The 71,483-nt window shown below is 40.3% G+C and overlaps 4 protein-coding genes across 8 annotated transcripts in view; 1 reads left to right on the top strand and 3 right to left on the bottom strand.

Annotated features, from left to right (window-relative positions):
• Window positions 1–7,462, bottom strand: part of ppil6 (peptidylprolyl isomerase (cyclophilin)-like 6) — a 13,111-nt gene extending 5,649 nt beyond the window's left edge. Inside the window, exons 1-2 of the mRNA XM_026946962.3 lie at window positions 7,334–7,462; window positions 7,127–7,222 (exon numbers count right to left, since the gene is read on the bottom strand). Of these exons, the coding sequence (XP_026802763.3) occupies window positions 7,127–7,222; window positions 7,334–7,411 (174 nt within the window). The 5' untranslated portion in view covers window positions 7,412–7,462. The remainder of the gene's footprint in view (window positions 1–7,126; window positions 7,223–7,333) is intronic.
• Window positions 7,463–11,878: 4,416 nt separating this feature from the next.
• ak9 (adenylate kinase 9) lies at window positions 11,879–32,765 on the bottom strand. Of its 4 annotated transcripts, none has more exons than XM_053241942.1 (35): window positions 32,533–32,765; window positions 31,572–31,715; window positions 30,685–30,748; window positions 30,547–30,599; window positions 30,347–30,443; window positions 30,103–30,215; window positions 29,718–29,885; window positions 29,308–29,409; window positions 28,707–28,781; window positions 28,493–28,594; window positions 28,261–28,400; window positions 27,610–27,932; window positions 27,004–27,134; window positions 26,337–26,487; window positions 25,991–26,102; window positions 24,155–24,243; window positions 23,575–23,769; window positions 23,047–23,135; window positions 22,768–22,968; window positions 22,100–22,402; window positions 20,380–20,501; window positions 20,069–20,288; window positions 19,831–19,893; window positions 19,525–19,743; window positions 19,160–19,378; window positions 17,199–17,412; window positions 16,844–17,045; window positions 15,950–16,096; window positions 15,518–15,735; window positions 15,158–15,354; window positions 14,591–14,760; window positions 14,239–14,337; window positions 14,061–14,163; window positions 13,712–13,826; window positions 11,879–13,534 (listed from the first exon to the last, which is right to left on the bottom strand). In XM_053241942.1, the coding sequence occupies exons 2-35, from the start codon at window positions 31,689–31,691 to the stop codon at window positions 13,311–13,313; spliced, it is 5,160 nt and encodes a 1,719-aa protein (XP_053097917.1). In that variant the 5' UTR covers window positions 31,692–31,715; window positions 32,533–32,765; the 3' UTR covers window positions 11,879–13,310. The 4 variants fall into 4 exon arrangements, with proteins under 4 accessions (XP_053097917.1, XP_026802636.3, XP_026802637.3 ...); XM_026946835.3 differs by lacking the exon at window positions 32,533–32,765 and adding an exon at window positions 32,046–32,188 and having other exon boundaries at window positions 31,572–31,718; XM_026946836.3 differs by lacking the exon at window positions 32,533–32,765 and adding an exon at window positions 32,046–32,187.
• Window positions 32,766–35,727: 2,962 nt separating this feature from the next.
• On the bottom strand, window positions 35,728–62,919 carry pla2g4ab (phospholipase A2, group IVAb (cytosolic, calcium-dependent)). 2 transcript variants are annotated; one of them, XM_026946869.3, is made up of 18 exons: window positions 62,900–62,919; window positions 58,994–59,120; window positions 55,156–55,237; window positions 54,801–54,949; window positions 54,587–54,700; window positions 54,403–54,440; window positions 53,423–53,567; window positions 49,569–49,705; window positions 49,063–49,285; window positions 48,581–48,695; window positions 47,464–47,601; window positions 45,978–46,067; window positions 44,353–44,418; window positions 43,523–43,744; window positions 43,079–43,263; window positions 42,155–42,344; window positions 40,787–40,944; window positions 35,728–37,283 (listed from the first exon to the last, which is right to left on the bottom strand). In XM_026946869.3, exons 2-18 carry the CDS (start codon window positions 59,024–59,026, stop codon window positions 37,146–37,148), a joined length of 2,223 nt encoding a protein of 740 aa, XP_026802670.3. In that variant the 5' UTR covers window positions 59,027–59,120; window positions 62,900–62,919; the 3' UTR covers window positions 35,728–37,145. The 2 variants fall into 2 exon arrangements, with proteins under 2 accessions (XP_026802670.3, XP_026802668.3); XM_026946867.3 differs by lacking the exon at window positions 62,900–62,919 and adding an exon at window positions 61,325–62,233.
• A 154-nt stretch (window positions 62,920–63,073) lies between these two features.
• ptgs2b (prostaglandin-endoperoxide synthase 2b) lies at window positions 63,074–70,250 on the top strand. The gene is made up of 10 exons (XM_026946871.3): window positions 63,074–63,957; window positions 64,172–64,288; window positions 64,403–64,546; window positions 64,656–64,799; window positions 65,092–65,273; window positions 65,418–65,501; window positions 65,781–66,027; window positions 66,310–66,596; window positions 66,997–67,144; window positions 67,877–70,250. Exons 1-10 carry the CDS (start codon window positions 63,900–63,902, stop codon window positions 68,287–68,289), a joined length of 1,824 nt encoding a protein of 607 aa, XP_026802672.1. The 5' UTR covers window positions 63,074–63,899; the 3' UTR covers window positions 68,290–70,250.
• Window positions 70,251–71,483: the final 1,233 nt, after the last annotated feature.

Raw genomic sequence — 71,483 nt, 5'->3', positions numbered from 1 at the left:
ATCCACGTCAAAGACACTCTAACCCTGCGATAGTCACTCTAACCCTGTGATAAAGTCACCCTAACCCTGTGATAAAGACACCCTAACCCTGTGATAGTCACTCTAACCCTGTGATAAAGTCACCCTAACCCTGTGATAAAGACACCCTAACCCTGTGATAAAGACACCCTAACCCTGCGATAAAGTCACCCTAACCCTGTGATAAAGACACCCTAACCCTGCGATAAAGTCACCCTAACCCTGTGATAAAGTCACCCTAACCCTGTGATAAAGACACCCTAACCCTGTGATAAAGACACTCTAACCCTGCGATAAAGACACTCTAACCCTGTGATAGTCACCCTAACCCTGTGATAAAGACACTCTAACCCTGTGATAAAGACACCCTAACCCTGTGATAAAGTCACCCTAACCCTGTGATAAAGTCACCCTAACCCTGTGATAAAGACACCCTAACCCTGTGATAAAGTCACCCTAACCCTGTGATAAAGTCACCCTAACCCTGTGATAAAGACACCCTAACCCTGCGATAAAGACACCCTAACCCTGCGATAAAGTCACCCTAACCCTGTGATAAAGACACCCTAACCCTGCGATAAAGTCACCCTAACCCTGTGATAAAGTCACCCTAACCCTGCGATAAAGACACCCTAACCCTGCGATAAAGACACCCTAACCCTGTGATAGTCACCCTAACCCTGCGATAAAGACACCCTAACCCTGCGATAAAGACACCCTAACCCTGTGATAAAGTCACCCTAACCCTGTGATAAAGACACTCTAACCCTGTGATAAAGACACCCTAACCCTGCGATAAAGACACCCTAACCCTGTGATAAAGTCACCCTAACCCTGTGATAAAGTCACCCTAACCCTGTGATAAAGACACTCTAACCCTGTGATAGTCACCCTAACCCTGTGATAAAGTCACCCTAACCCTGTGATAAAGACACCCTAACCCTGTGATAAAGTCACCCTAACCCTGTGATAAAGTCACCCTAACCCTGTGATAAAGTCACCCTAACCCTGTGATAGTCACCCTAACCCTGTGATAAAGACACCCTAACCCTGTGATAAAGACACCCTAACCCTGTGATAAAGACACCCTAACCCTGTGATAAAGACACCCTAACCCTGTGATAAAGTCACCCTAACCCTGTGATAGTCACCCTAACCCTGTGATAGTCACCCTAACCCTGTGATAAAGACACCCTAACCCTGTGATAAAGACACCCTAACCCTGTGATAAAGACACCCTAACCCTGCGATAAAGACACTCTAACCCTGCGATAAAGACACTCTAACCCTGTGATAAAGACACCCTAACCCTGTGATAAAGACACCCTAACCCTGTGATAAAGTCACCCTAACCCTGTGACAGTCACCCTAACCCTGCGATAAAGACACCCTAACCCTGTGATAGTCACCCTAACCCTGTGATAGTCACCCTAACCCTGTGATAAAGACACCCTAACCCTGTGATAAAGACACCCTAACCCTGTGATAAAGACACCCTAACCCTGCGATAAAGACACTCTAACCCTGCGATAAAGACACTCTAACCCTGTGATAAAGACACTCTAACCCTGTGATAAAGACACCCTAACCCTGCGATAAAGACACCCTAACCCTGTGATAAAGACACCCTAACCCTGTGATAGTCACCCTAACCCTGCGATAAAGACACCCTAACCCTGTGATAAAGACACCCTAACCCTGTGATAAAGACACCCTAACCCTGCGATAAAGACACCCTAACCCTGTGATAAAGACACCCTAACCCTGTGATAAAGTCACCCTAACCCTGTGATAAAGACACCCTAACCCTGTGATAGTCACCCTAACCCTGCAATAAAGACACCCTAACCCTGTGATAAAGTCACCCTAACCCTGTGATAAAGACACCCTAACCCTGTGATAAAGACACCCTAACCCTGTGATAAAGACACCCTAACCCTGTGATAAAGACACCCTAACCCTGTGATAAAGACACTCTAACCCTGCGATAAAGTCACCCTAACCCTGTGATAGTCACCCTAACCCTGTGATAAAGTCACCCTAACCCTGTGATAAAGACACCCTAACCCTGTGATAAAGACACCCTAACCCTGTGATAGTCACCCTAACCCTGTGATAAAGACACCCTAACCCTGCGATAAAGACACTCTAACCCTGCGATAAAGTCACCCTAACCCTGTGATAGTCACCCTAACCCTGTGATAAAGTCACCCTAACCCTGTGATAAAGACACCCTAACCCTGTGATAAAGACACCCTAACCCTGTGATAGTCACCCTAACCCTGCGATAAAGACACCCTAACCCTGTGATAAAGTCACCCTAACCCTGTGATAGTCACCCTAACCCTGTGATAAAGACACCCTAACCCTGTGATAAAGACACCCTAACCCTGTGATAAAGACACTCTAACCTTGTGATAAAGTCACCCTAACCCTGTGATAAAGACACCCTAACCCTGTGATAGTCACCCTAACCCTGTGATAGTCACCCTAACCCTGTGATAAAGACACCCTAACCCTGTGATAAAGTCACTCTAACCCTGTGATAAAGTCACCCTAACCCTGTGATAAAGTCACCCTAACCCTGTGATAAAGACACCCTAACCCTGTGATAAAGACACTCTAACCCTGTGATAAAGACACCCTAACCCTGTGATAAAGACACTCTAACCCTGTGATAAAGACACCCTAACCCTGTGATAAAGACACTCTAACCCTGTGATAAAGTCACCCTAACCCTGTGATAAAGACACTCTAACCCTGTGATAAAGTCACCCTAACCCTGTGATAAAGACACCCTAACCCTGTGATAAAGTCACCCTAACCCTGTGATAAAGACACCCTAACCCTGTGATAAAGTCACCCTAACCCTGCGATAGTCACCCTAACCCTGTGATAAAGACACCCTAACCCTGTGATAAAGTCACTCTAACCCTGTGATAAAGTCACCCTAACCCTGTGATAAAGACACCCTAACCCTGTGATAAAGTCACCCTAACCCTGTGATAAAGACACCCTAATCCTGTGATAAAGACACCCTAACCCTGCGATAAAGACACCCTAACCCTGTGATAAAGACACCCTAACCCTGTGATAAAGACACCCTAACCCTGTGATAAAGTCACCCTAACCCTGTGATAAAGTCACCCTAACCCTGTGACAGTCACCCTAACCCTGTGACAGTCACCCTAACCCTGTGATAAAGACACCCTAACCCTGTGATAAAGACACCCTAACCCTGTGATAAAGTCACCCTAACCCTGTGATAAAGTCACCCTAACCCTGTGACAGTCACCCTAACCCTGTGACAGTCACCCTAACCCTGTGATAAAGACACCCTAACCCTTCGATAAAGACACCCTAACCCTGTGATAAAGACACCCTAACCCTGTGATAAAGTCACCCTAACCCTGTGATAAAGACACCCTAACCCTGTGACAGTCACCCTAACCCTGTGATAAAGACACCCTAACCCTGTGATAAAGTCACCCTAACCCTGTGATAAAGACACCCTAACCCTGTGATAAAGACACCCTAACCCTGTGATAAAGACACTCTAACCCTGTGATAAAGACACCCTAACCCTGTGATAAAGACACCCTAACCCTGTGATAAAGTCACCCTAACCCTGCGATAAAGACACCCTAACCCTGTGATAAAGTCACCCTAACCCTGTGATAAAGACACCCTAACCCTGTGATAGTCACCCTAACCCTGTGATAAAGTCACCCTAACCCTGTGATAAAGTCACCCTAACCCTGTGACAGTCACCCTAACCCTGTGATAAAGTCACCCTAACCCTGTGATAAAGTCACCCTAACCCTGTGACAGTCACCCTAACCCTGTGATAAAGTCACCCTAACCCTGTGATAAAGACACCCTAACCCTGTGATAAAGTCACCCTAACCCTGTGATAAAGTCACCCTAACCCTGTGACAGTCACCCTAACCCTGTGATAAAGTCACTCTAACCCTGTGACAGTCACCCTAACCCTGTGATAAAGACACCCTAACCCTGTGATAAAGACACCCTAACCCTGTGACAGTCACCCTAACCCTGTGATAAAGTCACCCTAACCCTGTGATAAAGACACCCTAACCCTGTGACAGTCACCCTAACCCTGTGATAAAGACACCCTAACCCTGTGATAAAGTCACCCTAACCCTGTGATAAAGTCACCCTAACCCTGTGACAGTCACCCTAACCCTGTGACAGTCACCCTAACCCTGTGATAAAGACACCCTAACCCTGTGATAAAGACACCCTAACCCTGTGATAAAGTCACCCTAACCCTGTGATAAAGTCACCCTAACCCTGTGACAGTCACCCTAACCCTGTGATAAAGACACCCTAACCCTGTGATAAAGTCACCCTAACCCTGTGATAAAGACACCCTAACCCTGCGATAAAGACACCCTAACCCTGTGATAGTCACCCTAACCCTGTGATAAAGACACTCTAACCCTGTGATAAAGTCACCCTAACCCTGTGATAAAGACACCCTAACCCTGTGATAAAGACACCCTAACCCTGTGATAAAGACACCCTAACCCTGTGATAGTCACCCTAACCCTGTGATAAAGACACCCTAACCCTGTGATAAAGTCACTCTAACCCTGTGATAAAGTCACCCTAACCCTGTGATAAAGTCACTCTAACCCTGTGATAAAGTCACCCTAACCCCGTGATAAAGTCACCCTAACCCTGTGATAAAGTCACCCTAACCCTGTGATAAAGTCACCCTAACCCCGTGATAAAGACACCCTAACCCCGTGATAAAGTCACCCTAACCCTGTGATAAAGTCACCCTAACCCTGTGATAGTCACCCTAACCCTGTGATAAAGTCACCCTAACCCTGTGATAAAGACACTCTAACCCTGTGATAAAGTCACCCTAACCCTGTGATAAAGACACCCTAACCCTGTGATAGTCACCCTAACCCTGTGATAAAGACACCCTAACCCTGTGATAAAGTCACCCTAACCCCGTGATAAAGTCACCCTAACCCTGTGATAAAGACACCCTAACCCTGTGATAAAGTCACCCTAACCTTGTGATAAAGTCACCCTAACCCTGTGATAAAGACACCCTAACCCTGTGATAGTCACCCTAACCCTGCGATAAAGACACTCTAACCCTGTGATAAAGTCACCCTAACCCTGTGATAGTCACCCTAACCCTGTGATAAAGTCACCCTAACCCTGTGATAAAGACACCCTAACCCTGTGATAAAGACACCCTAACCCTGTGATAGTCACCCTAACCCTGTGATAAAGACACCCTAACCCTGTGATAAAGTCACCCTAACCCCGTGATAAAGTCACCCTAACCCTGTGATAAAGACACCCTAACCCTGTGATAAAGTCACCCTAACCTTGTGATAAAGTCACTCTAACCCTGTGATAAAGACACCCTAACCCTGTGATAGTCACCCTAACCCTGTGATAGTCACCCTAACCTTGTGATAGTCACCCTAACCCTGTGATAAAGACACCCTAACCCCGTGATAAAGTCACCCTAACCCTGTGATAAAGACACCCTAACCCTGTGATAAAGTCACTCTAACCCTGTGATAAAGTCACCCTAACCCTGTGATAAAGTCACCCTAACCCTGTGATAGTCACCCTAACCCTGTGATAAAGACACCCTAACCCTGTGATAAAGACACCCTAACCCTGTGATAGTCACCCTAACCCTGCGATAAAGACACTCTAACCCTGTGATAAAGACACCCTAACCCTGTGATAAAGACACCCTAACCCTGTGATAAAGACACCCTAACCCTGTGATAGTCACCCTAACCCTGTGATAAAGACACCCTAACCCTGTGATAAAGACACCCTAACCCTGTGATAAAGACACCCTAACCCTGTGATAGTCACCCTAACCCTGTGATAAAGACACTCTAACCCTGTGATAAAGACACCCTAACCCTGTGATAAAGTCACCCTAACCCTGTGATAAAGACACCCTAACCCTGTGATAAAGACACCCTAACCCTGTGATAAAGTCACCCTAACCCTGCGATAAAGTCACCCTAACCCTGCGATAAAGACACTCTAACCCTGTGATAAAGACACCCTAACCCTGTGATAAAGACACTCTAACCCTGCGATAAAGACACTCTAACCCTGTGATAAAGTCACCCTAACCCTGTGATAAAGTCACGCTAACCCTGTGATAAAGACACCCTAACCCTGTGATAAAGACACCCTAACCCTGTGATAAAGTCACGCTAACCCTGTGATAAAGACACCCTAACCCTGTGATAAAGACACCCTAACCCTGTGATAAAGTCACCCTAACCCTGTGATAAAGACACCCTAACCCTGTGATAAAGTCACCCTAACCCTGTGATAAAGACACCCTAACCCTGTGATAAAGTCACCCTAACCCTGTGATAAAGACACCCTAACCCTGTGATAAAGTCACCCTAACCCTGTGATAAAGTCACCCTAACCCTGCGATAAAGACACTCTAACCCTGTGATAAAGACACCCTAACCCTGTGATAAAGACACCCTAACCCTGTGATAAAGACACCCTAACCCTGTGATAAAGTCACCCTAACCCTGTGATAAAGACACCCTAACCCTGTGATAAAGTCACCCTAACCCTGTGATAAAGTCACCCTAACCCTGTGATAAAGTCACCCTAACCCTGTGATAAAGTCACCCTAACCCTGTGATAAAGACACCCTAACCCTGTGATAAAGTCACCCTAACCCTGTGATAAAGTCACCCTAACCCTGCGATAAAGACACTCTAACCCTGTGATAAAGACACCCTAACCCTGTGATAAAGACACTCTAACCCTGCGATAAAGACACTCTAACCCTGTGATAAAGTCACCCTAACCCTGTGATAAAGTCACGCTAACCCTGTGATAAAGACACCCTAACCCTGTGATAAAGACACCCTAACCCTGTGATAAAGTCACCCTAACCCTGTGATAAAGACACCCTAACCCTGTGATAAAGACACCCTAACCCTGTGATAAAGACACTCTAACCCTGTGATAAAGTCACCCTAACCCTGTGATAAAGACACCCTAACCCTGTGATCTGAAATAAATTAACACTAAATGCATAAAGATGAGAGAACATCACCTTTCTTTTATCCGTTATGTAGACATGCCAGTCACTTTCAAGCATCGGGCGAATGGTGGGATCAGCAAATGAAGCTGGGAAGTTTTGTTTCAGTGCCTGCATTGAAAATTTTAATTAAAAAAAAGAATAAAAATGATTTAAATGAATAAAGAAACACTTTTTGTCAGTTACAGACGTGACCACAGATTCATTTCGCTGAATAATTACCTCTGCAATACTTTTAGCCGCATGAAAATTATGCGTTTTTAACAAACCAACAATTTCCAGCTGTATTTCCAACGCCATGTTTAACTACTGCGCGTCCACATGAACCGGCTAGTAAACAAGCCGGGCGGTTTCTATGGTAACCGGAACGACTGGCGCACAAAGATGACGTAAGTTTCTATTTTACTCAAAATACACACACGCAAATCAGAACTAGGAGTTACTCAAGATATGTGAGATGGTCTGCAAAAAATCTTTGTGACACCATTTAACAATAAACAAAACAAAAATGAAGGTTTTCATTTAACTCATCCTCGTACTTCGAAATATCTACTTTAAAAACATATATGTATGTATATATATATATATGTTTTTAAAGTAGGTATTTAAAAATTTATAATATCTATTTATAGAATCAAACACTGCTGAGAATGTTGAAAAGAGCTTTAGTATGAGCATCAGAGACATTTTTTTTAATTTCATCAACATTTGTAGCTTTAGGTCTATAATATCCAAGTGAAGTTATGGACTGAATAATGAATGAGACTTGGGCATAAACTGTCTTAAGTAAGTATGATCTTAGGCTGTCCAAATGAGACCATCCTCAGCCATCTTTAGGGTATCTGTGGCATCATCCACAGCAAACCCTAGCCATCTTCAGCAGCAGTGAGTGATTCTCAAGTGAAGGAGCTTCATGCAGAAGTAGAGCACCAGGATGGATCAGGCAGGTCTGGAGGGCAGAAGGAGTAACGTGTAGCCTGACAGAGAAAGAAAGAGAGAGAGAGAGAGAGAGAGAGAGAGAGGAAAGGAGTGAGAACAGATTATTAGGTATGCTCCTGTCCTATAGTAGTTTAAAAGGAAGTATATTGTGTGCAAAGTGGAAGCAGGGACCCCAGCAGGACTAGCTGAAATGGAGAGCCAGAAGGTAACACAGGCATGAAGACACCCTGGGACATAAATTGGCCCGCCTCTCCACCGTCAACAAACCTGAGTGAACTTGTGAAAGTCTCTCCATGGACCCCCAGATCTGCTCCTTTACCTAAGAGAAGGCTATTAACAAAAGACTTGACTAAATAAAAAGGTGTTCAGCCTAAACATTGAAAGTTTGTCTGAGTTCTTTTATCATCTTTTAGTACAGTCCTTTAGTAAATGTAATCTTTTAGTAAAGTTATGTGTAAATGTTGTATAAGCCAAACTAAAGAAAAAAATTCCCCTGGATTTACAAGTTTCAGAAATGATGCTTTTCTTCATACACACATGCATATGTTGATGAATACCAATCACCCATAGATGTGTGCATGACACAGCTGATTTGCATTTGATGACGCCCACAAAACTCCATAAAAGGCAATGCTCACACAGCTGAAATAGTTCTTTCACAGAGGTAGAAGTGAACGTTATTTTGACTCACATCAATGCCAATAAAAAATATTATTAAACAGTGTAATAACCCCTAAAAAGGCCAAAATCTGGAACCAAATTACAGAAAACGTTAATTAGTAGTGAATTAAGCGAGGTGAAAAGAAAATGATTTCACATGGAAAACTGAGGCAAAAAATAGATCTATTGTACCCAGGTGATTGTGGACTCCAAGCACAAAGTGAAGTATCTCTGTGACTCTCGGCCAGGAATCTCTCGTACCCTTGCACTAGGGAACATACGATCCGTCCTCCTTTTATACAGCAGCATTCTTAATTGAATGACTGGTCCTTTCTTTATTTTTTCATATTTAATGTTTCTTTAGTCAATGCCATTAATATAAATGCCTGGGTTTCACAAAAGTTTCATTAAATTTGTGAGTTTAATTAAAAATATACAAGCTGTTTAAACTTGACAGAATAATCCGTATATACAAGTGTAGTAACTCATCACGATTTATCTGATTTGAAGGCAGTCAGCTGAGGTTTACAGTAGTTAGTCATCTAATGTGTAAATTTACACACAGTCAGGAGCACGAGTACGATATGAATGTTTTTCCGAAATTATGAATACGAAAGTCCATCTAGAGTTACTACATCAGAAAGCTTACTTCTAGCTGCCTGTGGTCATTGTAGAAATACTTCTACTAGGAGTTCAGTAGGAAGAAGTTACTAAGCGTCCAGTGTCTAATGTCCTTTTTCACATTCCTCAACTTTATTAAGCTGGTGTCTGTTATTTGACTTTGCTAAAACATACACGTGTGTCATCAGCATAACAGTGGAAGCCTAATACCATGTTTACGAATCGTTGTACCCAAAGCCAAGAACAGAGTCTTGTGGAACACTAAACTTTACTTTAGTATGCATAGAGAAGTCACCATTGACGTGCAAACTGATAACGATCAGTCAAATAAGACCTGAGCTACAGTAAGGACAAGCAGCACAAACAAGGACACACAGCCCTGATAAGAAGCCAGTAGGCCTCCAACTGACCTTGTGCATTTTATTAGTAACACCTGGTTGATAATTTCTCTCTTAATGACTGTGGAAGTAGGAAGGGTGTACTTATTTTTTCTTGCCTGTTTTCTGAATGTTGGTTTACTTTTTGGGGAAAAAATTACTGCATACTGAAATCTGTCACCTGAGGTTATTTTTTGTTTTTGTTTATTTTTTCTTTTTACTTACAGGTTGTGCATGGCTGTATTGATCCTTATCAATACTGCAAAGTTACTGCAGAGTTACATTCTCATCACAGTAAAATTACATTTGATTGCTGTAAAATTGCAGAATGATAACAAATAACTGCTGTAAAAAATTAACATCAAAATAATTGCAAAAGTTGCAGTAAGTGTATGGTAAAATAAATTAACAGAAAAATTAGCAAGTATACAGTAAAGTGAGAAAATAATTGTAAAATTGTAAGATTGTTACTGTAAAATTATAGTAAACCTCTGTCTGGTATTTACATTAACTTACCGGAAAGTTTACATCATTTTTTTCCCTACTGTATACAGTTCAAATTCTACAGGCCACTGTGTTAATGCAGTTGCGATAAAGCCTGTATACGGGGCAGTCGTGGCCTAATGGGGGCAGTCGTGGCCTAATGGGGGCAGTCCGTGGCCTAATGGATAGAGAGTCGGACTTGCAACCCGAAGGTGAACCTGAAGGTTGTGGGTTTGAGTCTCGGGTCCGGCAGGGATTGTAGGTGGGGGGAGCGAATGACCAGCGCTCTCTCCCACCCTCAATACCACGACTGAGGTGAGACCCTTGAGCAAGGCACCAAACCCCCAACTGCTCCCCGGGCGCCGCAGCAAAAAAGGCTGCCCACTGCTCCGGGTGTGTTCACGGTGTGTGAGTGTGTGTGTTCACTACTGTGTGTGTGCACATGGATCGGTTAAATGCAGAGCACAAATTCCTAGTATGGGTCACCATACTTGGCCACAAGTCACTTCACTTCACTAATGCAGCTGTTCAGGTGTCAGACGTGTGCGGTACTTGGACTTGATTTTTATTTGTAAAAAACTTGAGAATCTCATCAGAAATGTCCTCGGATAGCAACTCCGCACTTCCCATTACAGTTGCTGGACCAGGGAGCACATTGTTAATTTTTGTGTCTTCTTCTTTGTTTCTAAAGTCCGTGAATAACGTGTCAGTGATGACAGTCGTCGCTTCTTTTAAAAACTCACCATTGGCTTCTGGTGCTTGTCCAGGGGATGGCTAACACTGGATGAAGCCTCAGCAGCAGCTTTAGCTCTCTCGGTGGGTTTTGTTAAAAGTGACTGCTGGGCTTTTAAAGCAAATTTGAACTATTGAATTCTTTTCTCTCTTATTTCACTCTTGGGTGGGAATGAGTCCTTGAATTTCAGATGGTAAGTGGTGTGATGACGCTCCAAATTAACCCTTTTCTACAACTCTAAAGCCTGGTGACATATCAAGCAGACAGTCTTTCCTTTAACCACTGTAAAAGCAAATTCATTTCCCCATTGGCATGGAAATTATATATTAGAGATGATACATTTTTCTCTAGCCTGGGAAACAAACACAGTCTCAGTATGGGGGAACCTGAGTGATGACAGCTAGCAGACGGTCGGTTTAGCCTGTTTGTCTGCTCCCTGGCCTTGGCCCTGGATTGTCACCGACAGGCCTGTTCTGAGACTATGTGCTATGCTGCAAGAAATGACAGAAGCACCTTCCCGAGTGGGATGGACATCGTCCCGCCCTAAAAAGGCCAGCCTTGCCCTCAAAAATGCTCCAATTATCTATAAAGCCCACATTGTTGTCAGAGCACCACCCGGACATCCAGCAGTTCAGCGACCATAACTTGCTGTAAGCAACATCGCCACGCCGCATTGGGAAGGGCCCAAGCATATTACAGCATCGGACATCACCTTCACTAATTTACACACATCTACAAAGTTACTCTTAGTAACTTCAGATTGCACAAGGTGCATATTATTAGCTCCTACATGAATAACTATCTTAGAGAACCTATGCTTTCCTAAAACCCTGAGATTACCTGCTATGTCGGTACCCAGGCTCCTGGTATACAACTAAAGCTGCTGGTGCCGCTAAAGGTCTAGCTAATTTCATGTGCTGTACAAAAGAGTCTGCTATAACCAGAGCTCTTTCAACAGGCTTCTCAGTAGCTGCTTCACTGAGGAGAGGAAACCAGTTTGGCTGGTGAATGAGAATGAGTGGTGCTCCCTAACCTTAGTGTTAGCTTTGTCTTTGCGACTATGCCACTGAATTATCACTCATTTGCCCCACTGTGAGGGCTCTGGTGCCGGATTTAGGGGTTCGCTGTCTCTGCCTGCCCCTCGTGCAGCCCTCACTCTTTGCTCCCATGACAAAAATTACACAATATGGTCTCTATTTACCTCTACTATGTGTGATGTAAGTAATGAATCAATGTAATCAACACATTGATAACATAAATCATGTTTTTCATGTAAAATGTAAGTGAAACAAGGTTGTCATGACTACTGATAACTATTGTGTTTAATAACAGAACAGTGTGCGTGGCTTTCATGTCTACACCAGATGAACTAGAATAATAAACTTGAGTACTGGAAAAACACAGCACATGAACACAATCTTACAGTGTGCATTACAAATGTACTTCCTCCAGTGTAGAAGGTGTTGTAGTGTCCTTTGGCTGCAGATGCTCAGAACCTTAGGACTTATTCTCTCTTCTGAATATGAGGAGTCACAAGTGCCGTACCTTGTGTCTTTGACATAAACTCATGTTTTAGTTTCATTTTTTATCATGACCTGTCTGTTTTTAATTATTCTTTTCAATCCTTCATTACTCTCGGCTCAAGTTGACATGAGGATTTTTTTTCTTGTACACGTTCCTCACAGAAAATAAGCCAAAGCCACCGAGTTTCAGTTGGAAAAACTTATTTGTTCTATATTTTTTCTTTTATTAAAAATGTTAAACAGATCAATTTGACCCAATGGCTGCATGAGGACTTTTACACTTCTCACAAATAAAACTGAGAAGAGTGCTTACACACTGTACAAATGACAGTGGACAAAATTTTTAAAAGTTGAAATGACCTAATAAAATACACTGATAACAAGAAATTTAACCAACAAAACTGAGTGAATTAAGTTGCGATTTCCCCACTGATGTTAGCATGAACAAGAGCTCAGTTGAGTAAAGAGATGATGACGAGGCTCTAGTTCTTTTACTTTGGTCACCTGACCTGGGAAAAATGTAGCAGTAATGTTTTTCTTTAAGTAGATAAGGTTATAAATTTTGAGGTATCCACAATGTTTTTCAGTGGAAATGCAATTTTCACTTTTTGCAGTCAGCAGATGTTAAAATTCTGCTTGTGACTGAGATGCATGCAAAAGAGATGAACTCAGTAGAAAATGTCAAAATTTGGCCACCACACATACAATATGTTACCAACAAAAGCACACATGGTGTGAATATATTAACTAATTTTATTTTTAATATTTTACTGTCACTTGTCTATTTCAAGGTTTTGAGTTGAATAAGTTGCACATTAAACTGGAATGAGCTTTTCCACTCTATATTAATTTCAGATGTCATATTAATTCCCTCCAAGCTGCATCAGTCCTGATGCAGTTTTAGTGGAGTCCTTCAAGGCAAGAAACCTGTGAAGCTTATGTTTAAAATCTATGGGAAGTTCATGAGGGGGCTTGTACTTCTGGGTCAAAGTGGAACTCAGGTAGGAGATGAGTTTACAGTCATCCTCATACTGAACCAGCTTCTTCTTGTACTTCTTCTGAGTGTAGGTCGATGTGCTGTTATATGCTGTGTAGAAGACAGGAAAAGTATTTGATTTAACAAGAGTTTAAAATGTTGAGAACTATGTACTTGTTGAGGGTAATTAAAAAGAACAGACAAAGACTTCACATTTGGCATAGCAATAGTTTCTGCCTCATTTCCACTGAAAATCAAAATATCTAAAAATCTAAAATTAATCATCACCTTTAAGATGTAAGACCAGGTAGTATATAGCAGATCTCTTCATGCTGAGGTACGGGAACTTCGGCTTGATGTTGCCCAACTCTGTCATGCCTTTAATGATGGCTTTGGCTACTCCCTTGGATGGAGAATGCACACAAATGGGAGTTGATATTGATTTAAATCAAAGCATGGCTGAGACCCACATAGCCCCAAAACTGTCACTTTTTTAACTCCAGAAAAGGTTTATAAGCCTCACTTTGTAAAATAATGGTAAAATAACTAATAAAATAACTGGTATACAACATACAGTAATCTGATTTCTAGTAAACATTTAGTGAAAAAATGCCAGTGCCTCGTATTTCTCTCGTACCTGTTCCAAATAACCCAGTATCGGCAAAGAGGTCAGTTGTATCGGGTCTCCCATTGGTGGAAGTTTATGAGGGAGTTTCTGGTTGCAGTAAGTCTCAGGTGATCTGGGCACAGGCGCAATTCGTCAGTTACACTGGGTAAGAGATGCTGGGGCTTTTCTAACAGCTGTTATTACTCACCGTAGAAACTTGTGTTGTTTCTCTTCTGTCTCAAAAATGTAGATCTTCTCCTGGTATTCCACTGCAAAGTTCACGCTGCCACGAACCAGAGCCTCATACCTTCACATAAAGGAAAAAAAAGTATACATTCTGATTGCCTTCGGATAACACTTCATAAACTTCTCTCAAATTTCAGGATGTCATGCGCTTGACTTGGTTACTTATGTTTATGTGTGTTCATTATCGGCATTGGTGTGTTAAGTGCCTATATAGTACAAGCAGCAATAGTAAATAAAGTGAAAACTATATGTGCACTTGGACACAAAGCTCAGAATTTTAAACTTATGTCTAAAATGTTGTGTAAATGCTTTACCTCTGCTGGCCTTCTAGGTATGTGACTGGACAGTAGCCTTTTAGCTCCACCTGCTGAGGGAAGCGACTCTTCACCTGGCCTGCACTCAGCTTACGGGGAAGAAGCTGCGCAGGGGGCAACTTATGAGGGCAATTTGGAGCCACAAACTGCTCTGGTGCCTCAAGAAACTTCTGTAGTAGTGGAGAGTTGGAAAAAATGACGGTCTTATAGATTACTACTGTACATGTAGAAAATCTGACGTTTTGTAAGTGTGTACTGTATGTACTGTAAAAAAAACAAAAAAGCTTACTGTTATCATAACCTTACTGTTATCATGTTTTTCTGTACATCACAGTATCTACCAATTCAGCTTCACAAAGATGATAACATAAAATGTTGTATAATACTACAGCAGCAGTGCTTAGGTTAGGTATAGTATATTTTAAAATCGATTTGTTTGGAGGGTTATGCCTAGCTTTCAGTAGTTTATCGAATAATCAAAATAGTTTCCCTGATTTGTGCTTCCTGACATTACATTATCAGTATAAATATTTCAGATTTAAAACTTTTCAGATTCGATTTTTTCACCTCAAGATACTCCCTGGATGCCATTTTGTAGTAGCGTCTCCTGAACTCTGCAGCCAACTCCAGGGAAGTGTCAAGGGAGCAGTCAACCAAGTGTTTATGGAGAGCCAAGCTCACAGGACAATAATGGCTGAACTCGCCCAGCCGAGACTGAAGCTCACACGGAGTAATACACAGACGCTGTATGCTGGCAGCCTGGCCTGAGAGAAGACGCATATTATCAGTGTGCTGACTGAAACATAGGGAGGGAATGGGTGGTAAAAACTCAAGGTATTCAAGGTAAAAGGATTCTGAATAGGTATGTGTACGCACGTAGATAAGTATGGGAAGAAGTTTATCCGCACATTTTTCTTGGGCTCTCACCTTTACGAATTCTCTTCAGGTATTTGTGGATGTGCCGCATACTGATCTGGGCTTCATCCAGAACCCGATGCCATACCCACCAACTGCTTTTGTGTGCATCAACTGGAACCCAGTTTTGGTACTGCTGATGGAAGTGTTTCCTGAGCGCCTCCACTTCACGCTTAAAGCACGAAATCCGGATGTCCAGGAACTGAGTGCTGTCGTGCATCGGGTATGGCCTTTAAAAGGGAGGAGGATGAGAGCATTACTACATTTAACAGAGATTGCACTTTTTATATTCATTTCTTTACTCACTGATTGAAAAGCATCACGTCTGGACCAATTAGAGTCAAGTTAATTCAACTAAATATTTATTTCAGGCCCATGGTGCAACATATACTACACACAATCACATATAGGAGTAAACACGATAATTCTGATAATGACTCAGACCTGTTTGGTTTCATCTTATCTTTCATGCCTCTCCTCAGCATTTCATCTGTGTCTAGCTGCAGCTCGATCACGAGAATAGGAATAATGCGGCGAGCTGCCATCAGGTCAGCCTGTCTTTTGGTCATGGGAAATCCATCCAGCACATACCTGGGTTGAAGATCAAACAAGCACCTTTTCAGTTCAAGACAGCGTAAGTGTTATATCTACCCTGCTTAAACTTCAGATTGTTGCCTACATGTCCACTTGCACATTTTGTGGCTGTATGCCACCGCATGGCATCACCGAGCATTTCTATGGTATTTACTTGGATTTGGTTATAATGAATCTTTCCCTTTATAATGACCTCATCTGACGGCTAAAAGCATTGCGCCACTCATCTGCATAAAGACAGACTTTGAAGTTGCAAGTGGACAAGTACCGTGACTTAGCGCCTAACGAATGCTTTCACTGCTTTAAATTTCACACGGTCTGATTCTTCTACAACATGCTAATTAGATTTTTGCACTCCCCCATGGGGAAACTGGAGGTTTGTAAAGGTTTGCAATGATGCTGGGGTCTGTCTATAGAGTCTGCCATTAAATTCTGTTTTATTTGTATAGTGCTTTGAACAATAGACACAGTCATAAAAGCACTTTTACAGAAATCTGGACATGGACCCTGCAGTAACTGAGAGTTAAGTGCCTTGCTCGAGCGCCCAAAAATGGCAGTCCGCAGGTTTGGAATTTTAAATGACAACCTTCTGGTCACTAGAAATAGTAACGTAATAGTAATAAAAATATGACAAGACACAATCAGTATGGATCATGATTCAAAAGGTATTGTCCTCTCTAGATCTGGTTTCTCCAGAAACAACACCCTACTGTACACAGACTTGTGAGTGAAGTGGTTCATTACCCTCGTGTGCTGCAGACTAAGTTCAGCAAGACCACTTCTAGGCACTGAACAGCCAGTTCATCAGGCACAGTCAAGCCCTGGCTCAGGTACTTCAGCATCTCCGCAGCGAGCTCTGTCTTGTCCTGGACACTGAGCACTGTCCGCATTACGCCGCCGATGGATAAGTGTGCCAGTCCATATTCACGGGCAAACATGCGAGCAACTACCCCACACAACATACACGAACATACAGAAATCAGAAAAACAGCTTTTGTTAGTTTGTGTTGTAGGTGTACTTGTAAAGCCTTATAATGTTGCATAAAATTATTAGCCTTATAATTTTTCATAAAGTTATATCAAAGCAATGGTCACTGACCTGAGGTTTTTCCAGATTTTGGACTACCAATGATGGCAAGTTTGATGGGCAGGGACGGGTTGGGCTTGGGCTGACGGAGGTATTTGATAGGGTTGATCATGAAGGTGTTGCGTGTCTCCTCGGAGGCAAAGAAGTAAATGAAGTTGTGGAAGAGGACAGGGAAGCTAGTATTAAGGGGGTCCTGCATATGCTGGATCAGATCTCCCTCTGCATACTATACATCCATCAAAAAAAAAAAAAAAAAAGGAAATGAGAGTCATTTTCTTGCATTATGCACTATGCTTTGTACACATACTGTATTTGTGAAGGACATGAATAAACGTATTTTCTTAATTCTAATATATTTGGTTACGTCCTTATGCATTTGTATCTAGAAACTTAACTTATTTTGGTGTAATATTTATATGTAACCATATACACATTTTTAATATTGCGTCTGAATACTTTTTTCCCCTATCAGTTTTTTTTAAACATATCATTCTTTATGCTACTAAATACATATTTTCTTTGTGCATACTTAGAAGTACAAAGTCAAAAAACATCATGTGTGTCAATTTGAAGTGTATATATGCACTGGAAGTCTATTAAATAACAAAAAACAAGAGTGTCTGAATTCTTAATTTCCCTCACTGTAAAATAAGTATTTCTGGGACCTGTCACTTGCTGTAGCTTGCGACAGTAATTATAGCATTTTCACCCATGCCTTCATGTTTTCTGTCACTAAAATTCTATCTCATTGTGAAAAAAAAATCAGATGTGCTGGATCGCGTGTTATTTTATAAGCTGCAGCATAATTAAGGTGAGAGCTATATTATTACATTAAACCAAATTTGCAGTGATTAACATGATCATTAAAACTAGGACTATTCATGCAGCAATATGTTACATCGTATTGCAGTTGACAGCTATCCCCTGATTAAGTGCCCCTAAAATCAAAATTGGTGTTTCAGAGCTTTCATGTACCTGTCCCTTTGTGCTATGATCGCTAAAGAAATAATGTATCTGGAAAAAATTGATTAAAAAATGGATAAAAGATAAAATAGATGGAGATATTCTCATTTTTAGTTTTTATTTCATCACTTCTGGGAAAATTATAATTTATTTTTTTAAATTGAACCTGTCTTGGTGTTTGCTCAATTAAATACAAGTTTGGGTGAATATAACGGTGAGGAATCCTCCACAGTTGAAAGAAGGCTCTTCAATGAAAATCTTCATTGTTCTCCTTATTTAGATGGTTCACCAAGCTATTTTTTTTTAGAGTCAGTGGGTGTGTGATGTACATTGAACACTATTGTTGTGTAAATCAGTCCAATCATTCCAACACACATCACTCGGACTTTGGAAAAGGAAATAGGTGAACATACGGATCCAAATCACAGCTCTCAATCCATTTCATGAGTACTGAAATGGCTTAAGACACAAGACAAGTGCTTGTGTTCGAAGCCGGTGGTCTAGATGCTATTGACTCCCATCTGGATGCTTCTACTCAAGAACCTTGGAGGTGTGAACTACACACAGGTAATTTTAATAATCTGAAAGGGGTGCACACAAAAATGAGTTTAAGAATCTGCGTAAACAGAGTAAATGTTTCCCAGTGTAAATATTTCACCAACTCGGAACGCGGGTTGATTGGCCGTATGAATGCATCTTTTTTTAAGGTTAACTAATTTGATATTTTACTACAAAACCTGTTCATTTTTAACATTTCTAATGAAGTACCCCAACCATATAATAGGCTTTTGTTCATGAGCCTGTGAAGTCAAGTACTCAAGCAAGAAGCCTGTAACCAAAACAATCAGAATTCACAACTGGATTTATGATGTATCAGGCCATTTTAGGTAACTCTACATTTTGTACTTATCATCATCATCATCATCATCATTTTGTAGTGATGATGCCAAAGCAAACTCAAGCGTTGAAATAGAGGAGCATAAATTATACCACTCCAGTCCATCACTAACCCGGATAGGATCCCAACACCCAAAGGCACTGTAGTACTTGTAAGAGCAGTGCAGGAGTTTCTGAGCAATGGCATAGCTGATGGGATGACACCTTTGAAATAGAGCTTCCCTGTTCTCCACCAGGGGCTTGAATTGGTTTAGTAGCTGGGAGCGCACAATGTGAGGCTTCCGGCCAGCATTGACTGTCAGGTGAGGAATCCGGTGTTCAGCCAGAAGCTCCTGAATGACAGGGGATAAAACATCAATATTAGTGACCTAGTTCATTTTACATGTGTCTTGTTCTGTATCTTGTTAAAACAGAGATTATTTTATATTGATTTGATTTCTATTGATATCATTTTGCTCAATTCCCAAACTATGTTTACCATTATCATGGTGAGGCTGCTGTCATCCTTGTCAAACCTCTCACTGATCTCTGCTCCTATCCGATCCTTTGCACTGGCCTCGGACTCTTCTTCCTCTCCGTCCTCTTCCTCCTCCTGGGGAAACTCCTCCAGCAGCCTGTCTTCCAGCTCTTGCTCCCAGTTCAGCTGCTCTTCATCTCCTTCATCTTCCTGCACCTCCTCTTCTTCATCATCCTTTTCCTAAATGAAAAAGGACAGCAAGGTCATATTGAGGCTCTATCTGTGTGCACTACAGTGTTAGCTATGAGAACTATAGTTATGTCTTACTCTGGGTGTTTTGGGTGCGTATTCGGACAAAAGTTCAGCTCTTCTTTGGGCAATGGCCTCCTCCTGGTTAATAGAATGGTTAATAGAATGCTAATGACGATCCTTAACCATGTGTTCGATAATGAATTTGTGATACTCGAGTCATCATTTTCCAAGAACACTTTTGTGCTATGAAAACACGATTTTCAGCCCTTGTACAGAAATGTGATGAATCTTTTTTTTATCTTTTCTTCCTCACCCTAATTTTGCTGCGTAGCTCTTTAAGTAACTGCATCTGCCCTCTCCTTCGTGTGCATCTCTCCCTCCATCTGTCAAGCCGTGGGGGCAGCAGACACTTCACCACTTCTGACACCTCTACAGACATAACTAAAGCGGTATCTGGGTATAAGTGGTGCTCCAAAAGAAAGGACACCTCCTCTGAATGCTGAGGAAAACCTTCGAGAATAAAGCCTGTTGATCTACGAAAACCACAGAAAGGCAGTGAAAGAAATGGAATATTTTGAAAATATATATATTCTGAATTTGAATAATGCATGGATAAGCCTTTACTTGTACGGCTCTTGATGCCAGAACTGCAGCAGAACCTTCTCTAGGATATTGTGTGGCAATGGCTGTCCATCAGATAGATATGACTTTATGAGTTCCTCTTCATCTGTCAGTGCTGGAGTCTCCTACAGAACAACACGTGCACAAAAACAATGCACTTCTGGTCTTCATACACAAAAGACACAAAATTCAAACTACTAGAACCGACCCATTGCTACTTACACACAAAAATGTATATTATCAGCGAGAAATAATAATTTCTTTTATTTACACAGCACCATTCCATTCTGATAAAACCTCAGGGTGCTTTACATAAAGGAATAAACAAGAAATAGTAATATGAAATTCACAAACAGTTTACACAAACAGAGATGAAATACAAAACATTTATCAAAACATTCATATATATATAAAAATGCACATTCATATGAGAGATAAAACAGTTAAAATTCTAGCTAAAAGGCAGAATTAGGGCCAGAGAAAGAAAATAAGTAAATAAAGTAAATAAATCCATTTCACACTCATGCTCCTACCTATGGAGAGATTTCGTGTGAGATTGAAAGGCAATCACAGAGGTGCACAATCATATACATAAAATACACAAACGACATGCAACGAATGTTCCACACTGACACGCAAAACTGTCCTTGCATTACTATTATGTCACTTGATTTCTTTAGTGAAAAACAACCAGCAGGAGCTTGATTTTTAAGAGTTAAACACTTAATGTGTGTCAGTGAGCTGTACTTTCAACTGCATATTCGTCTGTGAGAGGAAACTGTGCCACACTGAAATGCAATCATGAGGAACGTCTATCTGTGTCCTGGAGCTTGGCCATTACTTTCCAGAAGATGCTACCATCAGTATAATAAAAATGTCCTTCATATTTTCTTATCGGCTCACTGACATGCCTTTTTTCTCCATTAATCATCAAGGTTTTCAGAATTACTACTACAAAATAAAGGTGGACCTCCACAAATCCAGTTCCTCCACAGGAGCAATTTCCAAACAACTGACGGTATTATGAGCATCTGTACAAACAATTGTATACAAAGGTAAAAATCTTCGGACCGCACAGACACTGCATCACTCAGGACGAACCCACAAATTGACTCCCAGGGAAGAAAAAACTTTGGTCCGAAAGGTTTAACTGAACCCCAAGACAGCAACAAAGGAACAGGCGAAAGAGTTGGAGACATCAGGTACCAAATATGTACTTTACAAAATATGTACATCCATCATTAAGAAAGTTCTACATCACCATGGCCTGAAACGCTGTCATGCAAAGAAAAAGCCCTACTCCAAGACCGGCAATAAAAAGCCGTAGGTGTTTGTAGGTGATCACCAGCCTTTTGGGGGAGTCTTCTCTGAATGAAACAAAAATTGAATTGTTTGGCCATAATGATCAATGAGTCCTTATGGAAATAATGTAGATACCCTAACTTATGTACAAAAAAAATACATATTAAGGGAGAAATAAAGTTCAAAAGTAAATTAGCCATCACTGAAGAATGGTCAGGTTTACAATACAATTAGAAGAATGTTAAAACACTTTCTTCACACAAGTATTCAGAGTAAAATACTTGTAAAATATTAGCTGTTTGGAAAATCCTTTTCATATTTGTGTTGAGAGAGAGGGAAAGAGAGAGAGTGTTTTTCTCATGTTAAGTGCCAGCCTGATTTTCGCTTTTACAATCAGCCATGGAATCTTCTCCATGCCTACCTCTGTGTGGTCTTTATCATTGGTAAGGATTTCCTGTTGGCTCAACTCATCCTCTGGCTCGACAGGAGAAGCTGTGGATTGGGGACCTGCCTGCAGCAGACTCTGCAGCTCACTGGGTGGCTCTTCAGGCGGCTCTACGTCATCAGCGTAGGGCACGCGGGTCTGAGTCTTGGCCAGAATCAGCTCTTGCAGCCGTTCACGGAACTGTAAATGAAAGAGACCCAGCTGCTGCGCCAGCCAGTGGCCGTGGGTGGTTTTTCCTGAACCACGCACTCCGAGCAGGAAAATACGCAGGGCAGGAGGCTGGGGAGATGAAAACGCATGAGGTGAGGGATGTTCCTGTCGTCAAATGATTATAGATCATCAGTGGTATTAAAGAAGATTGGAATGTCATATGCAATGAGGATTACAATAGAGTACTGAATTTTATATAGTGGGGTCTAAATTTAATATTAAAAATTAATTTAAAAAAAGTGTTACCACAGTTTTTCAAGTGCACTAAATCTAAATTCAAAACAAATTCTTTGAAAAGTCCTTGTAATAAATTGAAATACATCTCAATTTGAAAATTACGTTGCTTATATTTTAAATTGTTGTAATGGCATATAGTATAGTTTTCAGTCAATAAGAACAATTTTTAACATTATTTACTGCTCAGCTTCTCCTACTTTAAGTAGCTGAGTAGTTGGGGCATAGAGCTCTGGTGTCTGCATGAACTTCTCCCATGCTGTGCTGCTGGAAAAGTAGTAGACCTTCTCTCTGTATTTTGCAGCAATGTCATTTGTGCAGGTCACCAAAGTGCCCTTCTCCCTCAGCACAACTGGGCAGTACTTGTCAGTTTCCCCAAGCCACCTTTTATTGCTGCTTTCCTAGAGATGGATGAAAATAGTTTGTAAGTGATGTAGGAAAACACACTACATACGAACATTGGTTTAGACTGGACCAACCTCTGCTTCATCTTCATCCTTCTGCACATCCTCCTCCTCTTTATCCGGCTCCATGCTGGACATCTCTTGGGCCTTGTACTTAAATGGTCCTAAATCATAGAAATAAAAAAGGAAAAATGGAATCAATGATTTTAATAGTAATACATTCTGCGACATGCAAAAACTCACTGCATGTGCAGCACGGCACGACCATTCAAACGGCATCGCTCACATTTCACACACGCTATCGGCATAACAGCACACTTCGTTTTAACTTCACAGTGTACAGACAGTGTGATTGCGTTATTTTATTGGATTTCTATGGTGTTTACTTTTCATTTATACATGTGAGTGAGATTAAAAAAGAAAGACATCATGTATCAAAAAAGGGCCTGAGTGATGTGGGTTTGTTGTCACTAACGCGGATGTCCACTGGAAACGCTTGTTAAAACTAAAGCGTAAGTTGGAGAGGCACCCTTTAAAAACACGCCTGGTGTGAACTGGCTTTTAATGTAGCCAAGTTCAAACAAGAGAGAGAAAGTCACATACGCTCCATTTGGTCAATCATCTCCTGGAGCAGAAGCTGAGGGGTTTGGTTGGCAATCTCCAGTATAACATGGCTGCAGGTGATGGCAGACTCCATGCTGTTCCAGTCCTGTATAAACTTCTGTAGCTGCAGCTGGTACATTTCCATCGCTGGGCCAGGAGGAAAGCCCTGTTCCCATGTACTAGGCAACATCACCTCTACACACACACACACACACACACACACACACACACCTCAATAATTTCACCAGACAGAACATGACATGAACTCTAGTACACATTATTACACCTTTCACCCTAATACATATCTGACATTTATTGTCTAGATATGAAATGTGAAGATATTACAGGCATCTTACACCCAGTTATTGCTACTGAATCAAAGGCTCAAGGCCCCTGCTATAAAAGCTAACCAGTCAGAAAGATTTTCCATCAAATCTAAAATGCTGTATATGTATTGTACTCGGAATAAATTGTACTGATTTATGTGCAATGAGCCACTTGGATTGGTTACATGAACCTACAGTATTTGTGCCATCGACGGCTAAGCTGACAAAATGACACAGTAGTGAAGCTGCAGTACCAGTAACATCAGGCTCCTCAGGCACCAGCTCCAGTGTGGAAAGAACATTGCCGGTCTCGGGGTCCTCTTCCGAGTCCAGCACCTGCTGCCTGAATGTAGTACAGAAAATACAGGATGTGACACTGGACCTTACACAGTATTCATGCAAACTCTATAGGAAGCAATGTCTCACTGTATCTCTACAGTATATCTACAGTCAGGTTCATAAGTATTTGGACAGTGACACAATTTTCATAATTTCGCCTCTGTACACTACCACAATGGATTTGAACTGAAGCAATCAAGATGTGATTTTGCAAAAATACGGCATTAATCATTTAGGAATTACAGCCACTTTTACAGAGTCCCTCCATTTTCACAGGCTCAAAAGTAATTGGACAGCAGTTTCATGGCCAGCTGTGGCCTATTTCTCTTTATTTCATGACAAATTAAGGAGATAAAAGATCTGGAGTTGATTCCAAGTGTTGCATTTGCATTTGGTAGCTGTTCATCGGAACTCTCAACATGCAGTACAAAGAGGTGTTGATGCAAGTGAAGGAGGCCTATTAAGCAGGTACTATTGTTATTGTTTTGTTTTTTAGGCTGAAAAAACAAAACAGACCCATCAGAGAGATAGCAGCAAATATAGGAGTGGCCAAATCAACAATTTGGTACATTCTTAAAAAGAAAGCACTGGTGAGCTCAGCAACACCAAAAGCCTTGCAAGACCACGGAAGACAACTAAAGTGGATGATTGCAGAATTCTCTCCTTGGTGAAGAAAAACCGCTTCACAACATCTAGCCAAGTCGAGAATACTCTGAAGGAGGTGGGAGAATCATTGTCAAGGTCTACAATCAAGAGACACCTTCATGAATGTAAATACAGGCAATTTATCTCTAGTAAACTCATGCAAACCACTAGTAACACTCAAGGCCAGAAAGGCCAGATTAGACTTTGCTAAAAAAAAAAAAAAAAAAAAAATTAAAAAAAGAAAAGAAAAAAAAAAGAAAAAAAAACTCTAAAAAAAACCCTGAAGAGAAAAGAGAAGAGTATGGAGAAGGAAAGGAAGGGCTCATGATCCAAAACATACCACATCATCTGTCAAAGATGGTGGAGGCAGTGTCATGGCATGGGTATGTATGGCTGGAACTGGGTCACTGGTATTTATTGATGATGTGACTGCTGATAGAAGTAGCAGGATGAATTCTGAAGTGTATAGAGTGATACTTTCTGCTCAGATTCAGTCAAATGCTGCAAAACTGATAGGACAGTGCCTCACAGTACAGATGGATAATGACCCAAAACACACCGCGAAAGCAGCTCAAGAGATTCTTAAGGTAAATAAATTAAATGTTCGTAAATGTCCGATGAACCTCAACCCAATTGAGCAGCTTTTCACTCACTGAAGATAAAACTGAAGGCAGAAAGACCCACAAACAAGCAGCAACTGAAGGCAGCTGCAGTAAAAAGGCCTGGCAAAGCAACTCAAGGGAGGAAACTCAGCATTTGGTGATGTCCATGGGTTCCAGACTTCAGACAGTCACTGACTGCAAAGGATTTGCATCCAAGTATTAAAAATAATCCTAATATTTATGATTATGTCAGTTTGTCCAATTAATTTTGAGCCTGTGAAAATGGAGAGACTCTGTAAAAAATGGCTGTAATTCCTAAACGGTTAATTCAGTATTGAATTAAAGCTGAAAGTCTATACTTCAATCATATGTTGATCGATTCATTTCAAATCCTCTGTGAGGCAAAATTACAGAAATTGTGTCACTGTCCAAATACTTATGAACCTGACTGTATTAACTATATGTGCAAAAGCTAGAAGTTTAACTCTTATCTGTGTAACTCACTGAGTGTTTTGACTTTCCGCTGCTTTCTGTCTCTGCTCCTGTAGCTGAGCTAGTACAACTGCATCCACCTCCTCCTTGTTCTGTTCATAAATCCTTCTCAGAACTGTCTGTCCTATAAAAAAAAACATGTTGCGCTTTTTAAAGGCTCCTAGCCTTGTTTAACTCTAAACCTTGCACTTAAACAAGATAAGTAACAAATGCTGAATAAACAAATAAATCTTTTGAGCTCAGTGGTGAACACATTAAGAGCACTTGAAGTTGGATGCAATGAGTAAGAACATGCATAACTGAAACAAATGATCAAACACTGCTTGTATGTGTGTGTCTGTTAAAATCTCAACCTCACCTTCTCCCTCACTGTCTCTGAGACAAAACACCACATCAGGCATGAGGTCAGGACGCAGCTCCTGAATGGCTGCCAGCTGAGCTTTGGTGGTGGGATAGTTGTCGAGCACCCAGCCCCTTTTAAACTCAGCATCGGCATCTTCTGCCTGAATCTAACAATCCACAGTCAGATTACATTCCTATTAGGAACGTGACACTACATCAGTATGACTGTAGTTAAATAGTTATCTGTGACGAGGAGGAGGGAGGGACCCGGCTGTGAGGATGCACACCTGGCACTGAGATGTCTAATCAGTGGGAGAGAGTGATAAAGGGGCGGCTGGAAACGCCTGAGGGAGGAAGAGAGACGCACGCGTGTTTTATGTTTGTGTTACGTTTGGTGTTTCTGATATGTTTGAGTTCTCTTTATTATTAAAACGTTACGTTTGAGTTCACTCGGTTCCCGTCTCCTCCTTGCCTGTCTTTGAAGTTTGTTACATTATCATGTACAGTTATCATATTATATAATATAATAAACTTATAATATAACAAACTAAACATACATAATATAATAAATAATAAAGAATAAACTTGTAAAATAAAGTATAAGACATCACAAACACACATTATTTCCCAGTACACTGCATATCTCTATGCTACACAAAGTAACCACAGTTCAAGGGCCACACCTCTCTGATCCATTTCTCCACGACCTCTGCACACATATCATCTGGTTGCTCTATTGACATCTTTTCTGCTTCTTTCATGGCTTCTTCCACTAGAGCTTGAATGTCCGGGTGATCCTCTGTCACCTCCATTTCTACAGCAACAAGCAAGGCAACAATATGTCTTACATATCATTCGTGTTTCAGGTGACAAACAAAAGTCATGACAGTGAACCTGTGTTTCCGATCTGTAATCCAGCCCAACATTGTAAGAGGGTGAAGCCACCGTGTGCCACATTTACAGAAAATATGAAATCAGACAGCATGCTTTTGTTACCTGATCAGTAATTTCCCCCAATTCAATTTACAACATTAGCTTTACATTTGCTTGTTTTTACGCTGGTTGGAAACGAAGGTGCTTCTCAATGAGACTGGTCTTTCCATCAACCACAGAGAAAGACACTCTAATACATTTCTACTTGCAATATCCTTAATCACTACAGAAATGTCTCTGCTGAACATTTAGTTCATTAAGTCAAATTGGTGTTTGACTTTTGTCACACCTACTCTCCCCTAATTATTCTGGGGAATTATTGAATTTTTAAATAAAGTTTCTCAGTCAGCTCTCACCAGACTCATATACATTATCCTTGTGCATCCAGGCCTTGACCTTTTCCAGGGCTGAAGTCGTTGCATCCTGACGTGCTTTCTCCAGCTTTTCTTGCCTGATTTTGTCCATGACCACCTCCACCAGCTTCTTCATGTCTATCACAACTGCACCGTAATGCTCAGCCAAGAGCGCACTCAGAGTGCTCTTTCCTGACTGTGGTGGCCCAATCACAGACACTCTGCAGGGTGAGCGTGGCATGGGGGGCAGCAGGTACCATCTTGGCTTCACCATGAACTTCTGCAGAGCCTCTTGAGAGGACAGGACATAGATTTTATTCAGGAAGCTGGTGGAATAGTAGGGAAACAAAAAAACATAAATGGTAATTGGAAACACTTATTTGTAATTAACACCTAACACCGATTCCACACGTACACGTACAAGTTTTCAGTGATGTAAAGTTTTCGCTTATGAGAACTCACTGATGTCAATAACCACAAAAAAGCAGATAAGCAACTGTAGTGCTGAAGAAAAGGTGAAAAGTGTTACAGTCACCCATTGTGCTGTGATTGTCAAGCAACAGGACAAGCAACGTTTTGCATCACTGATACTGTTCTGCATGCTCAGGTCAGCTTTTCACAGCTTTCTTTTATTGTCCACATTCGTACACTGACCTGACAGAAAATTCAGGTTTGCCTTTGACAATTTTGCCTTCTTTGAGGGCAACAGGGCAAGTGCAGCCCCAGCGACTCCTTTGCCACTGGAAGCCTGGTGCTATGGTCTTGCTGGAGGAAAGCATGTTCAACAACTCCTCCTACGCGGGAAAGACAGGGAATATGCAGGTAAAACACAAGCAGCGGTCCATGGCATTGTTTGTAATCAGAAAGAAAGGGGTTTACGTCTTACAGTGTCCATCTCCTCAGGCAGGTCCTCCTCATCTGTGCTCAGCAAGCGCACAGGTACAGCTGCTCTCCTCACAGCTATGGAGTCTAGGCGGGTTATAAGACACTATACACACACATACAAGAGAAAATTAATCATATTCTTAATTTTCATAAATTCATAATTTTACCAATTACTGAATCAGTCAGCACAGTTCATTGTGATGGTGGTCACCAACCCCAAAAATCTCTTCTGGATCCTTGTTTCCATCAAGCTCAAATAAATACTGGGGGTCGTGAGACGCCATGAAGTCCTACACACACATAACACACACGGTCAAGTCCTGACTTTTCCTCTAGGAAATATAATTCTCACAGGAATTTTTTAATAGTATGTACTGGATAAAAAGATTGCAAAATCTGGACAGGTTAAAATGAGGCACAAAAAACCTAAAATGTTAGTCTCAGATTTGAAGCCCTACTGAAAACCTGTGTTTGGATAAATATTCATATGTACAGTATAGTGTAGAACAGAAGAGGTTAGACAGCATGTGTAAATAAGAATATAAAGGAGTTTTTGATCCCTTTCCAAGGCTGAATTTTTACAAATATTAATTGTAAAAAAAAAAAATGCACAACTTCAAAGAGATTTTGATTGCTAAACATATTATGTTATGTAAAATAACAGTGTACCCACAGATTTAACCTCAAAATACTACACATTACATTTTTCATTATTATATATTAGTTTTTGCACATTTTTATAAAGGATGTTGATAATTCTGAGAACACTGTAGCTACGCAGACAATAAATATATGACAAACTTGAGGTTTTCCCACCTCCAAAGGCATGAGCATGGTATCTTTATAAAGGCGAATCCTGCGATGGGCCTCTTCTGGGTAATTCTCTTTTACCCTCACCAAGTGACTGATCTTGTCCTTCTGCACGCACACACACACACACACACACACACACACACACACACACACACACACGTAAGCACACATACAACCATGACGGAGTATAAGTCTCAGTCTCTCTCCTTTATGCATGAAACATGGTGCAGCTGGTTGGATTCAGTTGTCAGGAGACGATGGATTAAACTATATGAAGACAATAAACACACAAACTAATAAACACATCCTTTCCTGCCCTGTGTTATAATGATTATGACTGTTGAGCACAATTGGTTGTATCTGCAACCACTTAGTATTCACATCCATTTGTCCATTCATTCGTATTGCTTTACCTCTTCCTTCGCCTTCTGCACCGCCTGCTCGTCCTCCTCTTCCTCCTCTTCCTCACCTTTTGCCTCTGCTTCGCTCCTAGGTGACACCTTTTTCACAGGGTCCCACTGCTGCCCGTTAGGATGCTGCTTCTGGCCTGCAAGGCGGTTGATCAGGTCCTTATCTGCACACTACAAACAAAGACAACAAACACTCATCCAAACTATTCAAACAGACGCAGAATGCATGTTTCCATTGCTGCTCAGGGTTCAGTGCAGTGAACTCTGGTGCTCTTAACCTTTGGTCCATATTCAGTTTTAGTTCCATATTCTTTTGGTGCTGATTGAAATCACGCATTAATTTATACACAACTGTGGAGCAAGAAGAAGACAAAAGGAAGAAGTTTACCTTTATGTTGATGATGATGTCCGGTGGGTGTTTTTGGTTTTTTATCAATTCTATTTGCTCATGAATCTTCAGATATTCCTCAGACATTGATGGTAAGCATGACAGAACGTAGCCTGCTCAAGCACAACACGGACAAGTTATTACCAGTTATTGTAGCGTTCTCAGCCTCTATATTCGACTCTCTGTGAAATCGGCCATCTCTTCAACCACAATAAATTTCTTTAGTTGCGTTAGGTCATCTTACCATAGTTTTCCACCTCTGGTGCTTTGAGCTTTTCCAGAACTAACATCATCATCCTCTCCTCTGGAATGCTCCTTCCTTCAGCCAGGATTGGTGAAAGCTAAAATTCAGACATCATATGCGGTACATTATGGTACAAAAGTGCTTCTGAATACATGACTTTAACTGTATAAAGAAAATAAACAAAGCACACAAATACACACCTCTTTTCCTTGCTCTGTACCATCACGAATGTGACTGCTGAGCAACTCTGTGTCTGAAGAAAGAGAAAATAATAGACAATAAACAACAGCACAGAAATGGAAGTGACTGACTGATTAAAATTACAGACCAAACAGTACCATCAATAAGGACACACCCCCACGTTTGGGCAAGTTTCCTGGCAAGGGTGGACTTCCCAATGCCCTATAAAAGAAAATATCAGACAATATTTCAAGTGTATACTACGTAAGAAATCATTTTTTCACTTTTACATTCAGTTCAAGTGCAACTTTAATACAGTATCGTTGGCAAATAATTTTTAATAAACTATGCGGCCAAACATTAGTGGATACCTGACCATCAAACCCATATGTGCTTTTTGAACGTCTCATTCCACATTTATTCCCCTTTGCTGTTATAATAACCTCCACTCTTCTGGGAAGCTTTCCACTAGATGTTGGAGCGTGGCTGTGGGGATTTGTGTTCATTCAGCTACAAGAGCATTAGTGAGATCAGGCGCTGATGTTGGTGAGGAGGTCTGGGGTTCAGTCGGTGTTCCAGTTCATCCCAAAGGTGTTCAGTGGGGTTGAGGTCAGGGCTCTGTGCAGGACACTCGAGTTCTTCCACTCCAACCTTCACACACCATGTCTTCATGGAGCTCGCTTTGTGCACAGGGGCATCGTCATGCTGGAACAGGTTTCAGCCTCTTAGTTCCAGTGAAGGGAAACTGTAAAGCTACAGCATACAGAGACTTTCTATACAATTGTGTGCTTCCAAATTTGTGGTATCAGTTCGGGGAAGAACCACATGTGGGTTTGATGGTCAGGTGTCCACATACTTTTGGCCATATAGTGTACATGGCAAATAATGTACTGTTACAACTACAATAATAACATAAATAACATTTTCTAATAGTAAAACTGTTGTTAAACATTCGAATAATTCAGTCTGCAACAGTCTAATAAAAGGATTGTTTGTAGAAATGTCCTGACGCACGTTTTATGGTAATCAGAATGTTGAAACTCACTGGTTTTCCAAGGATCATGAAGCAAGTAGGCTTGAAACGCAGAAATTCACTGTCAGCTTCATCCTCTACCAAGCAGTCAGAGCAGGGGCTGCCACATGCATCAGGAGCGTGGCATGTCATGGTGAAAGGAACGCTTCAAACAATCTGCTAAGGAAATAAAGTTGGTTTGAAGCCTCTAGTTTAATGAAATTACAATATTACCTATATTTACACTACTATATATACTTTAAAAACATACAGTATGTAAATTCCACAAACAGAGCCTTGTGTCATGAAAGGGATATTTTGAACATTTCACATTGGGTGTGATGTCCTAATGACCAGTGGTTAAATTGTTTAATTGATATATAGAGCTGATAAAGTTGATATGTAAAGATTCTGCATGTTTTAAGTCCAGCTTTGTGCTGTGGAGAGGATGTTACAGACACGGAGAATGTAATGGCAAACCAATGTCAGAGAGAAAACTAACTTTACCACACCGGCTGCCTCCTGCTGCTCGTGTATTTCAGCTGGTTTGTTTGCTTGTTTGTTTGTTTGTTCAGTTGTTAGCTTGTAGAAGTTGCAGCCATTTCCTCACCTGTCAGCTAGCAAAGCTTTCCTGCACTCACTATGTTTCAGTGTCACCATGGCAACGCTCCTTGGTCAAGGCGCGTGCGCAGATATGAGAGGCGAGAGTAAACAAACAAACAAACAAAAACACTGTGTTAAAACTGATTTGTTAAATAAGCATGTCAAGGTGAAAAACGTGTTGTGGTAAAAGGCAGTTTGTTACACACTGATAGCAGTTTTCATGTCTTTCTATTTTAATGTGTGCTATCATCTTGTTTCAGTTTGCCATTTTCAACCCTTTTTGTTTATTTTTAAACACCGGAAACTGAGTGCTTATAGTTTCTGCCTGTCGCTGCAGATAAGCGTCTGAGTTTAACACAATAAACTGTTTATTTCCCGCTAAAGGACGCACCTGGTCTCGCGCCGTAACTGGAGCTGCAGGTAGCGACGCGCGCGCGAGCCTGCAGTGCTGAAGGTGAGCAGCAGGGGGCAGCAGAGTCCTTACAGCCGCAGCACCACGTACTGTCCCTGCACACCTGAGCATCAGCCCAGGGAAGGACAGAGGGGTCAAGGGGCAAGTCTGCATTACAGGATATAGTGACAAAGCACCTAGGAACCTTTCCTCCCTGACAACAGGTGTTTCCAGCAACCACTTCAGCCGAGACTGACACATCTACTGCTCTTTAAAGTAAATAAAACTGACTCAGATTTACTCTGCTCTGACACATCGTGGCTCTGACACATCGTGGGCATTTTTTTATGTCAGCTATGACGTCCAGCCTGAGTCAGATTAGTGTATGCAAATTGAGCTTACTCACACTGAGCTTTCTCACTTCTTCAATAATAAAGACATTACGGCGAGGGTGAGTGATTCTGTGTAATAGGCCAGTGATAAATGCATTCCAGTGATGAATCCTTACAAATGACGCAAAGAAAGTTTCACTGGGCCATTAGAGTGCACACACACACACACACACACACACACAGACTCAGACATAATGCATACACAATGACACACATATCATCCTAATGAAAACAGGAAGTGCTAAGGCTTAAGTCTCCAGATGTTCTATGTTCAACCGCTTTCTCCATTAGCATGATTACTCTACTCAGGCCACAGACGGAATAACAACTCTCTAGGATGAGTTAATAGCACCTCATAACTCAGACACATCAAACACAGGAAAGAGCGCGTATGAATGTACACAACGCCGTCATACTGGACCCCCGCACAAAAACACAGTGAATCAGCAAAGGGAACAGAATACGCACGCATACGCTTGGCCTATGGATGCCATGGCAAATTCCCCAACATTTGTTTTGATCTGTGGGATTACACATTGGCAAAGTCAGAGTTTCTGTCTCTTTGCTTATGTGATAAAGTAAAAAAAAAATAAATAAAAAATCTATAAGGAGGTCCCAGGAGATACCAGTGCATGAAGCTTATATCATATCACCTAGGGCAAAACCTACTCTTATTATCTACAAAATCTACTCTACTCTTAGTCTGTATTTATAAAGGGAAAATGAAGGGCAAAAGGTCTACCCTCTGTTGTGCGGTTCTGTATATTCTACACCCATCTGTTATAGGGCTCCGTAGAGAGACAAACCAAAGACCTGAACACAGCAAGTAATAAACCATTAAAGCCAATATTCTGCATAAACACTTATTAAATACTAAAGCACTGTAAGTAGGCTAGAATTAGAGACTGCATTTGATCCCTGCAAAGTTTAATACAAAATTAACACACCAAACTGCCAGTCATAATCACTGCAATAATACGTCTCAAAATACTTCATATGCGTGCCAGATAAACTACAGCTTCCATAATCACACACACACACACACACACACACACACACACAGGGTTTTGAACCCTCTCTAATAGGGAAACACTCTGCTGTAAAGTTCTACATATAACCTTTAAGGGTTCTACATTTTCTAAGAGTTGTTTGTAGTTGCTACAGGTCCCTGTATGTAGCCTACTTGCTGGCCCTGACTGCACCGAAAAAAAAATTATTCATTCATTCATCTTCCGCAAGGTGTGAGAATTCACCCCGGATGAAACACCAGTCCATCACAGGCCACTCTGCACACACAATCTCACCTAGGGGCAATTTAGCATAGCAATCCATCTACCTGCATGTTTCTGGACAGTGAGAGGAAACCCTGAGAAAACCCACGGAGAAACTCAGCACAGTAACCCGAGCTCAGGATCGAACCCTGGAGCTACCCAGGAAAAAAAATAGTGAAATGGTAAAGATCTGAATAAAGCCTTATCACATTATATCACATTAAGGGCCTTGAAGTTCATCTGACAATTTAGAAAAATAAAAACTGTCACTCTATAAGATATTAATCTGTCTTAATTCTGCATTTCTAGCATCAATCAACACATAGACCTTCTTTTTCACATAAATCTAATTCTTAAAATTGACTAATGTTAACTGTAAAGGATCTTATTTGCATAAATGAACCCATCAGACAGAGCATTTAAGTAATACCAACTGCAGTGAAAAGAATGACTCACAATGACTGAGCAGATTAAAGATATCCCTGTGAAAAGGTTTCGAGTTTCACTTGGTCTGAGTGGGAGCAAGATGAACTTTAGCTGAAAACTTATCTGTTTGCATTTCAGGGCATGGCCACTGACAACATTATTTTTCACATGAGTGCCTCTGGCTATCAGTTTACAATTCAAACTACTGATCTGTGGATGCCATGCCATATCTGATCTAAAGGAGCTTCATCAGTTTACAATTCAAACTGCTGATCTGTGGATGCCATGCCATATCTGATCTAAAGGAGCTTCACAGATGCTTTAATACAGAATGTTTTAGATTTAAATATTAAAGGGGTCCCTGCCATTAATTAACACACGCTCACTCAATTCATCTAGTCCTTATGAACTGACTTGTTCATCTTTACTCTTATTCTAAATGTGAGGATTATGGAGATGTTACTGTTACACGTGTGCCAGCTCTCTGTCCAGATGGGATCGTAGTCATGCAGCCAATCATTAGTAATCCACAGTGAAACCTCTGATTTATTTAATCTTTTGTGCTTTTACAGCCCCTTTTAAGGTGAGCAAAAAGTAAGACGCACATAGTATTCATAAAAAGCATTTGCTTATGTTGAATATCACACATCACTTTAATTACTTTATTTGGTAGAGGCCCCAGTACACCAGGTAAATTTCCATAATCTTTGTATTAAATTAAAAGATCTAATTAAAAGATAATTATATGTAAGTATTTCTGGCAAAAGAATCTTTTTGTATGAAATGACCAAATCTTTAAGTATAAAAGGTATCAATATCTAAAAAATAGAGGTTACTAATAATAATAAGAAGAAGAAGAAGAAGAATAATGTCAACTGAAATGTTCAGCAACAAATCCTCTGACCCTTTTTAACACCACCTCCCTGAACCCAACATGGCTAAATGATCTGGCTCAAGCACTCGGCAGTAAACATTCTTCCCTAATCACAGCAAATCAGAATTCCTGATCGTTCAGTCAAGCAGATCATGAGACAAAGAAACACACAGACAACCATTTAATATGATCTTTTTTTTTAATAAATATAGAAATTATTTGCAGAATTTAGCTTTCATAAAAAGAAAACAAACTTATCCCCTCAGAATTTTTTTTTTTGGGGGGGGGGTGTGTGTGTGTTAATTTTCCATTAACCAATCAGCAAATTTTTATCTTAATTTATGAATTTTAATTAAGAAAAATCTGTGAATCATGTGATGAACATGGACAGAGTATCTGAAGGGGATAACCATACAATATTCATCAGGAATGTGATGTAATTTGATTAAATAAAGAAAATGTCCCCTCTGTGCTGCAGTTCTGCTCCACTCAAACTGTAGTGTGTAAAATTTCACCGCATGCTGCTGCCGTCCACGTCTGTGTGAGTCTGTAATCCTGCTGTCTGTCACCCTGCTTCCACTCAGGTGGGGTTGAGGATGATGTGAAAAGTGTCGAAAACATGCTCCAGCACTGCTCTTCCTCTGTGTCTCTCCCCGTCTCTGTCTCTCTCACAGAACACGATTATATACTAAAAACAATTTCTCATTACAGGTTTAAACAGCACAATCATAACTATCTGAATGTGACACAAAAGTTGTTTTTCTCCCCCACATTTTACAAAATTTACAATTCAGATTTGAGTCACTTTTCGTATGTGGTTCCGGATTGGATACATATCAAACATGGGTTCATGAACATAATGTGATATTAAGTCAGATAGGACTGTAAGTGTTGTTACAGTACGCTTGCACTTATCACTCCAGTTCTTATTCAGTGTGAGCAGCGTGTCAGCAGTGAAAGAGAAACATCAGACTGCCGGTAATACTTGCAAAAACAGCAAAAGCTGTGCTTTTGAACTTTTCTTGCCCTTGTTGAACTGATGTCTTCTCCAAAGCAAACAGTTTTTTCAAGGGAAGCTTTATTCTGCAAGTCTGGTCATCGTGCTGCTGCACTGATGGAGTGACTGTGTCACAAAAAAAGGATACACTTTTTTATTTTATCATGTATGCAACACTGCTAAATTTTAAAATCTGCACATGTGGGTTATTTCATGGCAAAGGTCTGTTAACATTAATATTTGATGATTTACAAGCATGAATGCGAGCTATGAAGACAGAATGAACAGATTTGAGGAAAAAACAAAACAACTCTGAATTTAGCCATTTAGAATTGGCCTAACTGGGGTTAACCAAAGAGCAAATGAGATTAGAAAGAGGAAAATCTAGATCTCCAAATTAATGTTTGACACAACACAATATGTAAAATTCACCAAATTGAATTAAAACATTACAATTCTCTACAAGTTGTCAGACAATGATAATGCAGGTACGGATTACCATCTTTCCAGGACCAACCTTTTGAGAGGATTGTACTTTACATGTCTTCTATCATTACAATCATTTAAATCAAATAATGAAATGAAATAAGAATTTCACATCTGTGACCAGTTCAGCTGTAAGCAGAACTTTAATCAGTTTATAATCCACCAGGTCACTTGCGCAAGAGCCCTCTGGCATCCCTCTTCAACAACCTTTTGTTCTGTATCTCACTGAGAGAAAGGGACACAGAGCAGCGAGATGGATTCTCCTTCCTGTACACAATGCTCTCCTTGATTGCCTCTTTGATCACCTGTAAGGTAAAGTGAAAGAGTTTTAAAAAAAAAAGGTTTAATTTGGCCACATGGTTAAAGAATTATTAAATTCAGAATCTAAAGAAGTCATTTGCATTAGTCAATTACCCTATGGCTAACACACTTGCATTTAGTATATTAGCATTATGTGGCACAGTTATTTGCCAATTAATGATTTATATTAAATACTGGTGTTCTAAATGATGGTTATTTCCATTCATTTATTAAGCATACTCTTCAGTATAGTTACCAATCATGTTTTTGATAGCTACTGTGTCACCATTTATTGACCTTTCTTAGTCACATTAGTAGCTCTGATGATTGCGTCTCACTGTGGCAGAGTGGATGTACTTGGGCACCAGCAGCTGAATGCAGAAGGATTCTTAGAGAACGATAAGGTTATGAGAATGGTTTAGCTCCAATGATCAGAGAGAAACCGAGACTCCACAAAGCTGAGCACACCAAGTGTTACTCACTACTAAACTGTAATTTTATAAATGTCTTGCCCCATACAGGAAGCACCAGTTTGAGTAAGAGAGAAAAAAAAAAAATTCTGTGTTTTGTTCCCTTCTGAGTCAGTCAGGTGGTGCCAAAACCTGAGAATGAAGACACTGATACGCCACTATGAAGTCCTTCCTTTTCACTGAGGTGCACAAACACAGCATGCTCTTCTCAGCCTGTGCAGCACTCGCTGGAGAGGTACTTTCAGGTCTGTTGTCTGCAGAATCGGAGGATTTTTCCTCTCCCCCTGAAGCGTTTGTGAGATGAGACTCAGAGGCATGTCTTCGACCGTGTGAGAGTGATCGATAGTCAACAGTTTTCAAGTTTGTTCACAACAACACTAGGAACTGGGATAAGCGGCTGAAATCCCTACTGTTTGCAGGTCACAAAAGTTTTCACTGGGTTTTCCCATTCAAATATCAGGAGAATTTGTTACAAGGCCACATGAGGTCATGTGGCAAAGTCAAGAAGATGACCATGAGGTAAGACAAACATATACGAATAAATATCACCTCATAAAACCTTGGAGAGAGGCTGTCCCTCTTGCTCTGGTGACAGTGGTTCCAGTGAAGGAGGAGCTGGGACAAAGGTAAATCTACAAAACGGCTCATCCTACTTCATCCCCCTGCAGAGAGCAACTCTCGCTAGCTCAGTGAGCAGCCACAGCCCAGTTGCAAACCGAGGTTTCTGGTGTGTTTTCACATGCTCCTGGTTACACTGACCTCAAAGAACACCACACTGGTAGCTGCTGATAGACTAAGCTTTAATAATAGCCCTTACTGTTTGCCAGAGCACAAAAAACAACAGATTATGAAAGAGCTTATGGCTATACATGGCGTAATTGAGGTGTTCCACAGTGACTGGAGCAGCCCCATGTTCCCTGAGCCCAAAGTGGTTCTGTGTGGACTTCAGGAAAGTCGAGGCTGTGTCTTACCCCATGCCATGCACTGATAACCAGGCTGAATGGTTAAGTGCTGCTTGTTTTCATTTGGCTACTGTCAGATCCCCTGGACTTCATTTTAGATACACCAATATGTCTCCTTTCCTGTCGGCTCATTCAAGGCCCCAGCCATGATTCAGCCACAAAATTTCCTACCCTCATGTATGCCAGTGCCTAGCTCCATGACATAATCACACGTAGTAATGACTGGCAGTGACACATGCAACATTTGAGAGCTGTCCTGAGCTCTTTCAGATGGGTGGAAGTAACAGCAAACCCTGATAAGTGTGTACTGAATAGGTGGTAATATTATATCTATGCTTCCACTTGAGGTATGGACAAGACAGACACCCTCAAACTAAGTGGGGACTGAGTGGGGAAGTCTCTTGACCTTTCTCTTCCCTTTGTTCTGGTAGTGCCTACTGGGATGCCCCTTCCCCCTCTGTTCCAATTACATCCTGCTCCACCACATGAAAGCTACGAATATGTGGATCACCTGCTGGCATTACAACAATTTAAATTTAAAGCGATCCACAGGCTGAGCGACCTACTTCTGTGCCTGTTTTTTTCTCAGTATGCTGTTCATTAGTAGAGAGAGAAAAAGTCCCCATGTTGCTGGGTAAAGCCAAGTGCCACTGACATCCAGACTGTCCAAACCAGCAGAAAAAAAAATACAGAAAAGACACCTCTGCCACTTAACACTCCTGTCTCATGTGTCCACATTTCCTTCCGAGATAACCAGAGTGCTAAAAGATCAGGTTTTCTTTTTAGGTCCAAAGCATACATGCCTTGCATAGCCAGTAAAACATGCCTGAGGCATGCCCGTGTGACAGAGTAAAGCTGATGTAGAAAGAGTTTAGCAAAGTGTCTTTTGCCATAGCTTTGCATCACCATTTTGCTCTTTATGTGGCAGTAGCCATGGCATGTCTTTTAGCAGAAGTTACAATTGTACTGACCCAGAAAGTAGCTGGTGCATTCTAGGGTTGTCAGAGATCTTAAAATGACACAAAGTGAATCAAACATGCTGTGTGTTTTGACTTGCTGGTGAGATATCTGTAGATGTGAGCTGCTGAACTGAGCCACGAGGCGCAAAATGAGACCAGATCACTGAAGTGCTGTGGAAATGTGTACTGAAGATTTGCACCAATGAATAAAAAGCGAAAATAAACTGTGGCTGTGAGACACAGAATGTGTTAAAATAGTCATTTCTGTAATTATCTAGTAATATATAGAGCGTAGCTCAGTGTTCTCCATGCTCGGGTGATTTTTATGATTTCTACGCACAAGTGCCAAACATTTGTTTACTTATTTCCTGTCGTCGTGTTTCTGACCATAGCCTAACCATCAGTCTTTTAAACATGAGTTTACACGGAAAATTAAAGACATTTATCTAACAGCTAATATTAATCTAATATTTATCTAATAATATTTGTGTCTGTAACCCATTGAAAAAGTGATGAAGAAAGAGTAGCGAGTCATTCTGCAATATTACAATGAGGAAGAAGTTAACCAATAGCAACATGCACTCTCTGAAAAATACCATGATGCAGCATTTTACGAGCAGTGTTAGAAAACCTAGGCTAACGTATAGGGGCTATCCGATTAAACACTTTCATCATAACGATACCGTACACAGGACAGTTAGCTATCCGAGGTGTTCATTCGATTATTCTGGGCAGAAAATCCCACACCTCACTCCTTGAGAAGCTGCAGGCATGAAAGGAAACCATGAGGATTCGCCTCAGCCATGATTTTATCATTCTGTGTTTATGGTTTGTGTTGCTGTGCACTCTTGATTAGCAGCATGTGTAATGCGAGTTGCCCAGAGAAAATAACGTCAACGTGTTAAAATAAAGAAGTACTGAAAGGTCTGGAACGAACCGTTTTTTTATATTCTAGAATTGAGTTTGGATGCATCGTGCAGCCCTAGTGCATAAATAACACTAATACAAGTGATTAATCACATTTTTCATCATTACTGATGATTGTGTCATCATGCGGTCAGGACGCTACAGGATGTTTGCCGAACATTATGACATGGCATGGCTCGAAATGCCTCACCTCTATGTTGTTGAGTGTGTTGAACTCCATGAGGTCATGCAGCTGAGTGAAGGCCTTGTTGGAATACTGGAAGTTAAAGGTGGAGTATGGTGTTTCTGGGTCATCAAAGATGTCAAAGTCAGCAAACTCTTTTTCCTGTTCAGTTTCTCGAGGAACTCCTTCAGAGCACGAAGTGCAAAAAGTTTAGAACACATATTCATAAATAATTAATTAACAAAAAAGAGTTAAGAGAGTTCACAGTGAATTCATTTCAAAATTGTTATAGTTTGATGTCTAATAATGTGCTGATGGTATTCAAAATTATTAATAATGTTAATCACGTTTAATTTGTTGTACACTAAATTAGTTTAAAATACTTATGTCTTAAGAGTATGTATATCTGAAGTATTTCCTGAGCCACTGAAGAACAAGGTCACGGGTAAGTAAGTAATAACACACGACAGGCCTGGCTGCTATGCAAAAATAATGCACACTGGGGTTTGGTGATGCGGCACGAGGCGCAACAAAGTGCGCAACAAAGTGCTCCAGATCGCAAGGTCTGGAGTGTGTTCTTCCTCTTATACCACAGCAATCTGCCAACAACTGCAGTATTTAATTTATTAATGAAAGACACATTGTGCATTTTAATGGTTTATAGTTAGATTTAATGTTGTGGAACGTCCGAGAGACAAGTTAGTTCCTGTTCACATTTACATTATAGCTACGATAAACAGTCATTCTCTCACCAGCCTCTCTCTTTCTCTCTCTCTCTCTCTCTCTCTCTCTCTCTCTCAAAAGACACAGCCTGTCATGTTACCAAGGAACCCGAAAGTGTAAACTCTTCGGGTCCTGAAGACTTTCCTGAGCTGAGAAACTTTGACTGTTACAAAGCGCTTACACTCGACATTACTTCTGTAAACATTATATAAATGTCTCCTAATAAAAACACCACATTAATGATTATACATTTTAGTTGTTAAAAAACAAGTTTTTTTTTAAATCTGTTTTTTATTTGTTTTAGATTATGTGGAGCGTCTGCCGTTCAAGTCCCTCTGTATGATCTGTTACTACAGAAACAATAATGCATTAGCACAAGTGCATTAATATTAAATTATTGTTCATGTTACAGTTGGAACTGCTGTCCGAGCCGTGCTGTTATACACAAATAATCTTTTCAATCAGATTGAAGAATTCCTCCATGCTGTGGTATTAAAACAGATAATGGCACAGAGATGACCTACAGCTGTACATGCATGGGTGGTCTTTGATGGACACATTTTTTTGCCTTTCTTTTTGTCTCTTTCCATTTCTGATTTATGTTTGCCTCTACCAACACACATACAGATTCTATGAGCACACACACACACACACACACACACACACACTTACCTGGGGCTTTGAACTTTCTGAAGTCTAGGTTAACCAAGACGAAATGAATGACAGTGGGACAGTTCTTGTCACCCTTACTGGGCTTAAAGACATAGCACTCTTTCATCCCTTCCCGGTCAAACACTTTGGGATCGATTCTGGGAAATGGAAGCTTGTTCATGCGTGCCCATTTCTCAGCCAACAAAAGCTCCTAAAGAAAACAGGATGCACCATTTCAAAGTATAAGAATTATTATCATTGGCAACATATGACACGTTTTCATGTTTTGTTGCCAAGGGAGCAGGTCCCTCCCACATTATAAACAATACCACACCATCCTGGGAGGGCAAAAGAGAGTGAAGGGCGTTTTCACACTTACACTTTTTTCCAGACCTGAGGCCATATACAATGACAGCTCAAGACACATACTAAATAACACGATGTGGTCAATTTGTCATGTAACTCCTATTAAAAGATTGACACTGGCACGAAAAACAAGTTGTGGTGTGCAACTCTGACTGAATGGCTTTATAATAAATGAAGGAAGAAAAAACTAATCAAAGCAATAATACATAAAATATCCATTAAGAAGCAGAATAAAGAGATGTAACAATTATCTTTCGCTTGGAAATGCTTTCATTCACATTAGAATTAATATATACATGCGACAGCTCCATGTGGACGTGTCTATGAAAACAAATCTGAGGTGACAACGTCCAAAACCAGCCCTGAATCAAACTGGTGATCTACTTGGTTCTCTTTGTGTACATGCTTGGAGTCCATGTGACTCCACAATGCCATAATTAATCTCAGCCTGGGATCTTAAAGGGCATGACCATCAGTAGAAAGACTATGTGATGTACCAGTAAAAGTATGTTGTGTGCTTCTCTGTGTATGAGTATGTGAAGCATTTACTACTACATGTGCTTGTACGTTTATAATCACCTTGAATGGAGGACTTGAGTCACCAGGTCGGGCCGAGAAGTCAAAGGAGATAATGAGGTCAACACCCCTCTGGGGTCTCAGGATCAAAGGATAGGGCAGGTTAAAGGTCAGACCGCTGTCCACGACATGGATCTTCTTGCTCTTTACATCTAGAGGCTCGTAGATGCGGTCAAACTCATTGGGGTCTAATGCCGTTCCACAATGAAGAGAGAGAGAGAGAGAGTAAGAGGGAGAGGGAGGGAACGGGGAAGAAATAAATGTTAAATGCTGACAAATGTAACTTTCAGAACTGAATCACAATTAGAAATAAATTAATTTATTGCTTTTGCAAATTTCTAACACCACAAGTGCCACTGGATAATTTACTGTTAAGGAAAACGAGTTGACAAAAGCTTTTGTCCAGCATATACAGAATTAGTATTTTCAGACCAAACTAGTTTAAACCTGTTACAGCATCCACCTCCTCCTCGGGACTGTTTTGGGTCAGGACATCACTGAAGGGTGAGAAAGGGATGCTAGTGTTCAGGTTGAGACCCAGCATGAAGTTGTGCACTTTTCCCGCTCTGCCCTCACGTGTGTTAAACAGAGCGGAGTCGCTGAACAGCGAGGTGACCATGCGCTGCATCCAGCTGGCCTGTGCGTGCTGATGGTCATTCTGCATGCTGACTAAGGAGCAATCGCAAAGCCACAAAGAGAAAGTGTTTAGAAGCTGCACTGAAAAAAAAAGTTCACTGAATTTATCTAATTCAAATGTGTGCATCGGTTCCACATGAATGAACTGAGTTGCATTAAGACAATTTGTTTTTGTACAATCAACATGATTCGATCATATATTTTCAAAGCACTTGATTAAAATTGGACACTGCACACACACCCAAGCTCAGGATAAGGATCATATTACCCACTGCTGCACACGCATCAATCAGGTTAACTTAATCTTATAGTCATTTCTTCCTGTCAGTGCCAACATCCTCATGAGATTTTATAACAATCACATTAATACTACGTGAATTGCTCACACTCACTCTACAAAATTCATATTAGTAATCAGGTAGTTGTCTAAATTACATTTAGCATAAGCAAAGAAATCACATTTTGATAAGAAACTTCACCTTTTTCTGTAAGCTGTGTGTAATATTTTCTCTTAAATCTGACGGACCGCGTATAGTCCCTTTTTTCAGAGTGGTGAAAGAACATACCACAGCAGAAAGCAGTTCGCACGTTTCTAACGTGAGACAGCGTGGCTGTGCAATGTGGATAATGTAGTTTCTCACCTTTGCGTGGCTCTTCATCATTGTCTAGGCTGTCTTCTCCCACAATATGCTCAGGTTTTATATGTTCTGTGAGACAGATACATATGGACGGCCACTGATTAGTCACATATTCTTGTCTTATCACAGAGAGCCTAATGAGAGCTCCATGCTTCAACTGCAACACAACACACATCATTTTACTGCCATTTTAGCATTGTAAATCTAAGAACTTCAGAATTTTCATCCTACAAAAATGATTAGTTCCTCCTTTGCTGTCTCACTACAAAAATGTACTATAAATGCATTAAATACATTATATAGTGTACTGCTCCAGATCCACTGCAACCCTGACCAGGATAAAGCTCTTACAGAAGATAATACACATATACTATTAAGTAAACTTATTAACACTTAACAATTTTAACACATACTTTTAAAGGAATGAACTTTCTTTCAAAGCAAACTAAGTACTGACTGGAAAGTACACTTTAAGCACACTTTAAGAAAAAAATTAAAAATCTAGTCCCACCCTGTGGCAGAAAAGATACCAATCTGAAAACTACCAAGCCTCAGCATTTTTAGTACTGAGTGAGAAAGGAAGTGGATGGCATTGTCAGGATTTGATCTTCTGAAGACAGACTGAATGTGTTAGCAGTATGCAATTTGGGAACTTGTGAACTGGTTTTAAAACAAATCATTTGTTCGCCAGTTATTTTTATGAGTCAGGTTAAATCCCCTTCTATAGCACAAGAGGTGTTTGCTGAAGTGCTACACTGTAAAATCAAGTTAATATGAATTTAAGTAAATGGGCTCTTCTCTATATACATGTTAAAAGGTTACAAATATGTATACAAGTATATGTACCCAGAATATATAAACCTATTCATTTTAATGTGGACCTAATTATAAGTAGGCCTGGGAATTTAGTATACTCAGAAATAAGCCAAGTAAGCAAATGTATTATTAGTAGAACATGTAAAAGTAAAATAAACTTGGTACCCAGTGTATTCTCAAAGTATACTCAGACATGCTATCATACATACAGTATATTAGTATTAGTTTTACTTTCATAAGTTGAGTAAATGAGGTTGTGGTCTCCTTCACACATTTATCTTCTCCTTTGACAGTGAAGTCAAAAAATGCTGAAAGAGCGTGGAACCCCCATTACAGGAAATAAGATGCTTTTTTTAAACCATGAGAACCCATATCTGGTCAAAAATCAGCTCAGCAATATGATAATGATCAGACAGGGAGCATCTCATCTCACATCTCTTCCTCTCCACAAACTAACTCGTTCCACTTTCAAAGGCCTGAAATATTTAGTTGATGACACAGTGATATACTTTCATGAGAGGTGAATAAAAATGAATTCCTGCATACTGAGGCTTCATATCACAGTGGGGTAGTGCTGTCCCTAACCATAGTTTCTGCCAACAAAATCATTCTACAGCTCACTTTTAATGGAAACTTGCTGTCATCAGTTGTACCTGAAGAACATCAGATTATCTTATGTCTGTGCTCTGATGCAGTAAACGGTTGGATGAAATGTGATAGTGGACCTGAGAAGTATGATACTAGTCCTGGCCTTGTTAGATTGAAAATGAGACGTAATGTAGTGTAGAGTGTAGTGCAGATTTGACCCATACCCAGCTCCTCCTCCATGGTGCTTCCCCCAGGGAAATCCTTTACCCCCAGTACTCTGTTAAAAAGAATGGAGAAGGCACTGCCCCAGACCCCTAAAGAACACACACACACACACACACACACACACAGTGCAAGACATCACTACCAAGATATCACAACCATAATTAAGAACCAAGTCTTCTGTTTATCCTAAACATAAATGCGCTGTTGCTCAGGGCAAAAAAAAAAAGCTGAATCTCTGAATCTCTGGTATTGGGAATCAAAAGCAGACGATAAAGCTTTGGAGTTGATCCCTAGGCCAGAATTGTAAATGAGAAAGTAAGAGATTGCATTGCCGCTACAAACATCTGTAGTATGGCAGCATTTTGCTTTTGAGTAAAGTTTTTTTTTTTGACAAAAACAAGCTCACAATAAAACAAAGTCCAAAAAAAAAAAAACATCTTAAGGCTGTTAACCCTACAAAGATCAAAGGAGAGTCAGGGCTGGGTTTAGCTAGCTGAGCTAGCAGTCGCACTCCAGTGTAAGCAGCTAACCAAACATCATGTTATCGTGTCAGGTCATTTCTCAACCACTGCTCGGCTGACGGCTGGCCTGTCACTGGACCAGTCAAGAGTTTTAGTGCTAGTGTAGTGTTTATCTGTATATGTGTCTGTTTATACTACATTAAATAGTAGTTATTAAAGCTCTCAGTTTGTGGTCCAGGTACATAGAATAAGACTAGTCCATGTGACAGCTATGGATAAACGATTAGAGTAATTATTAGTTGAATAGTTACTGCAGCCACACTGTGTCAGTCCATACTAGCATGTTCTCCTGAGCACAGTTATGTTTTTTTTTTTATTTCTTTTGTATATTTCTTTTGCCATGCCATGTGCTGAATTAAAACTAGAAAGCATGTCCTGTTGACACGAAGAGACACAACGGGACAGCGACAGTGTCCTGTACACAAAACAAATATAAAGCAACCAAATAAATTGGTTTATTGATTGACAATTTGAACTTGAGGCTGAAATTAAGACTTCAAATTGTTATGTTTATGAAACTGCAAAAAAACTATTTTCCTAAGAATGCTCATGCCTTTTTCCTTATTATAATTGCTCTTGAATTCCCACATGCTAGTAATCACAAGTGGGTCAACCCCAGTGACCGGGCGGTCATGGATGTTCAGGCTCATGATTAGTAAATATAGTAAATATAGCCTTCTGAGCAACGAGAAAGAGAAGAAGGATTGGGAGGAGTGTTTTAAATAGTTTTAAATGAAATCTGATTGTCCAGTTTTTCCCCTTATTCATTCTATCTGTATGGATCCAAAAAACTGTTTTGTTGTAGAAGTTTCTAAATCAGACATAGCATTTTAGGTATAGAATTAGTTTTGAATTATTCACAAATCTTCATGCAGCAGAACAAAGTTTATATATAAAATGTGAACATTTTGTCTTTAACTGCCACAGTTTAGTGTATATGGGAGCCACAGATGTATTATCTTACCCATTAAGAAGTGCAGAGGATTCTCCTCATATTTCTTAACTACGGTTCCCATGAAGAATTTGCTGCCGAAAAGGTCAGGGGACATGAATGTGCCATATTTAGCCATGCCAATCTCATAAGGACTGAACTCCACCCAATCTGTCAATCAAAACACACCACAATTAGCACATTTTTTGCACAATGGTTTTAAGCCACGATGAAGGTCATGGTCCTGTCTGTTACTTGGTCCTATTTTTTTTCACTCCATTCATCACCTGAGCACACAACAAACATAAAGTGTGTGTGGATTCCAGCAGTATGCAGTGTGGTGTGTGGAGTGACTGGCAGGGCTGCTCAGAAAAGAGCTTTAGCTGTTGGTGGATCATATTAATGTTTTCTACGCAGGAATATTTTAGCATCAGGATGACATGGGAAGAAAAAAATTATATTGCAATTACACTTCCAGTTGTAATAAACCCTATAATGATATAATGGGCTTGGCTGCTAATATGACTGCCTGCACACCCTGTGCTGCTTTCGTTATTGTAATGACGCACTGGTGCACGACATCTGAGAGCTATATACGTGCTACGATGCCTTCTGTATCGAATCACACAGTCATCATAATGGCTGGACTAAAAAGAAAACATCTGTGAGGATTGTGTATTTGACAGAGTGATCCATTTGGGTGTCCCCTGCCTGATTGATCACACATTAAGTAGCTGGAATGTAACTGGTTCTGTCTTTGCAGTTTAGCAAGGGAATGTGTTATAAATAGAAACACTACTTGCTCTGTCGCAACAGCTAAAATGCCTCCTATTATATCCTAAACATACAGTGAATTTAAGCCAGTGTTTCAGCATGTATGCCTTTAAAGTATATTCTCAGTCCTGTGTTCTTCAGCGATCATCTGCCTAGTGGAAAGGCTGTGGTAACGTGGTGTGTTGTTGAGAAATGTGCATGTGTAAAATAATTGTACTGCACAAAATAGGCCACGTTTTTAATGCAAAGCAACATGGAAACACATTTGCATCTATCTACACCATGACTTCCCGACACTAAAGGTGCTGTACCTGCAATTTGCATACAAACAATAACCCTCATACACAGACACACAAAAACACACAAACAGGCTTACCAGCGAACATGAGCTCGGACACATCTGGTTTGACATGCAGGCAGGTAAAAAGTGGCAAAGGAGACTGAGCTTCATTAATTTTCTCCTGCATCTCACTCAACTTAGAGTCCATCCTCTGCACAGAGTCAGATCGAGAAAGAGATACAATACGCATATACAGTACATAATCTTTACACTTTCAGGAAGGCAGTAATGAGGAAAAGCATGATGTTAAACAAGGGTTGTTTTAAATCATCTTTAATGGTGATAAAAGCTTAATTTTAAATAAGCTGTTTGGAAATGTGTGAGTAAATATAATTACACTCAACTGTAGACACACACACACACACTATCAGCTATTCTCCCATATAAACAAGGACACACACCTGTATGCAACTCCACCTGAAGTATTCAATACTAAAGCACATGTATTGTAAATTATAAGTAAAATTAGATTGTTGAAATTATAGTGAGTCTATTTTTACAGTTGGCTTAATACGTACAGCAGGAATAAGTGTTTCTCCGATAAGCATGCCAAAGATGTCGGCAAAGGTGACAGGCTGACCACTAGCCTTTTTGGTCCACAGAGCCTGGACATAGCTGGTGATGTGCTGCGGCAGGAGCAGGCGGAGAGGGTTGCTGCTCACGCTCTTCATTAGCTCCTGATTAATCTGCTCTGGGCCTTTCTTAGGGAACTCCGGGTGAGAGTACAGCGTAGACATGTACCTGGAACACACAGAGATGTGATGACAAGGAGCTGCAGGGCTGGACGGATGCATTTATATCATCTTTTATGTCAGCAACTTTCATGTCAAAGCAGTTGTTGAGACAGTAACATGCTGATATGTTAAATGGCTGCCACTTGGTAAAAACATTCTGTAAGAACAGGTTAAAATGGTAAAAACACCATGCTAGAAGTTTCCAGGTTAAAGGTTTAAAGGTTAATGAAATGTGTCACTTAAAATCTTATCCACTGCGGGACAGTATTGTGGAATGATGTAGAATGTACCATGTGGAGCCAGAGAGGCCAGCGACGTATGTTGCACAGTCCAGAACTCCTGACTCATACAGGGCCTTCATGACCCCTGAGAAGCCGACCATCGCCCTGAATCCACCACCTGATCCTACCACAGCTATCACAGGGACCTGCACAGACACACAATGATATTACATCACTTCCTGAATATTACATCACCTTAACTCTCTTCTGACCACACACTGGGGAAGAGTTCATGTGTTTATAGCATAGTTTCATCCACTTATTCAGGCACTGTTCTATATACTAATAGTATTGCTAGTGTTGCTAGCGGACAGTGTGGTGGTGCAGCAGGTAGCACTGATGTCTCACAGCAAAGTACATGTATGTACATACAATTAGTTAATGCAAACATTCATGTATTTGTTACACACGTGTTACACTAGTGCTGGTTTTTCCTCCCGCATACATTATATTCAATTCAATTTTATTTCTATAGCAGTTTTAAGAATGGACAATGTCACAAAGCAGCTTTACAGAAATCCAGATACAGATTTAAAATGTATTCCTAATGGTGAGGAAAAACTTCCTGAGACAACGTGAGGAAGAAACCTCGAGGGGAACCAGACTGAAAAGGGAACCTCATCTGGGTGACACCGGATAGTGCGATTATAAATCATCACTCTTCCATAACTCTATAGTATAGAGTCAAACAGTGCTAAGTGTGTTGAAAGGATCTTCAGTACGAGCATCAGAGTATTTTTTTTTTTAATTTCAGCAGCGTTTTAGCTTTAAGTCTATAATAATGTGTAAGGTTATCCACTGAATAATGAATGAGACTTCCGTGTAAACTGTTTCAGTTTCACTCAGAGTTAGGTAGGAGTGTGCTCAGATGTATGTCGGGAGAGGGGGCCTGACTATCTTCTAATTCAAGGCCTAATTTAATTCGCATGGCCAAATGTCCAAGTTACTTAATCTCTTGCACAATCTGGTCATCTCTCACTTCCAGAAATCAGAACCGCTACACTATGCACTAAAACCGATTCAAGAATTGCCAAATGATTGTGAAATCTCACTCTGTTAGAAGCTTTTTAAGACGCCGCAACACTGCCACATTCTTTGATGTTGTTTTTTCAAACTGATCTGTTTAGAGGATATTCTGAACTAACTGTCTGTTTACCAGCAGATTCAAGAGAATCAGGTTGTAGTTTCCAAAATATTATACAATAGCTTTAAACTGAGGTCTTTAAAGCACCATTCTAGTCATTGCAGTATCAGCTCTCGCGCAGCGATCTGACGAACCATTGCATCAATGCTTTAAGCAAACTAGGCTTCCAGGAAGGGTTCTGGGGTTTCGTCTTGAGCTATGTTTAAGATCTGTAAGGAGTTTCACACGTTTCCCCTCACGTGTGTGTGGCTTTCACCCTACTGTCAAAAATGACCACCGCATACGTTAGTTAGACCTCTGAACTACAGACAAACTTTCAGTAAATTCATAACGTGACTTAGCGGTTGACTTGGTGCCTTTTATCACTGTAGATCATTTTTTATCAGCTTTTATAAATTATATTAATTTCCACGCAGCACCATGAACTTTGAGAGAAAAACATGTATGTACAGGTAAGTAAGCTAAAGCTCAGAACAGTAGTGTCTGCCTTTTTAGGCTTTTATGCATGTTTAATAAACCATGCCAAAACTGTGTTAGTAAAGTTACACTTCCTGAAAATGAGCAAAAATGAATACACAATATAAAGAAGACATGCAATAAATGCTATTTTGAGCTTGAATATAAGGGGACTCTGTATAATTTAATTTTAACACAATAGTTTTTAAAGCTGTTTAAGAAAACGAAGCTTCCCACGGAGGAAATAACAGCTCTGAGTCTTTTCCTGTGACATCTAACAAGGGTGGAGTCTGCTCATGTAGCCCCTTTCTAGAAATATTCATCTGTTACAAACGTGAAAAAATTACAGCTACTTATGTGACTTCTATGAACATCGTATAAGTGTCTCGTATGATCTAGTTATATGCTGTTTCTGGCAGCGGTTTATTTTATGTTGTGTTTATTTCTTGCTGTTTGGTTTATTAGCCTACAATAAACAGTGCTTAGTGTCTGTTTCTCAGCCTGTTAATCTGAGCATGACATTAAAAATTGTCAAACACTTTGTGAATAATTTTATAGTACTAATTATTTCTGATTTGCAATATACATGCTTTCTAAGAGTCATAGCTTCAGAAGAACTTTTGGTCCAAGCCTGATACCAATAACAGCAGTTCTGGTGTAATTCAAACACTGCTTTTTTATTCTTGAGCCACTTTGCGTTTAGCTGTGGCTCTTTTTGTTATTTAAATCATGTACTTCTTTCACATGAACAAGGTGGAAACTAAAACATGTGCACTGGCATGTCAGACCAGTATATATGATAGGAATGTATCCAGATCATGTCAGAATTTATCCAGATCATATCAGACCAGGCTAAGCTGATCCAGGAGAACCTATGGCAGCTCAATCAGATCAAGGTGATCCTGGACCCGCTGAGGCTGGGCTCCCTAAAAAAAATTTTTGGGGGAGGTCTATGACCTGCGCATCGGTCGAGCCTAGTTGACCGAACACAGGCAGCGGGGCGACAGCGGGGCTCATACCAGTGGCCTCCCCAGTGCAGCTTACACTAGAGGCTGAGGGGGCCTCAGTGAACCAGCTAATGACTGAGGCAGACAGGATGGCCTTCCCACCAGCTCAGCCAACGCCAGAGGCCGATGGGGTGGCCACTACAAACAAGTTCATGCCAGAAGTTGATGGGGCGGCATCCCAGGAGCCAGAGGATGACAAGGTGTCCCCGCAAGCCATGCCCAAGACCAACGTGGCCTTGTGCATCGAGTCCGCTCTGCCCCGTGACTCTGGTGAGGACGTTGTTGCCTGCCCCAAGGAAGCGACATGCCTTAAAAGAGGGGTTCACGTCACGCACCAAGTCACATGATCATGAATACCGCATGAACCACATTCATGCACAATGAGCACCACTATTTAAGTCACGTTTGTATAGCACTCCTGGTCCAGTGTCTGTTGTGAGTAGCGTTGTTGTATGTTGTCGAATCCATGCCACGTTCATGTATATTCCATGCTTGTCTAGTCTATGTTTATGTCACGTAGTCCTAGTCTTTGTTCACATGTGCTTCACTTTTAATACAATACTCCGCACATGCATCCAACTCCAAACGTGACAACAGGTACAGATACAGATAACGGCATTGTGATAACCCCTAATATTAAGGAAGGTAAAAAGTTTAATTTTCAAGTATGGTGCATCCCATAAAATCTGCTACAAGACGTGTGTGTGTGTGTGTGTGTGTGTATATATACACACACACACACACACACATATATACATATACATATATATATATATATACATATATATATATATATATATATATATATATATATATATATATATATATATATATAATAGCAAAAATAGCTTATTTTTTAAAGAACAGAGCAGAAAAATGTTTTTACTTAATTGGCTAAGGCAGGAGTGATATTTACAACTTGTTTTTAAAAAAAAATTGTAAATTTTAGAAATAAATCATTTATTCATTGCACTTGTATTGCGTTGCTATGGGTTAGTTTATGTGATCCACTTTGCAAGCATGAAGTTATAAGTAAGCATTATGACGTACCGTGTTGTACACAAAACTCTGATATTATAAGACCGTATAATACCTATTGTAAACAGTAACGTATTTGCATATTGGCCTGACTAGGCAGGCTGTAACAGAGTCTGTTTTCAAATTATGCAACCATTCAGGAGGCAACACAGAGGTTGTGGTGTTCATGCCAATGCACAACGTAGAGTGTTTGTGTAATGTGTAATTGTGTAATGTACCTCCTGGGGGCTAGAAGGCAGGAATCGAGGCTTCTCCATGTCCAGCAGTTTCTTGATAGCCAGCATGACCTGCTCTCTTCGCTGCTGCCTATACAACTTCTCTTTGTCACACAGGGCAAGACTAAACCGCAGGTCAATAGCAGAACTGGAAACAGGCACAGACATACCACACTAATGTGAGACAAGCTTTACTGTCAACTTATTTCATACAGGATGAAACAATGTCTGAGTTTTAAAATGCAAGACTGTGTATAAAAGAAAGGAAAAGCAGAGGAGGTTTACAAACCCAAATGAACTCCTTTTATTGGTTTCCTGAGCTTGGCTACCTAAATATAGCTGCTTATTCATATGGGACAGGTTTAGACCAGAGAGCTGTTTAAGATGAATGAACACGCACAAGCCGGTTAGTTGTGACACAAGAACTGTGATCTCATATGTTATGTCACCTGTATTATTCTGGATGTTGTGTTATATATGCCACTGCTACAAGTAGGCACATAAAATGATAAAATGAGTGAAGAAAGTGGCAATATTTATTCATTCATACACACACACACACACACACACACACACACACACACACTCACAGAGTCATTAAAATCTAGGGGCAAATTAGAGTCGCTAATCCGGAGAAAAGGAGAAACTCTGCACAGATAGTAACCTGAGATGAGCCAACGCTACCCACTGTAAATCCCCCAGAGTGCTACAGTTATTTCGAAAATTAAAGTAGAATTAAATGCTAATGTAAACAGGTATTGACCTGTTTTCTATAAAAATAAAGGAGGTAGTGTGTTCCCAACAAATCATCATCATGTGGTCAGTGCCGGATACTAATGACACTAACTGACCTATGACATTCCAGACATGATGACACGGTGAACCAAAACAAACAGTATTTTATATTTAGACTACATCAAATGAGTAAATAAAGAAACTTGGCTGAGTGAGCAAACAGCTGTCGCATTCAGTGGAATACGTACCAAACCTCCAGACTGAGCTCTAAGAACACTTTGGTGGTCTGTTGGAACAATACAAAGACACTCTATAAGTCTGGCATGGATCACTGTTCATTAACTGTTAATATACTAGCAAAGCAGAAAGGAAGGAAGGAAGGAAGGGAAGGAAAGAAAGAAAGAAAGATCCATTGCTTGTTAAGGTTCTTACTTTTCCTATAAGAAATGGCACCAGTTCCTTTTGTCCCACTTTGAGATTGGAAATGGAATATGACGTCATACCCAGTGTCTCATCCATCACATAATTAGCATCCATTAACGTCACCTGAAAACATTGCATTATATATTAGTAGCACTGTACTGTTAAAGTTTAGGAGCTGTCAGGAGTTGTCCAAAAGGCCTTCAGCAAAGCTGTTATTGGCTACCTCCAGAACATTGTCCTGGTTTGGGTCCAGTATGAACTCGAAGCTTTCATTCCACTCAGGGTTGATGTCATTATCGATGTGCCGTGTCCTCTTCCTGCTCTCAGGAGCTGTGGGAATGAAAAGCTCCACGTAGGGGTCCGGGGTGTCCACTACACACAAACGTGCGGAAGTACAGTGAGGCCACAAATAACCAAGACTCTACATATTCTAGTCATCTATATGTTGTTGCATCAGTTGCTCAGAGTGTTGCAGTGCTTTTAGTTACAAGTATTTAACTCCACATATGGAGAATGCGGAATATTTGATGTGAAAAGATATGAGCATTTAAGCACTTAAATAATGTTTCACAACTCACACAAGTCACCCAGAGCTCCTTTGGTGACATTTTCTGCACGCAGCACTTTCACTTTGAACTTGTGGGAGTACTGCTGCTCTACCTTAAAGGCAGAAACAGACACAATTAGGTCAAATTGTATTTCTAATAGAAGATTACATCATTCTTTATTACAGTACGTTCTTATTCTTATAGCAGTGTACAATAAAGCAAACAGTCAATATTAGCTGTTAATATTTTGTTAATCTGCTAACAGTTGTTAGCTATTCTTAATTATACTAATACATTAAACCACTACTAACTAACAAAAACCGCACATCCTTAGTGCCCTCTGCTCTTTACTTGACACACTGCTTGTGATAAATACTTAATACATTTGCTGAGTTGGTTTTACATTTTTATTTAATATTTAATTAAATAAAATATTTAATATTTTCAAAATAATCTATTAGTGGTTCATTTATTTCTGGGTTTTTTTGCACGTAAAAAATTTTGTGTGTCTGAACCTAGTTGCTAGGGCCTGACTGAAAAAATCCTCTGATATTTAGGTACTATAATTTTAACAGTACTGGTGGAAATAACAAAGACAAATAACAAATGCAGACCATCAATTTATTTTCCAGCAAAATCACCTCAATTATCAGTTATAACGTATGCATCATGCAGTGCGCATAAGAAGCCCCAGATAAAATGTCTGCGCAGCATGATTCACCAATGTTTAGAACTTACTAGAGAGATTTGTGGGCAATTCAACCGCCAAACTTCTCTGTTCCACATCAGAAACCTCACATCTTTCGCTACTGTGCAAAAACTGCACGTAAAGACAATCTCTGATGCAAAGATGATTTCAGAAGAACGAAATGAAAAGTTTTTGTGTAACAAATAAATGAGCATAAATAACAGCAAATGAGATCAAATCTATATTTGGTCTGACAACCGTCTGTCTTATAAAACTACAATCATCTAACATACTGTATGTTACCATTCAGTTTTATAAGAAAATCAACTAATTGTTTTTTCCAACCATGCCACATTTCTATGGTGCCATTGCCATCTTACCTGCCTCAATAATGTTTTTAATCTGAAATATGGTCTATTACTTAATATCTTCCTCTTTAACAACAGACAACAAAATCTCTAAGTTTTTTTAAAAGAGATAAATCTAAAATTTGCTCTTTTCCACTGACATTAATCATTTAAATATATTAATCGGTTCATAATCATTTAATGGGCTCCTAAAACTTTTGCATGGTATGGTGTGTTATGAGAATTAGGCTGAACTGATGCATTATCACTGTGTGTAAATGAACTGGGGCACGCAGCTGCTGATGTGTGTAATCACAGCTGTAAAAGCGCGGATGGTGCGCATAAAGAACAGACTTATCACTGACACAGACACACAATAATCAAGAACGAAGTGTAATGGAAATAGTTTTATTTGATCAACGTTATTTGAATTGATATAGGTTAATTTTGAACTATTATTTGGGTTAGATTTTGAATGTAGGTAATTCTTGTACTATTATTGGCTTTTATACTTTGCGTGTATCAGAGTTGTAGTTGTTTGAGTTTGTAAGAAATTCATCAAAGCCCTGTAAAACTATTCTTTATTTACCATAAAAATTATATTCACAGATTATTATCAATTATTGCATTTTTATCTCCTTAAAACCTGTATCTACAACCGTTATAGCATTATACGTTATACTTCAAGACATATCCCATCCTTGCATTAGTTTATGAAGGAAGCTCAGAGGAACCCAAAAGATTAATATAAGCATACATGGGAGGGGACTTGTAACATCTCAGCGTCTCTCAACGGGCGTGTTAACAATAATGGTGACAAATTGGTGTGAACTCACATCTAATAAAACCCTCCTCAAACACCACCAAACTGACTGGGAGCATAAGGAATGCTATATTTAGTTTCACTCAGTCAGACTACTGCTGAAAAGTAATTCTATGAAAGCTTACTGGACTAGCTACAGTAGTGCCAACAGCTGATGTACAATTCATGTCCTTCTAGTCCTATTGGTCAGTCTGGCATTGAAATAGTTTAACCACATATAAGAGTTACATAAGAGTTACATAAGCTCTCTACAATGCAGAAGAACTCAGCGTGGGCTTAATGCATCAGCAGAACGCATTAGTTGCAACTAGAGGTAGGCAATCTGGCAAAAAATATCATATCGCTAAATATAAATCATTTAAATAATATATAATATGTATCAACATATCATTTATCACTAAAATTTTTATCACTAAATAAAGTGCACTTCTCAACAAAATGTAAATGATTATTTCTCATGTGAAAACAATCAGGCATGGATTCTGTGTTTAGAAAATGTTAAATAAAAAAGTACATCATCTCTACTAATGTTTTTTTATACAAGTGCAATAAATGGAAATGTAGTTGACATGAGATATGTTTAAATACTGAATACATGAACTGAGTGGATTTTATATTTTAATTACATTTTTAAAATAAGCTACTCGTTTTTATTGCACTTTACTTAGCAAGTCGTAACGAGGATAAACTACTTTTAGAAGTCACTTAAAAACCCTCATTTTTGATGGGTATTATATCCTGAAGCAAGTAAAATGTCATGGCATCAGTTATGTCTTTCCAGCGCTTCTCATCAGGAGTGCCCTTTTCGAACGCATTTGTTTACTTCACCGCTGTTCTGGCTAAGATGAGTTCATGTACACTCCCCGTGTTTTCTGGATGTCAGAACACTCTTTGGCCTGCTTTCCTGGTGGTTAAATAAATTAGTCATGTTTCCTCGACGTGCCAATCTTACCTTTGTACACTTACCGTCTGCTTTAACAGGAACAGTTATCTAATCAGCCAATCATGTAGCAGTAGCACAAGGCATAAAATCATGCAGATGCAGGTCAGGAGCTACAGTTAATGTTCACATCAAACATCAGAATGGGGAAAAAGTGTGATCTCAGTGACTTTAACCATGGCATGAATGTTGGTACCATGGATGGGCTGGTTTGAGTATTTCAGAAACTGCTGATCTCCTGGGAATTTCACACACAACAGTCTCTAGAGTTTACACAGAACGGTGTGAGAAACAAAAGAGAGGTAAAATGGCCAGACCATAAAGTGACAGGTGAGTGTATATTTCGCAAACAATCACTGTGCCAGTTGTGTAAACTCAGTTCCATATAACCAATGATGAATGTTTTAGGCACCAACTCCTCCATGTTATCAGCCATGCTATTGTGTCGCTAAACAAATCGAGGAGGAAATGTAAGCTAAAGGAACCACCTACTCTTATTATTGGTTTGTTCCTGGGTCTGTCAGAGAGCGTGCGAGCTGTATAAAGTGTGGTTTATAAAATAACTTGAGATACCATGTCTGAGCTTTTTATAATGCAACTGACACATTTTTTTTTTATTATCATGATATACGTGATCTCTCTGTAAACACAGATTGTGGAGACATTTTAATCGTTCTTGATTTAAGATCATCATATCGCCCACCCCCATTGCAACAGGCTATAAAAGTCAAACAAGAAAATAGGAGAAACATCTGCACATGTTTGGGCTACAGACGAAACAAACCTGGTCCAGCTACGTCCAACTATTCTTTATTAGCTATTGGCCAAGCTTGTATGAAGTACTGATGGAGGTCTGATATTGTATGCGAAAGTCTGCATATCTGCACCATATTCACACATTAAACTTAAAACTGCTTTTGACTAGCAACTGTGATGAAAGATACACTGCGGGTTTAACACCTTCTGATTTGCATGAAAGAAGTTAGTGCAAATGGCCTCTTATTATAAAAGTGCACTTTTTTTCAACAAAGAGGATTATTGTAAGAAAAGTATAATTTTATGGCACTCACAATGATGTACTGATAAGGATCAACGGCAGACATAGTGGAGTTTTACATGGGGTGATCAGGACTGGCTGACGATCCCCTCTGATCTGGCCCTCTGATGAAGAAATCTTGTGGGAGTAGGAATTCTCATCTAGTGTACACACAAGAGTGGTTAATCCAGTTGTGATGGTGAGAGCAGGGTGATTTATGAGACAGGAATTACACGTCTAAACTGAAATTGTACTACAATAAATACAAAAATGTTAGGAAGGAAAGTCAGTCTATATTAAAATGGCAATCATGACGTCGTACATAATATATAAGTATTATGTAGCCATTGACCAACAAGGTCAATATCCTAGGCTATTCTGTGTGTGTGTGTGTGTCTGTGTGTGGGTTTGTGTGACAGAGAGAAAACAACGAAAGAGGAAGTGTGCAACTAAGAAAACTAAGATAATGCTCTTGGTAACACTGGTCAGAAGCAAATGTACTCATTAGGTTCACACTGAACTCAATGACTAAGCAGAATGCATGAAATTTAACACGTGTTAACAGTAATTCCAAACACTGGTGCCGGTTTACTCTGTACAGTTACATTTTTCTCAGCTCTAACACACCGGCATTAATGGAATTAAGTAGCTGCTGAGTTTGATCAGGTATGATAGACTAGGGAAAACAACAGAATACACAGACACTAGGCAGAGCAATTCCGTGTCTAGGCTCGGGAACCTTTCGTTCAATTTAAAAGTGAGTTTAAAGGCAACAACTTTATAAGTTAGACTTTCAGGAGATGCCATCAGAATCGTGATGATAGCATTACTCTCTCCTGTCAATCAGACTGACACTAACCAATCATGGGCACCTGTGAGCTCATTAATGCAGAAGGGAGCAGTGAGCACTTTCCTCCAAGAGTGTATAGCTACAATGTGACGTAGCATGAGCAGCAGTTTTAAAAAATGAAATGTCGGGCTTCATGTTTATCTGAGGAAGCACATGCTAGCCTTTACCCTCCTCAGTTAGCAGCAGGCGGGTGATAGGGGAAGAGCTAGCTAGAAAAAAGGAGTTAGCAAATGACCAAAGTGAAAGAAAATGGGATAAACAATAAAAAAAATGTTGAATGTACTGTACTAATGACTATTGTAAGTCCAATAACAAGTCACAGAGATTATAAAGAAAATAAACAATCATTGGCTATCATGCTGAGTGATTCCTCATACCATTTTAAACAAAAAAGTATTAATTCAATGCAGTGCTGATTATTAATTCAGTTAAAAAAAAAAAAGGCAATCTCTTTCAGCAATCTTCTTCTTTCAACAATATCTTTGGATCCTGCTCTGTTATGTCCCCAAGCTATGACCCCTGTGGCTTCCCATTTTTGTTATGTGCCCATTTCCCTTCTCGATCTTACTGCTGTGTTACTTTCTTAAAAGTCACTTTTCAGAAAGGTAGTGAAGTAATTCATAAAGTACCAGCTGGCAAAGATTTATCAGACTGTCCATCTCAGTCTGTGTTTTGACTAAGCTGGACTTACCAGCAGGAAGAAAAATTATTAAATCACCCAAATATTTCCCAAGCTCTCACTAGGCCTCCTGTTTACTCAGGGCCCTCAGGAACATCCGCAACTTCCTCGACTTTACTGGAACCCGTGAGCTGAAAGTTCAGGGTGATATAACAGTCATTTGATGCATGTGAATGTGAAAACATTGCGCATGTGAGTGAGAGACCATGTCTGAGACCACAGGGTCCCAATCCTAGTCCTGGAGTCCTAATCCCTGTCCTCTACAATTTAGTCTTTTCCCAGCTCCCAAATCATCTGATTCACAGATAAAGTGTGTGTGTGTTAGAGCAGTAAAAGCACTAAAATATGCAGGCACTCCAGGAACCTGGGTTCTAGAGGTGTACAGGAACAAAAATGTTCAGGCTATACATTAGAAGGAAATGATGGTGATGCAGCCTGTTCATTTAAAGCATCCCAGTAGCTGAAGTGTAACTGAAGTTATTTCCGAGTTGAACACACAGCATCCCACAAAACTACATCCTTAACTCAAACACACTCTCCTGACTAATAATGCATTAGGCACACTTAATGACTTGATGCAGTGTTTCTGTTTGCAAACAGTAAATGGCACCGACTGCCAGCTGTAACCTCAGGCTGCAGATATATGGAGCATAAAGCGTTCCGGCTTTCATAATCCTCACACAGGCCTGTAACTCTCTAGTTTTCAGAAACTTGCAGCACTGACAGAGCGACCTTCCCCTTCCTCCCTGCTGTGCCTGTCAAACTACTGCGAGCTCCTTCTCTCCAACATGTCTTCACAGCTGGAGCAGTATGCAAAGCACAAACAGTGTACTCACCCGAAGATGTTATGAGCAGTGCGCTGTCCTAGAAAAAAAGCCTCGCATTTGTCGTGCACCCGAGCGCGCGCTTCGGTGCAATCATGATTTGAGGAACAGGAGGAGGTGCCGGAGAGCGCTGGCTTTTCCTTCTGCTAATAAACACGCCCCTAATCACAAAATACCTCCAGTGCACACAGTGTCGAGGAAATCCATCAGTCTGCTTTGTGTGCAGTGCTAGGACTGCAGCACACGTGCTGAGGAGAAGGCGGAGGAAACAGCATTCCCAGGGTAAACTCCACGTCTGACTGAAAACACCCACTTCTACACCCGAACAACAAGGTGCAAGTTGTGTTAATGTAGACTGGCACAGAAGCCCGCTAGGAGAACTGTAATGTGTCATTTCTTCCACTAGGGGGAAACCTAATACCACAGCTTTATTACATGCTTCTCTGATGGCTTTATTAGTACTATAAGCTAATTGTTAGGGTGTAGAAAACCTCGTTCTCTGTCAGACACAGCTGTGCTTCTTTGTGCAGTATGTTCATTCTGCCATCAGGGCTGTAGCTGCATGTGTGGCACAGGCTGGCACCTGCTCCTGCTCCTGCAAAATTCCCACCTTACATCACATTTCTAAAAGATGTTTCTCGTATGCACTTAATGCAGCCCTAATGAATCCCATCATAACAGTGTTCATTTAAAACACTGGTGTAGTGATGTGGGTATTTGGCACCAAAGAACAACTATTATGCCAGCTGGGGGCAGTCGTGGCCTAATGGACTTGCAACCCGAAGGTGAACCTGAAGGTTGTGGGTTCGAGTCTCAGGTCCGGCAGGGATTGTAGGTGGGGGGAGTGAATGACCAGCGCTCTCTTCCAACCTCAATACCACGACTGAGGTGAGACCCTTGCGCAAGACACCGAACATCCAACTGCTCCCTGGGCGCCACAGCAAAAAAGGCTGCCCACTGCTCCGGGTGTGTGTGTGTGTGTGTGTTCAGGGTGTGTGGGTGTGCACTTGGATGGGTTAAATGAGCGCAAATTCAGAGTATGGGTCACCATACTTGGCCACAAGCCATTTCACTTCACTTCACTTAAAGGTGCATTAAGTAAGATGAGTTTTGTTTTTCCCTCAGGATTTAGGTCTCTAACGGGTTAGACACTGGAATGAGTCCCGCCCATCTTCACGAAGCTCCGCCCCCAGGATCTCAGGTAGTCAAGGTGACTGACAGGAGGCGCATCCAAACACAATCAAGGATTCCAGACCGGAAGTCAGTTTTCTAAAGGGGTTTTCTCAGAGATTCAATAAACTTTTGCTGAGGACACGGGTTAACCCAATAGTTTTTTTTTTTCATGTTCTACATATCTTCCAGGTTATTTCTACAAGTAAGGAATTTAAAAATCGTCTACTGCAGCTTTAAGTAATACTATTGCAGTAAAGAGCTAATATTCTGCACATGCATCCCTGTAATATACACAGTGTTGCCAGCCTGAGGGTGTTCTTGCCCCGCCTTGTTGCCTAAAACCCTGTTAGCTGTTATTATAGTTAAATCAGTACAACTTCTACCCAGTAGTACACATGTAAGGTTTTTATTTACCTTTATGAATGCTTAAATCAGTGCTGAGCTCCTCATAGGTGAGGATGCTAAACTGGCTAAACTACATCAACATCTTAGAAAAAAAAAAAAAAAGTTTAATCTCTTATTCTGATGTGTTTCAGGTTTTTCATTCCTTAGCACAGGTGTGTGATTTTACTCTGATTACACCACACTAAGCACTTCTCCAGCTTAGAGCCCATTTTCCCTGCATTTCTCTCATTTGTGCTCGTTTTCCATACAGAATTTTAATGCTCTCTGAAAACAAAATGTGCGTTTGTTTGTTTTTCCTGTAAGGAATTTTCTTTTCATTTGATGTTTAGCTTATGAACATCCCACACCTTTTTGTGCTGTATTTCTAATCATTTTTATTTTTACTGTAAACATGTTTTTGGACATGCCTCCGCCATAATGGCGCAGAAAAGAATCTTGTTTTCATTTCTTTTTTTAAACATGAGTACTTGTTCATTACTCCAAACCAGTTTCAGTGACGCAGGATGGATCGCACGAAGTTGCCAAAGTTTCCGTCTTCGTTTTGATTTTTCACTTTGATAGCAGGAGTATTTACTCTCTCAAGCCTTTCCTGTAAGCTGGCCGGTGGGGCCTGACGGAGCGCGTGCTCCACAGCACAGCCGGAGCCACTATCTCTGATCTCTAGGGCTTCTGAGTTGGAGTTGCGCGCTCGAGCCATGAGTCATCACGGAGTTTCCGCCGTCGCGCAAACCTTTCATTTGACCGACGCACTGTCCAAGTATCGCCAGACACCTTGGCTCGATCACAAATGCTCCTCTACTGTCCATAGTGGGCACTACATAGGGCGCGCGAGGCGTCCTTTCGCACCCTGTGTAGTGCGCTTACAGAGGGAGCAGGCAGCCAGTTGGTTACTCAGCGTCTCGATTGCGTCACTTTAAGTATAAAAGCTACTTACTCACCCAAGTTCATTCACTCACAGATTTCAGCTGGCGTGGAAACAATTGAAAGTGCAACACACTAGAGCACTGGAATGTACACCACCGGATTGTTCCTTCTTTTATCCCTGGGCGTCCTGGCTTGCGAAGGAGGTGGGTTATAACATTAAACAGACTAAAATCTCAGTTTAATTCTAGCCTCTGATATGATCCTTGTATAGAATAATGCTGTGTTAAACCTAGACAGCCATATGTACCCGAATAACTGGAATGTATTGGTGTTGTGTCAAGTGATGCTCTGTTTAATCCAATATTATACCAAAAAAAAAAAAAAAGGGAATAACCAGTAATTTGGTATTGATTCCAGCCGACCCTTGCTGCTCGCAGCCATGCCAGAACCGTGGTGTGTGTACAGCTCTTGGTCAAGACTCTTATGAATGTGACTGCACACGGACGGGATATTACGGGCAAAACTGCACAACTCGTAAGTAGAAATGGTTTGTGGTATTGAGAAAGCAAGATAAACAAGATACTCATTAAAAAAATAAACAGGCTGCTCTTTAAACTGTTTACTGTCTTCACATGTTTTTCTCAATAGCTGAATTCCTCACCTGGCTGATAGTGTCTCTGAAACCAACACCGAACACGGTGCACTACATCCTCACACATTTTAGAGCTTTCTGGAACATCGTCAACAACATTCCATTTTTGCGAGACTCCGTCATGCGATATGTTTTAACATGTAAGTACAAACCCAGAGGTCTAACAGTTCTTAGACTCTGAAGTATTTGAAGGCTACGAACTACTATAGTTTGACACTCTATTCAACATTGTCTTATCTCTTCAATCAGCACGTTCCCATTTAATTGAAAGTCCCCCAATCTTCAACGCTGACTATGGTTACAAGAGCTGGGAAGCCTATTCCAATCTATCCTATTTCACGCGTACTTTACCTCCTGTTCCCAAGGACTGCCCAACACCTATGGGAGTTGCAGGTGAGCGTCACTATCCAAACCTGTTCTTTAGCATTTTTTGAAAGGTCATCAGCAATCTCATAGTAGCATTACATCACTGGCCTACAGCCCGAGGACAGAACTACGCTGCATGCATACCACGATGTGTTGAAAGGGTTTAGAAAAGCTTAGAGCTTAGCTTTTCACATACTAGAGGAAAAATATGCCTGACATCAGACTTAAAGGCTTCTAAATACTTTCTGTAGCATGTATTAGTGTAGCCTTTGCCTTACTAATGTAATTTCATTCAACTCTCATGCCTGGTCTGTTGCAGGTAAAAAAGAGCTGCCTGATGTGAAGGTAGTGGCGGAGAAGTTCCTCCTCAGGACGAAGTTTATCCCTGACCCACAGCGTACCAGTCTCATGTTTGCCTTCTTTGCTCAGCACTTCACACACCAGTTCTTCAAAACTGACATGAAGAGAGGCCCAGCGTTCACTAAAGCCAAGAACCATGGGGTGAGTCTGAACCCTTCAGTAGCTTCTTCTCTAACTGGATGCTATTTGATGAGAGATTTTTTTCACTTTATCAGCTGTCATATGACAATTGAACCATATCATCTATCCACATGTTCCATAACTGCTATAATGTACATTATTCAGGTTGATCTGAGTCACATTTATGGGGAGGACCTAGAACGTCAGCATAAGCTCCGGCTATTTAAGGATGGCAAGCTTAAATATCAGGTAGGGTTTTGCTTTCATGTAAACAATTAATAAGTAATGAAAACCACTAAAAACTTACACCACGATCTCTCTGACACTCTTATTACACTGGGCTATGTTAAATATTGAAGACATGTTTCTTTGTAGATGTATTAGTTACTGTTTATTTGATCTCTTTATATTTCAGTATTTGCAATTTTATTCCCTTTGACTAGTCCACCGTCTTTATTTATGTTTTGAATGAGAATTCATTCTTTTTAATCTGAAGTTGTGAAATGAACGTGTTCTGGTCCTTTTTAGATTCTGCATGGTGAGGTTTATCCTCCCTCAGTCAGTGAGGTTCAGGTGGATATGCACTATCCACCTCATGTACCTGAGTCTCATCGCTTCGCTGTAGGCCACGAAGCCTTCGGTCTGGTCCCAGGCCTCATGATGTATGCTACTATCTGGCTTAGGGAACACAACCGTGTGTGTGACGTTCTTAGGCAGGAGCATCCAGATTGGGATGATGAGAGGCTCTTTCAGACCACAAGACTCATCTTGATTGGTGAGGGAACTTCTGTTCAAAGAGATGACAGGAATGTGTTTTAGGTCCTTAAAAGAAAATTACAACCTTATTATGTGAAAAATATGTGTGGTTTTCAGCTATTTTTAACCTTTACTTCCCTCTCTTCAGACAAAGCCTTATTATCAAATCCTCATATTTCATTCATATATTTCCTCCACAAAAATTGATATCCTCATATTCATCTTTAAACCTTTTTACCAAGAAGATCATGTGTGTGTCAGGTTAAATTTTTTGAAGAACTCATGTGATTCCTTTCTGTAGGTGAGACCATCAAGATCGTAATTGAGGAATACGTGCAGCACCTGAGCGGCTACCACTTGAAGCTTAAATTTGATCCAGAGCTCCTCTTTAACCAGCGTTTCCAGTACCAGAACCGCATCTCCTCTGAGTTTAATACCCTTTACCACTGGCACCCGCTCATGCCTGATGACTTCCACGTCCAGGGTGAAGTCTACAGCTACAAGCAGTTCCTCTTCAACACTTCAATTGTGACGGACCATGGCATTAGCAACCTGGTGGATTCATTCTCCAAGCAGATAGCAGGCAGGGTAAGCAGTGTTTCCAACTGTAGTCCTGTTGTTTATATAGATTACATAAAATTATCTTATGGGTTTTTCTAAGTTTTCAAGCTAATAGTGAGCCTGGGCCAGGTTTAAGTATAGGTTTCAAAATTTTCAAGATATTGGAAGTCTATTGTAATACAATACACAAACATACAAAAAATACTCCTGAGTAATTTATTAATTAGTCTGACTAAACAAGGCCCTATTTAGTTAGTCTAATCCACAAATTACTCTGAGGTAGTTTTGTGTCTCTGCATTGTGTATTACAGTTGTCTTGGGTTACACATTTTAGTTTTGTGATTAGTTGTAAAGTGTCCAGGGGTTTAAAATGACAATATCTAAATTAACTACTACTTCTTCTTCGTTCATTTTTCTTATTCTGTAGGTTGCTGGTGGTCACAATGTCCCACCTGCACTGATGATGGTGGCAATGAAATCGATTGAGAATAGCAGACTGATGCGGTACCAGTCTTTCAATGCTTACAGGAAACGCTTCAACATGAAGCCCTATGCCTCGTTCCAAGAGATGACAGGTGAGAAGTAAATGCATTAAGTCTTATGTTAACATATGAGTCAGAAGATGCTTTTATTCAAAACTCTCCTCAAATTATTTAAAGACATCTAAAACAGTTTACCTTTGCTACAAAGAGATTTACTCTACACTGGAGTAGACTGAGCCTGATGATCGATGTGGCCTGACTGCCTTGTATAATGAAACTCTGTAGGCAGCTTTTCCAAACAGCACTCTGGCAAACACAGCATAAACTGTCAGTTTTGCTTCGCCTGTGTAGTCTTGCCTGTAGTCCAAAGGAAGCAAAAACTCTTCTGTCATCATGGAGCTTTTATATGTTGACATACACATTATATATCAGATTAAAAGGCTTAAGTCTTCTAATGAGAGGATTTGAAGGAGATGACTCAGTTTTCAAATTAGCACTGTTAACTCTCAGTCTATTTGCCACTCCTGATGACAAATGTATATTGATAATTGATGTTAGTATGGAGACAAGTTTGGTCTTGAAGGCAGTTTTTACTTTTTTTTTTTTTTTTGTGCAGCATCACTAAATTATATAAATACTTCACATGATAATGTCAGTGCAAACTTGCTTTAATGATAAAGCTGGTAGTAGTAGTGCTCATAGCCACATTAGCATTTTTAGGGGAAGTATACCTTTAACATAGGATCCCCTCAGGATATTTAATAAAAAAAAATCAGTCAGTATCGGCAGACTGGATGGGCTAACAGAGCTTATTATACACTTCAGGTGATAAGGAAATGGCAGCGGAGCTGGAGGAGCTGTATGGAGATATTGATGCAATGGAGCTGTACACCGGCCTGCTTGTTGAAAAGCCACGGCCCAATGCCATCTTTGGAGAGACCATGGTGGAGATGGGCGCCCCATACTCACTGAAAGGCCTCATGGGAAACCCCATCTGCTCCCCCGAATACTGGAAGCCCAGCACATTTGGTGGCAAAGTTGGTTTTGACATCATCAACACGGCCTCGCTGCAGAAACTGGTATGCAGTAATGTCAAGGGGCCTTGTCCTACTGTGTCTTTTCACGTGCATGATGTACAGGACTCCGTACTGACGACAATCAACGCAAGCACAGCGCACTCAGGTACAAAAGATGTCAACCCAACAATTCTACTTAAAGAGCGGACCACCGAGCTCTGAAAAACCACTACTGTGATTGATTCTTCATACGAATCAGCATTAAAAACTGAACTCTTAATATAACCGTTATTTATTTATTTATTTATTAATTACATATTTATTTTATTTATTTCATGTAATAAGATCTATTTTATTGTATAAAAATACTGTATTTTAAATGAATAAATCTTTGTAAATCTTTGTAAAAATATTTCGATTTCAGAATCAGATTCATGCTTTATTAGCCAAGTACATTAGAGTGTGTATACAAGGATTTTGACGTGGGTGTTATGGGCGTTACAATAAGACAACAAAGTCAAGGACACAGACACCTGTACTACTTGCATACTTGTACAGCAGTGGATACTATATATAACTATTTTACTGTAAGGAAAATGAAGAATATTGCACAACAATATTTGGCAGGGAAAAAACTATGCTAACTGCCCGCTCTCAAGTTTATGAAGGAAATACGTGTTCAGACTAGTCTCACTGCTTGTGAAAAGGAAGTATTCTGATATCTGGTGGTTTAAATGCACAGTGATTTGGATGCCTGCTGGGGCAAAGGGTTGGAAAGATTTTTTTTCTGCTCACTTCCTGGCTCAGGAGGTGAACAGGTCTTTGAGGGAGGGCAGGTTTCCTCCTAGGAGCCTTTTAGTCGACCTGACAAAACAATGCAGTCTGTTCAGGGTCGAGTTTCCCCAAAGCATCGCAGCACAAAGATCAGTTCAATTAAATTTTATTTGTATAGCACTTTTAGCAATGGACATTTGTCACAAAGTACAGAAATATGTAATTTATAAATTTATCCCTATTGAGCAAGCCAGAAGTGACAGTGGCGAGAAAAAACTCCCTGAGACGATATGAGGAAGAAACCTTGAGAGGAACTAGACTCAATAGGGAACCGATCCTCATCTGGGTGACACCGGATAGTGTAATTATAAATAATTTCCTTTTGTAACTGTATACTGTAGAGTCAAAAAGTGCAGTTGTGTAAACATGCGCTTATAAGCAACTCGTGAGTAAGAGAGTATCAGAGTAATTTCTGAATTCATTATAGTTTTCCCTTTAGAGTCTATTGTATCAAACTGAAGTTATCAAATGTTCAATAATGGAGACTTGAGTGTTCCTAGCAATTGCAGTCCTAAGGATATCTAAGGAAGAACATCCACAGCCATCTTTATTGTTTCTGTGTGGTACCATCCACAGTAAGAGTGAGAGAGAGAAAGGGGAGAAGAGAGAGAGAAGATCATCATTAAGGGTAGCACAAGCATCACAACAACCACTCTCTCTCCTAGTTTAGATGTTTCTTAACCTTTAATGCTTTGGGGAAACTCAGCCCAGGTCATTACTGGTTACAGAACCACAGCACACTGTTTCTGTGGTGGTGAGGACAGACTCAACGCTGGCTGTGTAGAACTGGGCCAAGAGCAGTTGTTCAGTATGTTGGTCTATTTACATTGTAAAATATAGAATATTTTTTGTTGTAATCCAAGATGCTAACATTGTTGACACTATTTACACTGTTTTGTTTGTTTTTATGGAAATAATACTTGAACGACTTTAGTTTACAATTTATGTCTAAATATTTTATTTATTTATTTATTTTTTTGCATTTTTGCAGCATTTTCTCCCAATTTATTTGTTTCTAGTTTAATTTTTCCCCATTACATGACAGTTACTAATCTGGGTGGGCAAAACGAATTAATAATTCTTCCCAATTCACCCACAGTATCTTTTGAAACTTGTGCTCATGCAACATCACTGGGCAGCTAAATGCATATAAGAGCCATATGCTAATAGATGCCCATGATAGGGTATAGATTTTCTTATTGATAGATGAGAGAGAATGCCACCCCTCCCACCCAGTGTACAGGACCACGTAACAGTGTTTTTTAAATAAATACTTGAACGCAGTGCAAAGAGAAATAAACAACTATGCAAAAGGTAATAAACAACGTCTTGTATAAAATATCACCTCTCCCAGTGTGTTTGTTGTGTGGAGCTTCCTGGCTCATTCACAGAATAAGCTGACAAAATATTTGTCACATATATATCTATCAAGAGTGTTATAAATGTGTAATATCTGGTCTAGCAGCTAATATCCTCCACTGTCTTCTCATAAAAGTGCAAGATAGATAGATACTGCATTACGAGTGTACAGTGCACGGGACTGTACGCAGTATTTTCCAGGAATATGTTACCCAAAACAGAAATATTTAAATACTTTACCCAAAATGGCTAACACAGTTTTCTAAGTGTAAATGATAAAAGATTTGAACATACAGATTTAGAGAATGAGGTCATATCAAATAACAAATATCTCTTTGTCCCATGCGCTCTTATATGAGAAGAGGAACACTTTCTTTTCCAAAAATGTTTGTTTTTAACATTGTATTTGCTATTAAATAGTTGGGTTGTAATGATTAAAAATTCAAACTGAGTAACCTCTTTAGCGCTAGTAAAGAGGAAGTCGTTAGAGAATCTGTGTAAAAAAACATGTTTATTTACACAGGTTTGAGCAGGCTAAGAAATGATGCCTAAGTAATTACTAAATGTTAATAAATATTAATAATCCTAAGATTCATATGCATCTTAGGTTTCAGTTTTCACTTAATTAAAACATTCAACATAATTGTACGTGAAATATGATGAATTTGAGTGATCCATTTAGACTGTCTGAAGCAAGGGGCTTCTCCCATTCGGCTGTTCGCTTGGAGGGACCCTGGAGCTGTGAGGCCCTGTTCACACCTGGTATTAACATTGACTGATCTGATCACAAGTTGACACATCAGGACGCATAACCGTTCACACACCTGGCATTGTGAATGATTTCCTACATCATTTCTGCTGGAAGAAGGGTGTCATGCACATTTATTACAATAGCCATCCTCTGCATTTGGTTTCAGGCAGAAATGTCCCATGAATCCTGCTTTATGTATATGTATGGGCTGCTTCAAATGCTTCACTCACATGGTCTGCTAACAAACATCAGATGAGATGACAAAAGGAGCTACGAAAAGCAGCTGCTTTCGTTTCTGCTGTTTCAGCCACAAGACCCCACAGAATGCTATGGGTGCACACTAGAAGTGCAGGAGAGAGTTATTATCAGAGGATAATGGAGAGTTATTATCAGTTCAGATTGATAGTTTATTGCTAGGGCAAAGACACAATCAATTTGGCGGTCCTTAATTGCTATGTGGGACACACTGAGA

This window comes from Pangasianodon hypophthalmus, chromosome 19 (assembly GCF_027358585.1).
Source record: "Pangasianodon hypophthalmus isolate fPanHyp1 chromosome 19, fPanHyp1.pri, whole genome shotgun sequence".
Lineage (NCBI taxonomy): Eukaryota > Metazoa > Chordata > Actinopteri > Siluriformes > Pangasiidae > Pangasianodon > Pangasianodon hypophthalmus.
The sequence above is the reverse complement of the archived record's forward strand: the minus strand, read 5'-3'. Positions and strand labels throughout refer to the sequence as shown.

What these genes read in the sequence shown, in the direction of transcription:
- ak9 (XM_053241942.1), bottom strand. Translation starts at nt 31,691, where the DNA reads ATGACATGCCACGCTCCTGATGCATGTGGCAGCCCCTGCTCTGACTGC. An exon ending in GCGGAAAGTCAAAACACTCA is followed by an intron (nt 24,244 to 25,990) that starts GTGAGTTACACA and finishes TACTACATTCAG; the next exon opens with GCAGCAGGTGCTGGACTCGG. An exon ending in AAAATCTGGAAAAACCTCAG is followed by an intron (nt 17,046 to 17,198) that starts GTCAGTGACCAT and finishes TGTGTGGGGTAG; the next exon opens with TTGCTCGCATGTTTGCCCGT.
- pla2g4ab (XM_026946869.3), bottom strand. Translation starts at nt 59,026, where the DNA reads ATGTCTGCCGTTGATCCTTATCAGTACATCATT. An exon ending in ACCAGGACAATGTTCTGGAG is followed by an intron (nt 54,701 to 54,800) that starts GTAGCCAATAAC and finishes CAATGTTTTCAG; the next exon opens with GTGACGTTAATGGATGCTAA. An exon ending in TCCTCTGCACTTCTTAATGG is followed by an intron (nt 46,068 to 47,463) that starts GTAAGATAATAC and finishes TGTGTTCTTTAG; the next exon opens with GGGTCTGGGGCAGTGCCTTC.
- ptgs2b (XM_026946871.3), top strand. Translation starts at nt 63,900, where the DNA reads ATGTACACCACCGGATTGTTCCTTCTTTTATCCCTGGGCGTCCTGGCT. An exon ending in CATGCGATATGTTTTAACAT is followed by an intron (nt 64,547 to 64,655) that starts GTAAGTACAAAC and finishes CTCTTCAATCAG; the next exon opens with CACGTTCCCATTTAATTGAA. An exon ending in CTAAAGCCAAGAACCATGGG is followed by an intron (nt 65,274 to 65,417) that starts GTGAGTCTGAAC and finishes TACATTATTCAG; the next exon opens with GTTGATCTGAGTCACATTTA.